The sequence below is a fragment of the Oncorhynchus masou genome, chromosome 30, assembly GCF_036934945.1.
Source record: "Oncorhynchus masou masou isolate Uvic2021 chromosome 30, UVic_Omas_1.1, whole genome shotgun sequence".
Taxonomy (NCBI): Eukaryota; Metazoa; Chordata; class Actinopteri; order Salmoniformes; family Salmonidae; genus Oncorhynchus; species Oncorhynchus masou.
In genome coordinates, this window is record NC_088241.1 from 9,177,231 (window position 1) to 9,238,460 (window position 61,230).

Below are 61,230 nucleotides of genomic sequence, written 5' to 3' on the forward strand. Positions count from 1 at the left end.
GTGATATACAGTCGTGGCCAAAAGTTGAGAATGACACAAATATTAATTTCCACAAAGTTTGCTGCTTCAGTGTCTTTAGATATTTTTGTCAGATGTTACTATGGGATACTGAAGTATAATTACAAGCATTTCATAAGTGTCAAAGGCTTATATTAACAATTACATGAAGTTGAAGTAAAGAGTCAATATTTGTAGTGTTGACCCTTCTTTTTCAAGACCTCTGCAATCTGCCCTGGCATACTGTCAATCAACTTCTGGGCCACTGATGGCAGCCCATTCTTGCATAATCAATGCTTGGAGTTTGTCAGAATTTGTGGGGTTTTATTTGTCCCTCTCAAGCCTCTTGAGGATTGACCACAAGTTCTCAATGGGATTAAGGTCTGGGGAGTTTCCTGGCCATGGACCCAAAATATCACTGTTTTGTTCCCGAGCCTTATGGAAAAGTGCTCCATCATGCTGGAAAAGGCATTGTTCGTCACCAAACTGTTCCTGGATGGTTGGGAGAAGTTGCTCTTGGAGGATGTGTTGGTACCATTCTTTATTCATGGCTGTGTTCTTAGGGAAAATTGTGAGTGAGCCCACTCCCTTGGCTGAGAAGCAACCCCACACATGAATGGTCTCAAGATGCTTTACTGTTGGCATGACACAGGACTGATGGTAGCGCTCACCTTGTCTTCTCCAGACAAGCTTTTTTCCAGATGCCTCAAACAATCAGAAAGGGGATTCATCAGAGAAAATGACTTTGCCCCAGTTCTCAGCAGTTCTCCCTGTACCTTTTGCAGAATATCAGTCTGTCCCTGATGTTTTTCCTGGAGAGAAGTGGCTTCTTTGCTGCTCTTCTTGACATCAGGCCATCGTCCAAAAGTCTTGGCCTCACTGTGCGTGCAGATGCACTCACACCTACCTGCTGCCATTCCTGAGCAATCTCTTTACTGGTGTTGCCCTGATCCCGCAGCTGAATCAACTTTCTTGGGTGCCCTGAAGCCTTGTTCACAACAATTGAACCACTCTCCTTGAAGTTCTTGATGATCCGATAAATGGTTGATTTAGGTGCAATCTTACTGGCAGCAATATACTTGCATGTGAAGCCCTTTTTGTGCAAAGCAATGATGAAGGCACGTGTTTCCTTGCAGGCAACCATGATAGACAGAGGAAGAACAATAATTCCAAGCACCACCCTCCCTTTGAAGCTTCCAGTCTGTTATTCAAACTCAATCAGCATGACAGAGTGATCTCCAGCCTTGTCCTCGTCAACACTCACACCTGTGCTAACCAGAGAATCACTGACATGATGTCAGCTGGTCCTTTTGTGGCAGGGCTGAAATGCAGTGGAAATGTTTTTGGGGGATTCAGATAATTTGCATGGCAAAGAGGGACTTTGCAATTCATCTGATCACTCTTCATAACTTTCTGGAGTATATACAAACTTTTGGCCACGACTATATACACACACTATCTGATAAGGTGACATACAGTGGGTCAAAAAAGTATTTAGTCAGCCACCAATTGTGCAGGTTCTCCCACTTAAAAAGATGAGAGAGGCCTGTAATTTTCATCATCGGTACACTTCAACTATGACAGACAAATGAGGGGAAAAAAATCCAGAAAATCACATTGTAGGATTTTTTTGTTGTTGTTTTTTTGTTTTTTTTGCCATAGTGGAGTTTGGAGTGTGAATGTTTGAGGTTGGGGACAGGTGTCTTTTATACTGATAAGTTCAAACAGGTGCCATTAACACAGGTAACGAGTGGAGGACAGGGGAGCCTCTTAAAGAAGGTCTGTGAGAGCCAGAAAACTTGCTTGTGGGAGAACTTGCACAATTAGTGGCTGACTAAATACTTTTTTGATCCACTGTATGTGACGTGACTCTCCCCAAACACCCTGACCGTCTGAAAGCCCAGACGCAGAGATGTGGATGGAGGATGCTGATACGAGGGGCTGGGTTTGTGTTGGGACCCAGGCTAGGGTTCCCAGGCTGTTAGTTGGTCAGACAGGGTCTGAGGAGGTCTCTGTTTGACGAAGCAGGAGATCACTTCCCCTGGCAGCTGGTTCAAATTATCCCTTCCTCCCCCACCCTGTCTAGGCCTCCTTCCCTGCGTCAGGGAGGAATGCACTCAGCCCAACCAGAGACATGCTGCTCCCATTAAAAGGGGAAGCACAGTAATGTGACTAAACTGAAAGATGTGGTCTGTGTGTGTGTGTGTTTGTGTGTGTGTATTGCAAGTTTGAGGGTCGGATCTATCTCCTTCCCACTTCCACATCAAGGTTTCAAAGTCATTCCATATCAACAGTCACCCACTTTGATATCAATGGAGCTGATGCTCTCAACTCACTTTGGACAGGATGACAATGCACAGTGAAGTGTTTTGCGGCCTTGTTAGAAGTGCTATGTAAATGCAATCCATATGATCGTGATTCTCATTGCCGTCATTATCACCACAATGGCGTCATAATCGCACGAGATGAGAGAAACCAATGAGGTCTGCGATGCATCGTGTTGTGATGCCTGAAAGAGGAAGACAGCAAGAAGGACAAAAGTGAAATGAGGACAGACAACAAGCATTGTAATGCAACTGAAATGGACTACCCCTAAAACACAACTGCTATGGAAACAATGATACTTTCCCCACCCAGTGAGAGTTAAGATAAAACCTCCACGTTTGCCTCTCAGAGTTGAGAAAAGGACCATAGACAATGGGGGGATGGAATATCCTGTAAGATTACACCATTTCTCAGAGGTTATTTGTCATACTGTATTTCAACACCTCTAGCTAAGAGAGTTTCCTCAGGCTGGGGAGCCTATGGACTGTCTGGGAGTTCCTCAGGGTTGATTGAGTGTGCAGTTTGTTGCTTACACACTTGGTGGGGTCACAATACCTTACTGGAATCATCGCAAAAACACTTGTCTTGGTTCCAACTACACTGATTCTTTCTATGGGCTGAGATGCTTCTGGACAGGGAAAAATTGGCATGGGATGTCATAATGACGTAGCTTTCCAGTTGTAAATTGTTTTTCTGGTTGAAAAGACGTCAGACAATATTACACCCAAAATACTGTACATATTTGTTCATGATGGCATCGAGAAGTCTGGGAAATATGTCATATGTTGATTGGTATCAGGACAGAGAAGCAGGTAAAGAAGTGTTTTTCTGGTCGCTAAAAATACATTTAAAACACTTATTTTGAAACTACCTGACCATGAGGTCTCAAAAGATGTCTCACTGATGATATAATTGTATTACAACCATGCTTTGTGCCAGTCAAGTTGAAGGAAGGCCTTCGTTGTTGAGATGAGAAGGGTCAGGCTCCCAGATACCAAGACATAAGTTGGCGTGTAATGCATGTTATTTCCAAAGCACAATCCTTTCCAAAACGATGACGGACACACAAAGGCAGCCAAATAAAGAGACCTTGGTTCCTTCATCAGGCACATCTGTAAAAGAGACCTTGGTTCCTTCATCAGGCGCATCTGTAAAAGAGACCTTGGTTCCTTCATCAGGCGCATCTGTAAAAGAGACCTTGGTTCCTTCATCAGGCGCATCTGTAAAAGAGACCTTGGTTCCTTCATCAAGCGCATCTGTAAAAGAGACCTTGGTTCCTTCATCAGGCGCATCTGTAAAAGAGACCTTGGTTCCTTCATCAGGCGCATCTGTAAAAGAGACCTTGGTTCCTTCATCAGGCGCATCTGTAAAAGAGACCTTGGTTCCTTCATCAGGCGCATCTGTAAAAGAGACCTTGGTTTCAGATGGACTCCCTTATAAAGGTTAAATAAAATGGAAGGGTCCAGTCCACCATTATCTGTTAGAATAAGGCCTATACTGTAGAGTACTGGGAACTTCAAACAAAGCTACGTTCCAGGTTTACCTGATGTGATTACATAATACTACCTTTTCTCTGGTAAAATGACAGAAGTCAGTGATGTGACCTCTATCAGAGTGATATATAGCCCCGTGAGGATGAAAGCTTCAGGTTTGGGCGAGGCTGGGGCCGGCTCTAACGTAGGGCTGATTTGTGACATATATTCAGCTTTTGCGATATTGGTCACTAAGGTTAATGCTCGATGATAAAAATTCTGCGATCATATGGTGTACAGGATTGGGGTCAATTTTCATGTCAATTCATGTCAGCTCAATGAATTTGAAATGACTTTTTTTCAATTCTTGAATTGAACGCATTTGATTGAATTAAATCAACAGAATATGACTGAAGTAAAATGCAATAGAGCCCACCCATGATCATGTATAAATAGTATAATGGATTTCACATTTTGACTTTCATCAAATTTGAGATTCTACCTTGGTTCTCCATTAACTCCATAAAGAAATCCAGTCTGATTACATCCTACACTCCAGGGCTCCTGAGTGGCGCAACGGTCTGACACTGCATCTCAGTGCAAGAGGCGTCACTACAGTCCCGGTTTCAAATCCAGGCTGTATCACATCCGGCCGTGATTGAGAGTCCCATAGGGTGGTGCACAATTGGCCCAGCGTCGTCCGGGTTTGGCCTGGGTAGGCCAGTCATTGCAAGTAAACATTTGTTCTTAAAACTGACTTGCCTAGTTAAAAAGGTTAAATAAAATACTTGTGTTTGGTCAAGTAGGTGATCAAAAGCCACAAACCACATCATGAAGTGGAAACTAATTCCAGGTTTGATCAAATCCAGAATACACTTCCAGCTAGGAGGCCCCTTGATGCATCATCCATTGCCCAGGCAACTGAACAACCCATTGGAAAAAATACACCCTCAGCGCCTGTTAAATGGCGGTTAAACGATGAGTCATGTCTGTATATATATTTAGACACACACTGAGGGTTTATAACGCCAGTAACGCTCCGCCTCTCTTCAGATCATGTTCCCTCCATCATGGTATGGTCAGTGTCACAATAGTCTCACAACCACCTAGCCAGAATACAGTAATACTCATGAGCCACATCAAGTTTAACCAATGAAGGGGTTAATTCAAACAATAGTTAACCCAGCTGTCTGTCACAGTTAATGATCAGTTAACAATGTATCTCATCGAATCTGTCATAACAGTAGGGGTCTTTGAACAAATAGAAATGTGTTGAATCTGTCCCATAAAGCATTCCCTGGTCTCACCATGCGGTGATAATAGGAACCTAATCATTGTCATTATAACAAATAATGTCTTACATCAGTAAAATAAGGCAACCGATGTTAATGACTCCTGCCTTAAAGCACTGGAGTTATAGATATTAACATGTGCTTATCGCCCTCTAGTGGTGAAACCAGCTAAAGACAGATTGCTCTGACCAAACCCAGATATTCTTCACTGTCACAGAAGCGAATGGATGAGCGTCATCGGGCTGTTTTTATTGCAGTAGATAAATCTCCCGCACTGGGCACCTTGAATCTGGATCGTCTTCAGCTTGCTCCACATCACTCTTCTCCTTTATCGACCACCAGCGCAGAACCCTGTAACAACCAGGGACACAGATGAGTTAGTCCAGACGAGAGCTTCTCCATGATATGTAAGACTATACCCATGTCTAGACTAGGATATCCCCTTGGTAATATCTGTAATATACACATGACATAATGCATAAATAAAAGTTATGGTATGAGTGCAGAATTGGGTATGATGGCCATCATATGAGACTGGATGTGTGTCATTTTGGAAGGAGAATCAAATATTTTTTTGTCCTATCGGAGCTTTAAGTGGCCATATCTTTTCAGGCTCCAAGAAATGAGATATAGTGTCACAGTTGCTGAGCAAACATGAACCTCATTACTGTTCTGGAAACTAGATATGATAAGATTTGAGACTGCCTGTCCATATGACAGAGAGAGCCCTTTCTCTGGTTAAGTCACATTCAGATTCAAACCATCTTTGTTGGCAGCACGGCAAAAAAAAGCAATCCAATGCTGTTAAAGCAACATGGCTTTAATAAAGCAATAAGGCCTGAAGAGGCACCGTATGGTGAATATGCCACGGCTCAGGGGTATTAAGGCACTTTCTGCATTAATAACTGTCTATACTATAGCCTATAGAATATAAATGATAGTATTCCTCCCTCACAGATGGAGACAAAATCAGTCAAAGGTATATCTACAGCTCTGTGTACGTGAGCTGGGACACTAACACACAGGTGCTACCTAGAACATAAAAGGGTTCTGCGGCTGTCCCCATAGGACAGGGTCATTTTGGGAGTGCACGTTTTGGTCCTAACATTACACAGCTCATTCAAATAATCAACTATATTTGATCATTTGAGTCAGCAGTGTAGTGTTAGGGCAAAAACCAATTGTGCCCAGAGTTTTGGAAACACTGATTTAGAAAAATATTTTTCCTGGTTAGAACTGTTCTGGTTCCAGATAGAACCCTTTCTTCGGAGGTTTCTACATGGAACCCCAAAAAGTTATTTAGAAGAAAAGGAGAGCCGCACACTCTAGGAGCAACAAAGTTTTGAAGCAGTGACAGATCAATTATCTCCTGCTGCTCACTGTGGCCCACCAACTGGGGAATGACTGGGTTAGAGAGAGAGGAGGGGGGGGGGGAAATCGAGAGATGGAGGGAGAGAGGTCAGAGACTCAGAACACCGAGAGAGAGGATACATTGACTATAAAGATACATACAAAGATGTGTGGTGAAGCTCTGGCACAAAATGGGCACCGTGCTACACATTGATGGTGAATGGGGAGTCCCCACCATACAACACACATAAAGGAATATGGGACTTGAATGAACTTCTCTCTGCAACACTATCATCACCTATGAGGTGGTAGTAGTCTGACTAAGGAGGACTGGACAGAGTAGATTTCACACTGGTATGTACCCTGGTTTCGCAGACCAGCTGAGGGGATAGAGTAGAGCCTGTCTATCCCTACTGTCACCTCCTCAAACTGATCCAACTGCTGGGTCCTGATCTGCAAGTCAGGGGACAATATGACTGCACAATCCTCTGATCTTCTCTCACTAAGAAGGAATCATGTCTAAATGGAAGTATCAGGAAAAGGGATGGTTTCATAACATGACTTCAATAATTCAGCTCATCTTTTTTCTCATCTAAAGACATACTTGGGTCTAGATTGTGAGGAATTGCAGTGGGTACTGTATAGTGATGGACATGCTAGGCCATTATCACACACACCCTAACCTTGTGGTCAAGCTGTTCTCAAGGGGCAGCAGAGTGGCAGTCAGAGCCATCCTAATGATAATATTTAAATACAGCCTCCAGGGGGGTGCACTGAAAGGGGGTGATATGCTGAACAGTAATTGTGCAGCACTGGGTGGATATGAATACCATGGTGTGTGGGAGGAGACTGTCACCTTACACAAAGAAGTCAAGAACTTAAAGGGTACCTTGGGGCCTTCCTGTGCAAAACAAATAATCCTCTGACTTTACTGCTAAGAACATTTCAAGGATGAGGCACCAAGTGGATGTTTTCACAAGGAGAAAATGCAGTTGTAACAGCCTACACAAGCAGTATTACACAGACAGACCTACACCCACAGTGTTAAGGCGGGTTTAGGATGAAGTCTTTTAACCAGGCATTGGGGAGATGGGGGTATTTGAGTGATGAAACAAATCTGTGTGAATAGTCAATAGATTTGAAGTGGTGTTTTGTTACTCACTTGGACAGTCAAGTGGGAACACACAGGAGTCATACTGACAGTTGTAGTCATAACCAGAAGCCAGAAAACCTGAGGAACCCATGGGAGGAAATGCAACACAGCCTATACGTTTCTAGAACAAGGTAGAATAGAAAGGAAATACCATAGGAAATTAAATGTATTTAATACTTTGTACATGTCTTAGTATAACTATTACATTGACAGCAGGTGCACAACTTGCTTGCTATCATAAAACGATTCCAACTATTATATGAATCAATCTAACACGTTGAGGCAATCGCTGAGCAGAGCTACTAAGAGTTCATGAGGTTCAACAGGAAGGTCATGCCAGGAGGAACAATGGCAGAGGAAACAGTCACTCACCACATGGAGGGAAACATCCTGAAGCTGGGTAGAGATAATAGGGGGAAAACAAACAAAAATGACAAGAAAGAGGCACACAATTTAAGCAACAAAACATTTTTACTGATTGACATTGTTCAGTATAGAACCAAGTATATTGTTAGACTGATAAAACTGTACAGAACCAGTGGTGTGAAGTACTTAAGCAGAAAAACTTTAAAATTACTACTTAAGTAGTTTTTGGGCATCTGTACTTTAGTATTTTTGCCAACTTTTACTTTACTACATTCCTAAAGAAATTCATGTAATTTTTACTCCATACATTTTCCCTGACATCCAAAGGTACTCGTTACATTTCGACAGGAAAAATGGTCTAATTCACACACTTATCAAGAGAACATACCTGGTCATCCCTACTGCCTCTGATCTGGCGGAATCAAACGCAAATGCTTCGTTTGTAAATTGGTGTGCACCTGGAAATTCATTTTTATATATATATATATATATTTTTTTTTTTTTAATTGTGCCATCTGGTTGGCTTAATAAGGAATTTGAAATGGTTTATACTTTTATTTGTACTTTTGATACGTAACTATATTTAAAACCAAGTACTTTTAGACATAGTATTTTTCTGGGTGCCTTCCACTTGAGTAGTTTTTCTATTAAGGTAACTTTACTTTACCTCAAGTATGACAATTGAGTACTTTTTCAGTTGAGTACTTGTACAGAGACCATACTATACAGAGCCTATCACACAGATGACAGGTTGGGAAAAGGTAAGATATTACTGATGATACACACCCCATGGCAAGTAACAGAGGTTTGGATATGAAAGAAATATTTTGAAATATGGTGTGAGGTAGTAGTGAGGAAAAGGAAATACAAGGGAGAGGGGATCATCTCACCTTGAGGCAGTCACAATGAAAGTGTCTGCAGCTGTCAGTAACCTCTCGTCATAGTGTCTGATAGATAGAGGGGAGGAGAAAAAACCCCTCAATTGCTTCCATGAAAGTGTGGATGTGCACGTGCTAGCCCCTGATATTGTCCCAGATTTCCAACTCTGCACCATTTGTCTTTTTTTTTACCAGAGCTGAAATGATCTAGTCTGCTGCTATATCCAGTGTAAAACACTGCTCCCAGTGTAAAAACAAGGGAATCAAAATGCATAATGATGCACTAGAGGAGCTGATGTGTGTGTGTGTGGGGTTAAGACAGTACATTTTAGCCGAAACTCCTATCCAGAGCGACTTACATTTATAGATGTAGGATCTTAATTTGATCACCCTGTCACAGGGGAACTTCCCTGCAAAGCAGGAAATGTAAAACATGTAGTGTTTGATGTTAATGCCTCAAGTGTGCAATTTACACTGACATTTCAGACTTGTTTTTACCTTAAAGATGTATCAACCACAAAAAAAAGTCCATTAATTACGATCCAAACAATTCACATTTCCTGTTGATGCAGAATTATTTTCCTGCTGTAACAAAGTGTCTCAAATCCACTACAGATGGATCATAATTTATTTCAGGTAGCTAGCTAAGACCATTTCAGTCATACTGGTTGTGCGCATCAAATAAAATGCCCATTCCATTGTTGAAAGGCAAAGTATTCTTTGATCGAACTTAACACCCATGACTGTTACAGTATGCAGAAAATAAAATTCACTAATAGAATTCTCCAAAAACAATTATTTAACATTGTCTCCCAACACCATTCGCAGTGAGGAAAGCACAGCGTATTGAGCCATTTGAGGGACTATTTTGTTAGGAGTGTTGTAGACAGCAGGACTTTGTACCATCATTCATCTTGTCAAACTCCGCCGCCATGAGCTCAGCCTTCAGGATCTCCTTCCGATCATAGCCTTTCCCTGAGAAACAACATTACAAGTTCATAACTTATAACCCATATTGCTGTGCCTAAATAAAACAGGATCAGTTCTCACCAACTCACCCTGCCTCAACTACTTTCTGGTTGTTATTGAATATATTCTCTAGTTTTTTTAAGCACGAGTTTAAAGAACACACATGGAGAAAAAGGTGTAGATTCACCCGCAGAGCAATGCAGGTGTTTATTTCGCCTCTGCAGAAGGCATGAATCGTGGTCACAGGCAGGCAATGGTCATAAACAGGTAGGTGAATCAACTAGGACTGAAGGCTGTAACTGGTTCTCACAAATGAGCTAGAAAAAAGGCTTAGTAGAAGCAAAACAAACAATACTTCACGAAAGCACACACAGAATGAACTGAACTTAAGGAGCGTTATATGAACCTCGCCGGTCGAGTTTTGTATAGATGTTGGGCCGGCCCACTGGTCGCTGGGATCAGAGGATGAGGGACACGGTTTGACCGTGACGTCATTCAGGGAAAGTTTATCATGGCCCAACTGCATGGGCTCTGGAAGACTCAGATGATGGAATCATGGAAAGAGAAGGTGTCGGGTTCCTGGGTGGCAGAGTTCTTTGGCAGTCGGCGATGAGGTGGTCGATGGAAATACCAATGTATTTAAATCCTGAAGGTCACCTCTACAGGCCAGCGCTGCCTGAAGTTCCGTTGTTGAGCCCTCTTCGGTAGACAGTAAGTAAAGCAGCCTCAGTCCATCCACTCCCTGCAGCCATGGTGCGGAACGCGAGAGCATACGGTCTTTGTTGAAGTTCTATGAGGAGGTCTCCTATAGGACGACCGGAAGGAGAGGGATCGAATAACTCTTTGAAGAGGGTGTGTAAATGGGTCTTGGAGCAGAGTTGTGCTTTTGGCAGTCCGTATGAAGAAGGCCCAATCCAGGGCTTTGCCTGTGAGTAGAGACAACAAAATCCACACTGCTCTTGTTGGTGGTGAAGTTAGTGGGGTTGTGCTCAATGTATTTGCTGCATTTCATCAGAAATCCCTGACATTTCCCAGGTGAACCGTCATATTTTCCAGGCATGGATATGAATGAAGGAGGGTTATGATACCTGGCATCAGAGGAGTAGGGATAGGCTGGTGGAGAGGATGGCAGATTTCCTCCAGACACTCCTCTTGTTGGGTGAGGCGCTGTTGTAGCTCCGCTGAATCCATTCAGTTTTAGGCGAGGTATTCTCTAGTGAATACTCAGGGAGAAAAAGGTGTAGATACAAGCGAGGAGCGCGGCAGGTGTTTATTTCACCTTTGCAGAAGGCAGGAATCATGGTAACAGGCAGGCAATGATCATACACAGTTAGGCAAACGGGCACGTGAATCAAAACTAGGACTGAAGGTAATAACTGGTTCTCATAAACACGTTAGGAAAAGGCTTAGTAGAGTCAAAACAAACAATACTTCACAAAGGCACAAACAGAATGAACTGAACTAAATAAGGAGCTGACGAGACCAGGTGAGTAACGAACACAGGTGAAATCAATGAACAAAAATGAAAGACAGGGCTATGTTCAAGAACACAAAGAAACAGGACTACGTTCAAGAACACAACGAAACGGAACACAAGGTTGACTAAGAAAATAAATACAGAACCTTACAACGAGTCTACATTTTGAATGTTGTATTCGGTGAGGACGTGTCCCCAACACAGACGTATGCTGTCTTCAACCTCCACAAAGCACTGATAGCAGCTCGAAGAGGGTTTGAACAACGTGCTGGCATACAGAACCCACAACCCACACTTCCACATCTTCAGGATGATGTGCTATCATGTGGGAAAAGTTGGTTGAGGTTCCAAAACTTACTGTGGTGTTGAATATGAATGTATGATGTCATAAAGGATGTCACTGAGTTACAAGATATTCACATAGAATTCTAATTCAGATTCCGTGGATTTTCCATTTGCATGACACACTAAATGAAATGCCGTGTCATTGAGCCCATGGTGATTTGTGCAGAGCACATGTTCATCTTCACTTGAGGTGTAAGTGTCTTTAAACCACTCCACTTATATCTGACAATGACAGTGTAATACATGTGAAATGCTCTCCCACTTCATAACTAGGTATAGGAGGAGCACCAAAGCCTTCCCTTTGCCTGTGTCGGTTTCCCCACCTTTCTTCCCAATTCCATTGTCTCTGGTCCCCTCTCTCTGCTACCACAATGCACCAGTTTTACTGCAGAGCAGAGGGATGGAGTGAGAGAGGGAGGGGGAGGAAGGGAGGGGAAAACTAGCAAGGGGGGGGTGAAGAGAGAGTGCAAAATGCTCATGAAAGTGTAACGATATAGAGTGGAAGTTTGCCTGTGAGGGAGCCAAAACAAAAATGAAAGGCAATAGGCTCACTGGTGGTCTGGAGAGAGAGAGGGAAACAGAAAGGGAAATGAAAACTAAGAGGGATAAGCCCTGAGCAGTGGAGGACACTGAAATCATTGAGATAATGAGTGATGGAAAAAAGTGCCAAACCCTAATTAATGAAAGAAAAAGAGAGATATTGAAAAAAAGGTTAGACATGGATATAGAGAAAAAGAAGGATCACGAGAAAACAAGAGAGAAAAAGGAGAACAGAGAGAGAGAGACTACCAATCAAGCCCACTGCCTCATCACATCCCATATCCCCTCCCCTCCCCACAACCCCCACTCTCCCAATCTCTCTCTCTGTGTCTCCATGGTAACCAGACAGGGTGCCTAATACACCAAGTTAATATATTTCCAGTGGCATGGTGAGCTGGGTACTAAAGCATTCATCTGTCTCCACACAGACAAGCTAATCAATATTGGCCAAGAGTCTGCTCCAGGACTGCCAGAGTCAGACAACAAGTCAGGCAGCCACCCTGGCTTCCCAGCTGGGGAGGGAGGGCCACAAATAAATGTGTGTGCCTGTGTGCGTGTGTGTGTGTGTGTGTGTGTGTGTGTGTGTGTGTGTGTGTGTGTGTGTGTGTGTGTGTGTGTGTGTGTGTGTGTGTGTGTGTGTGTGTGTGTGTGTGTATGAGAGAGCCAGAGAAACAGAGAGAAGGCAAAAGAGAAAGAAGGAAGGTGTGTGTGTGTGAGAGAGAGAGAGAGAGAGAGAGAGAGAGAGAGAGAGAGAGAGAGAGAGAGAGAGAGAGAGAGAGAGAGAGAGAGTGACCAATTGGGGACATTGTGTTTGTCCCCTCAAGTTCAAATGCTATTTTTAGGGGGTTTAGGGTTAAGGTTAGAATTAGTGTTAGGATTAGAATTACGTTCAGGGTTAGGGTTAGGTGCTAGGGTTAGTTTTAGGGTTAGGAGCTAGGGTTACGGTTAAGGTTAGGTTTTGGGGTTAAGTTTAGGGTAAGAGTATGGCTTAGGGTTAGGGTTAAGTTTAGGGGTTAGGGAAAATAGGATTTTGAATGGGACTGAATTGTGTGTCCCCACAAGGTTAGCTGTACAAGACTGTGTGCTTAGTTTTGTGTGTGTAGCCAACAAGGTTAGCTGTACAAGACTGTGTGCTTAGTTTTGTGTGTGTAGCCAACAAGGGCACTTTGATGAACAGACACTTCATGCAGTAAAGCTAAATGTTCATTCAGTTCTGTTAATTTACATTTAAGGATTGAAATCCTCTCCATTAATATCTAGTGTGTGACAAGGAGGTCAGCAGGATGATATTTCTGGATGACTGGATGTTTGTACATTACCAAGATGATAGTCCGGGATATGTTAAATGTTTGCTAATGGCTTTGCAGTTGCAGTTAGTGCTTCAGTGTCAGCAGCCACATTAACATTGTCTTCAATTAGATGATAGCATGTCAAATCAAATGCACCGATGCACCGATTACAACAGGTGAGTGAAATGCTTACTTACAGTGAAATGCTTACTTACAGTGAAATGCTTACTTAAGAGCTCCTAACCGACAGTGCAGTTAAAATAAATATGGATAAGAATAAGAGAGAAAAGTAACAAGTAATTAAAGAGCAGAGGTTAGTTCACCTCTGGAGTCTCTCATGTGTAGATCTGCCAGACATTGCTCATAGCATGCTCCTCTTCACACGTTCACACAGACTGTCACACCGTTTACATTACTCTGTCTTTATTTACGAATTAAAACATACAATTTATACAGTAAAAAATACACTAACAAAATACAGTAACAGTGTATAAATACTTTATTTCACATGGATCATTAGCTGTCTTCGAAGATGATAACTTTGACAGGGTCACCACCCTTGGCTGTCTTCTGATTGGCTCCCATTATGGGTTAGAACACAAAGCCAGCCAATAGGGTGGGCCCCCTGAGGTCACTCCTGCAGTTGGAGAGTACAGACAGACATCCTCTTCCACAGGTATTTGTTGTTAAGAGGGAATCACACTTCAGACAAGTACATAAGTACCACAACATTCAGTAGAGTCCTGCAGAATGGATAGGGCTGTGTGTACCATTATCAGATATAAAGACATGAGACATCCACCCTCTGTGTCAAAGTCTGGGATTTTGTTTTGTATTCAGATGTGTGGAAGCAACTCGAACTATGATCACTTTAAAAGGAAACACCAGTTGAAACACTATACATTGCATTCTTTACACTGGAACAGTCTATGGGAAATAACAAGGAGTTCATTGACATATAAAAACAGTAAGTCACCTTCCACAGCGACTCTTCTCTTTTCTTTTGCTCCACAATGATGAACATGAATGCAGCCCTGTTCCCGAGGACCTCACCTGTGACCTACTATGACCTCACAGGTTAAGGGTCTCAGGGACAGAGGGGCATGCTGGGAAAAGTAGTTCCACTGGGGTTTCACATTAGCAAACATGGTCTGATGGATGAAACGCCTTTTTCCGAAAGAAAAAAGAACCGTATAGTCGCACCGACGACAAAAAGCTATGACCTCGTCTGACATTTTAATTTCTAAGGCAGCCGGCCGGCTCCTGTGTGGGTCTGCGGCAGAAACGCAGCAAATCTGATCAATATGAAACATGTAATATAATGAATATACATTCCAGACATTCTGTATAACAACTTGTTAATGTCAATTCTCGCCAATCAGAAACAAGTATTCAACAATGCTGTGGTGTAACATACAATATAATACATACCTTCTAGATATATACTGACTGACAGTGTGTGTATTCATACGTAATATATTCTTTAATATGTAATATACTCACTTAATAACCTCGGCTCTGAATCATTTCTCTAATAGCTCTTTTAGAGACGTTTGCCTCTACGGACCCCCTAGGCAGTCCACTGAGCTGTGTCAATCAGAATAAAATAGTCCCAGTCAGTATAATTCCTCTACACTTAATATACCACTATGTAACACTTGACAATCTCCAGCCTGATGGTGTGGGTCTGCTCTGCAATTTAACAACTCTATGTTGCAGGGGCAACCAGCTACTGGCCAAGAATGGCTACATCTGCTTACGAGGACTTAAAGAGAAATTCTCCCTTTTCTCTCTTCTAGCTCCTACTGGTTGAGCCACTGTCTCCCAGTCTTCACTGGCAATTACAGGTAGATGTTGCCTTTGTTAGTCTGACAGTGGTTCAAATGAAGGACAGGAGCTGTGCTCTCACTCACTGGGTGAGATGGGGACACAGGACATGATGGTTGTGTAGGGTTAAAGGAGGATGTGGAAGGGTGAAGAGAGAAGCCTTCGGATCCATCTTAGCAAGATGTCGCTGGATACAATTTTCCAAAATGTCCGGCTCGACCTGCGGAGGGAGGGAATGAAATTGCGTCATTCTCAGGGACAGTCAAACACTATGAAATAAGAACATGTTACTGTACATACACTTCTCTCAAACATGTTTATTTGTTTGAATAACTATTTAAGTACATTACGTCCAAAATATCCTACTATAGTGCCAAGAGCAAAAGTTCTGTGAGAGAAAATTTGGCAAAGCAGTGCCACCTATTGGTAGACAGTCTGACTGACACACTGACTGACTCTTACACAGGTAAATTCTCTTTGTGATAATACTTTCAAATAATGAGAAAAATACAATCAATAAATCAAGTTAAGGTTGTGTCTGTTTAGCTATCAGAAATAAATAGATGTTGATGGATGTGAATCAAGTGAAATAGGGTGAGTCTTTACAGAAAGGAAAGAAGAGCCATTTGAAGACATTTGTCACAACTTCACACACTAATGAATTATGTATTTATCTGCGGTTCAAGTTACAAGTCCAATACACTTCAGTTGGATCTGGAAATATCGTTTTTACCGCAATACTGCAATCAAAAACTAAATTCTGCTTTAGAACACACATATGGTGTGAACACAGGTGCAGATATCAGCCATATACTGATAAACCACATCAACATGTCTACCAACTCAAACGAGTTCCCAATCCCCTTTCATCATTCTAAATGGAATATCATCAACGTGTGAGAAAGATCCTTTGAAACGCAGAAAAGCAGAGACAGATTGACTAAAGCAATCTGAGAATCTAGAGGAGAAACAAGACGAACACATAGAGTAGCAGCGACACAGACATGTGGACAACATGTCTCCCTCAACATGTGTCCTCTGATGGTTCAGTTGTTGATTAAACACACACACAGATACGGACACGCACATACATGCATATGCACACAAATACAGGTACAGGGACACAAAAGGACGGTATCTTCCTCTATCAAAAGTTCCAGTGCATCTTGGCGGCAGAGGCACTAAACAAAACACAAGGTTTAAAAAACACAAAGGAATCAAACTTAGCCTTTTTCAACACTCCATCTTCATTCACCATCATTTGAGGCTAATACAAAAGAAGGCGGCAATGCCTGCATTTCCCCTCCTTTTCTCTCTCTTTGTCCCCCCTCTCGTTGTCTGTCTTTGCTCTACGGCGGCTGGGTCTGATGGCTGACTGGCTACTGGGGCCAGACTGAAAGCCCAACGGCAGGTATGTTTCAGACAACAGTATTGATTCTATTATCCTGCATGCTCTACTCTCTACCTACCTCCCCCACCGCCACCAGCACAGTCCCCTCAGCCTCTGTCTTCTCCCTCCATCAATCTGTGTCACCGGGAACACAAACACACATACACGCTAAAACACACAGACATATGAACTTATATATGTTTGCATGCATATGCGTACCCCCCCGCAAATAAAACCCACACACACTGTCTTACACACACACACACACACAGTCTGTCTTCTCACTTTCCGCCTCCTTCTTGCTCTCATGATCTCATTCCCCAGTCTCCCCTCTCTGCTCTGAGCATCCCTCCCATTTCTACATGCCTTGTCCCCAATCTCTCTCTCTCTCTCTCTCTCTCTCTCTCTCTCTCTCTCTCTCTCTCTCTCTCTCTTTTTCGAATATCACGTCTCCACTTACCCACCCAGCCCCCACTTTGCAGTCTGTGGGCTCTGTGCTGGTGTGTGTGTCTGGGAATGAGGAGAAATGTGTGTGTTAGACAGGGGGAGCTTAGAGGGTGTCAGAGAGGCTTGGAAGCAGAGGGAATGGAGGGGGAGGGTCAGAATTTCAAACAGGGTGAGAAGGGAAGGTGCACCAAGCCAAAGGAGAGCACATGAACCTGCGATCCTGATATCACCACTGCCTTCCAGGTTTTACATCAATCATCCAACCATTAATTGCTCTACAGTACAATAAATGGCAGCTTGAATGACAGAGAAAACACCAAATAAACCGCCCAGATAGGAGGACCAAATCAATAATGGAGTAAAACATGCAGACTACTACAGTATATCCATTATTCCCATAGAAACTAGCATTAATGGCTGGTAATAACCAAAGGCTGATGCCAGGCTCATGGCAGTCTGCTGGGATATCTGTGTTGCTCTCAGGTCCTCAGAGAGAACATCTTGTTACCTCATTTGTACATATGTGTTTATTGTATAACATAATCACAGGGCCCCCGAGGGGAATGTTTGATGTGTAAGCATCATGATTGGTCATAAAGTGCTCTAACCTTGTTACACTGTGAAGACTATCACCGATGTGCACAAGTCTTTGAGGGCGCGGGAGTGTGCTTGCTTCCGTATGTGTGTGTGTGTGTGTGTGTGCACATGTACAGTATGCTTGCTGTGTGTGTATAGTCTTGGAGGGAGCGACTCTGAGTGCACTCTCCTTGGGAAAGATTTCTCTTTAGCCTATAAACTATGGTCTAACGATAATAGCTGTTTGTAATCTTAATTTAGCAGCCAGCAGGTGGCGGTTGAGGAGCGGAGGCATATTGACCAGGAAAACAACAAAGGAGATCCTATCAGACATCAAAGAGTCCTACATGGGGAGATCATTTATCAGACTGATCCTCTGTATCATTCAACCAGGCTTTTAATACAGAGCTTCACTAGAACCCCTAGTCATTCTGATATAACATCAGACCAAGACCTTATTAAGCAGAGAACTCAACAACAGCCAAATAGATTATTCCACAAAACACACCAAAACCAGCACCATCATTACCAACGACAACATCATTACCAACGACGCCATCATTACCATCAACACCATCATTACCAATGACACCATCAACACCATCATTACCATGACACCATCATTACCATCAACACCATCATTACCAACCACACCATCATTACCATCAACACCATTATTACCAACCACACCATCTACACCATCATTACCAACCACACCATCTACACCATCATTACCAACCACAACATCTACACCATCATTACCACGACACCATCATTACCATCAACACCATCATTACCAACGACACCACCATTACCATCAACACCATCATTACCATCAACACCATCATTACCATCAACACCATCATTACCAACCACACCATCTACACCATCATTACCAACCACACCATCTACACCATCATTACCAACCACAACATCTACACCATCATTACCACGACACCATCATTACCATCAACACCATCATTACCAACGACACCACCATTACCATCAACACCATCATTACCATCAACACCATCATTACCAATGACACCATCATTACCATCAACACCATCAACACCATCAATACCAACGACACCATCATTACCAACGACATCCTCATTACCACGTCACCATTATTGCCAATGACACCATCAATTACCAACGACATCATCATTACCACGTCACCATTATTACCACGACACCATCATTACCACGACACCATCATTAACATCAACGCCATCATTACCAACGACATCATCATTACCAACGACACAATCTTTACCATCTACACCATCATTACCATGACACCATCACTACCATCAACACCATCATTACCAACGACACCATCATTACCAACGACACCATCAACATAATCTACACCATCATTACCATCATTACCACGACACCATCATTACCATCAACGCCATCATTATCAACGACATCATCATTACCAACGACACAATCTTTACCATCTACACCATCATTACCATGACACCATCATTACCATCAACACCATCATTACCAACCACACCATCATTACCATCAACACCATCATTACCAACCACACTATCTACACCATCATTACCATCAACGCCATCATTACCAACAACATCATCATTACCAACGACACAATCTTTACCATCTACACCATCATTACCATCAACACCATCATTACCATCATTACCAACGACACCCTCATTACCAACAGCACCATCAATACCAGACAGAAAAATCCGGGGCAATCTTTTTCTGAAAGTAGGTTAGAATGAATATAAAGGGAGAACATTCATTTATAAGCTCACAGCTGCTCGCCCGACAGAGTGAGTGCCAGCATACCTTCCTGTGTCAGTTTCTGAGCCAGGCTGGAAGCTATCTCTGAGACATTTGCACTTAAAAAAGAAGAGCCACTCGTGGTGCTGGGGCTTTGAGACAGAGAGACACAGACGCACACAGATATGCTGTCCTAGACAGGTACATCTGCCGGCGGCTCTGCTCTGCACCGCATCACTCCACTGTCAGACAGCACAAAGAGTGTTCCAGAAGATGTGACGTCATTGGTCTGAGTCGGTCCACCCCCCTCTCAAGTCTGGGCTGTTCTAACTAGCATGTTGCACTGTATATGTTTGGATCATACAGATCATATAGATGCCTGTACAGCTGGCTGTGTGTGTGTGTGTGTGTGTGTGTGTGTGTGTGTGTGTGTGTGTGTGTGTGTGTGTGTGTGTGTGTGTGTGTGTGTGTGTGTGTGTGTGCACATATGTAGGCAAGCTGCATTATCTACCCAGACTACCAATGAGCTCTGATCAGCCATGTGGATAAAATACCCACTGATCCAATCAGTGATATCCAGATCTCTCTCTGCCACAATGATGGAGATACAGAGACAAAGAAATAAATGGCAGCTCCCTGTCCTCACTAAAAAAGACAGAGGATACAACATTTACAGAGACAAGAACACAGAAGGAGAAAGAGGGAGAGAACGCAACCTTCCACGCTCGAGACATCAGGCATTTGACAAAGGTGCATCTGTCTGGGACGGCAGGAGAAAGGCGTTGTGGGTATGATAAAGAACAGCGCCGATTCAGCAGAATTCTGATGTATGCCCCCCTTTCGTCCCTTCCAGGAGAGGAGAGGAGCCACAACGCAATGCGGATGCCTGTTGTCTTAGCTACTATCCCAGACACACTGGGGGGACGAGAGGAGGCAGGGTGCTGGGAGGGGGAGGTTGGTTGCGTGAAGGGGGGATGCAGCAGGAGAGGAGGGGAGCTTCTTGGAGGGTAGTGAGGGGTTGGCTGTTTGCAAGCAACTGATATATTTATCTGACTGCGAATGCAAACCTCAGGAAAACGGAACACAAAGAGTACATGTTCTGGAGTGATATGAGAGACAAGAACACAGACGAGTGAGCCATAAACATGGATCATGTTACACAGAATGAATGTGGGTGCATGACACCCAGTTACATAGCTAGAATGATTAGTTATTGGGATGTTATATGATATTGTTACCCTGTATGAAAGTAAAGGAGGGAGAGGAGAGACTAGAATAATGTTACCACTGTGCAGGATGGCAGGCATTGGTGAATTCTGTATTATTTCAGACGAGCGGGCAAATTCTGGGTGTCATCGATCAGAACCACAGAGCCAGAGGACTAGCGCAAAGGCTGCAGAACAAGGACAGTCTGGTAATGACTGAAAATGACCGCTTGTACTAGTTTTGGCCAGTAGAATCCAGTCAAATGGCTGCAGGAAAGAGGGAATGCAGTATTGAGGTGTGTTATCGTGTGGAGTGAGATACAGTATGATATTGGATCTGAAGGTCTAGTTAAGGACTTTAAGAGGCACCTATAGAGAGAGAGCTCTGGGACCGTATTTTGGCCTTCAAGGAGAGGTAGTCTACAGTAAGTGCACTTTGCAGTGTACAGTACATAGTACACCGTACTGACCCAGAGTAGTGATATGTAATAACACAGGGCTGTAGTGCCTTGATTAAGAGGGGTTGGGTTAAATGCGGAAGACACATTTCAGTTGGATGCATTCAGTAGTACAACTGACTTGGTATCCCCTTTTCCCTTAACTCCCTGGTGCCTGGACATGGAGTTCACTGATGCTGTACTGTAAGTACTAGACACATGCTGTTAAAATAGACTGATCTGAATGATACTAGTGGAAGCAAAAGAGACCAGACAGGAGGCAGCTCTTGCATTCCATTGAATCCAACTCATCTCAACCTTCCACGACATAAAAAAAAACCTGTGGATCACATAATGAAAAATGTTTTCCATGCACAGTTCAGTTACATTGTCTGTTCTTCAAATGTTGCAAATGTTGTCTTGTGTGACCTAAACTAGACTCTGTGTTGTCTTGTGTGACCTAAACTAGACTCTGTGTTGTCTTGTGTGACCTAAACTAGCCTCTGTGTTGTCTTGTGTGTGACCTAAACTAGCCTCTGTGTTGTCTTGTGTGTGACCTAAACTAGCCTCTGTGTTGTCTTGTTAGTGACCTAAACTAGCCTCTGTGTTGTCTTGTTAGTGACCTAAACTAGCCTCTGTGTTGTGTCATGTACTTTCTCTAACAGTTCTATACTTACCACAGTGTTGGCTTGGTGGTGTGACTCCAGGGGTGCTTACTGTAGGTTGTGGTGACACCGCAGGGAAAGCTAGAAGGTTGTACAGTTATCTCCGGGCTGTTTATTATGTGAAACCATACAACCAACTACCTCACACCGCAGCACACTCTGTAGTAGCACTCCCTCTGCCACGTCTTCACCAGCTGGCCAGGTGTCTGTCTGTCTGGTCTGTCTGGTCTGTCTGTCTCTCTAGGTCTGTCGGTCTTATCGGGCTGTCTGTCTCTCTCTGTCTCGGTCTGTCTGTCTTATCTGTCTGGTCTGTTTGTCTGTCTGCCTTATCTGTCTGTCTCTCTGTCTTGTCTGTCTTGTCTGTCTGGCTATCTGTCTCTCTGTCTTGTCTGCCTGTCTGATCTGTCTGTCTGTCTATCTGTATCTCTGTATTGTCTTGTCTGTCCTGTCTGTCTTGTCTGTCTGTCTATCTGTCTCGCTGTCTGTCTGTCTGTCTGTCTGTCTGTCTGTCTGTCTGTCTGTCTGTCTGTCTGTCTGTCTGTCTTGTCTGCCTGTCTGATCTGTGGGTCTGTCTGTTTGTCTAAATGGTCAAAACAGAATCTGTCTGTTAATAGACATGTCTGGTGATGATGATAGCATACAATACATACTAGGGGAGTTTAGACATATCATTTGACAGAAAACACCAACACACACACACACACACACATCGTTATTATAAACGCCAGGAGAAAACTGTGCAGAACTGCTACAACCAACCACTTCTGCAATAATTTCTGGGGCACTGTTGCCCTCTTGTGGCGACTGACCTTGCTTCGTCCCCTCTCTCTCTCCACTCCCTCTCAGCAGCGCTCTGACAAGCATCACGCTCGTCTCGTAACACAGTGCTACCTCACCCACTTCACTACAGAGTGGCCTGAAATATCTATTCTGACCCCATAATGGTTTAAAATGCATTATCTCTTACTGTCAATATACACTATGTGGCTGCATATCCTCTTCTGATAGTTATGATATAAACGCATTAAAGAAATACCACAGTCAAAAATAGCTATCCTGCATCATTTCTGTGTGCTGCTGTCACAATAGCTTTAGGCAAATTTATAGTTGATCTCGTTATTGAACATTTGATACATTTTAAGTGCTTAATTCTGCAAATACAAAATCAGAAATGTCTTTGAGACGATTCTTGTTCCTCTGTGTTTATCAGGAGCCTCTCCCCTGAAGGGTTTTAACCAAATGAGTTGACTCATTTAGCTAAATGGATTTCTGCTGTAAAGGTTGAATGGGGAGCACAGTGACCTGCTCTAAAATGAATGGGCCTGCAATGATAAAGTCACACTGTGTGTTTGTGCCATGACGGCCTGCCTTCCCCCAGTTTGTGAACGGTACTACCTGTGCAATTAATACTGACGCATATCGTCAGCCTTGTGGATATAGGTTCAAATCCCTCCAGGTACCCAGCTAAAGCCATGAAGTGAAGCTGTGAGATTGTAGCTATGTGACTGTAGCTCTGCGACAGATTGTTTGTGTCTCTCTCTGCCTGAAAAGCAGTCTGTCTGTGTTTGTGTGGCGTGTAGAGTTTGGGAAGGCTGCTTGCGAGGGTTATCATCCTGCCAGCCAAAAGTTGTCAGATGACATTAGCAAGAAGGAAACAAATAAAGATCAGTGACCGTGTTTTCCCCACCTATCTTTCTGCAGACCTTTCTTCAAACTATAGCTAGCTATCCGTGGATGAGGCTGGTGTGTGAACGGAGAGAGTGAGATAGACCCAGACACATCCATCCTCAGAACACTCCCTCGGCCAATCAGATGATGGCAGGGTTGCCATGGCTATGCCAGCGGAACCATTCAAACGTTGCCAGGTGGAATTTTTCTCTTCTCCCTCCGTCCTCTTCCTCTTCACGCCCCTCCCCCTTTTTGGACTGTGCTCAAATTCCTAATACCCCCTGTCTGCTTCTCTCCCCTTCTCCTTTCCACCATCACCCTGTCTCGTTCCTCTCTCCTGTCCCAAAGTGCTTGCCCCTCCCTCTCTCCACTCAGCTGACCTTTTTCTCCTTGCCCGCCCTCGTCACTCTTCGTTTCCCACCTCTTATCCTGTTTGTCACCCTCTCTCTACGTACCCACCTCCTTCCTCTTCCCCCTCCTCTTCCTCTGCTCGGTTCCCCGCCTGCAATCTTTTTCACAGTCAAATCACGCAGGAATGCAGCGTGGTTGTGCCATTATCGGCTATCCCGCTCTCTCTTTCTCTCATCATCTCTCTCTCTCTCTCTTGTCATCTCTCTCTCTCTCTCTTTCCTCAGCAGGTCTGTCTGTGTGTCTAGGGGCCTGAGGCAATTCCACCAAGAGAGCTGGCCAACTTTAAGTGTCTGTGCTGGGGCCGGTGTGTGTCCCTAGAAGGTTGTTGGAGCCTACATAGTGTTCTGCCAGCAATGGACTCCTAAACCCTCACAGACCTATACCACACTATTACGTACAGTACTTTGTCAGTTTCCATCTCTCAATTCAACCCTTCACTTCAAAACTCTCTGATCATCATAGCTACCCTTTAGTGCATCCAGAGGATGTGTGAATGGGAGAGATATTTTGTGGTGAATGCAGTAGCGAGTGCAGTCGGATGGAGAGACAGTTGATGAAGTGAAGACAGGCTACTAGGCAGTGTCTGGTCTGCTGGAAATCAATCTCTAAAATATTATTAGCTTGTACTATTTCCTTGATGTTTAATGAATGGATACATTACTGGACGAGGGTTGAAATTCAAGCATCCTTGTTAGATTTTATACGGTAAATAATGAATTCATTAAAAGCCACTAAAGCCACTCCTTGATTACTGCGTAAAAGACCATCAGATGGGACTAATTTAGCTATGTCATTTAAAAGCGCCATGGTAATGCCATGCCGTGCAGATGGGTAGAGCTCCAATCTGCTGGAATAAGCATTTGATTTTCAAGCTGAGAGCTGCGTTGCTGTAACACACATTCATCTGCCCAACGCCAACCTTGTAAGTACGCCAACCAAAGTGGCAAAATGAGTGTTGCCATGGGAACCTCTTCCCTGGAAACCCCTGGCGGCTTGGCAATGCGCCAAACCAATGGTTGCTAGGGCACAGCTGTCAATCTCTGCCCGGGCCAGGCTGGTGTGCCAGGCGTGCCCCTGGCCCCTCCCAGTCGGGGTGCATTACATTACATGAAGTGTGCTTCAGAGGCTGGAAGTTTGTAGAGTTTTAGTGGACGAGTGGACAGCCATGGGTAACAGCATTCATACACACTACACTGCACTGTACACTACAGGCTAACATACACACTACACTGCACTGTACACTACAGGCTAACATACACACTACACTGCACTGTACACTACAGGCTAACATACACACTACACTGCACTGTACACTACAGGCTAACATACACACTACACTGCACTGTACACTACAGGCTAACATACACACTACACTGCACTGTACACTACAGGCTAGTAACCTTCTCTAGGTTTCTTTACTCAAATGTGGAGTTTGAAATTTCAATCAAATGTTGTAATAGCGTCTTTGATACAAATACATTACATTTAAAAAATATATATTTAAAGAGGAATATTTTTTAATTGCAGGCAGAGTATTGAGAAGAAAATAGTCATAGCGCTAGTCATGGCTTTGTTGTACATGGACTATAGACAGCTATGTTAAAACCATAGAATACAGGAGTCTAGTTGTTGTACATGGACTATATACAGCTATGTTAAAACCATAGAATACAGGAGTCTAGTTGTTGTACATGGACTATAGACAGCGATGGTAAAACCATAGAATACAGGAGTCTAGTTGTTGTACATGGACTATAGACAGCGATGGTAAAACCATAGAATACAGGAGTCTAGTTGTTGTACATGGACTATATACAGCGATGTTAAAACCATAGAATACAGGAGTCTAGTTGTTGTACATGGACTATATACAGCTATGTTAAAACCATAGAATACAGGAGTCTAGTTGTTGTACATGGACTATAGACAGCTATGTTAAAACCATAGAATATAGGAGTCTAGTTGTTGTACATGGACTATAGACAGCGATGTTAAAACCATAGAATACAGGAGTCTAGTTGTTGTACATGGACTATATACAGCGATGTTAAAACCATAGAATACAGCAGTCTAGTTGTTGTACATTTTACATTTACATTTAAGTCATTTAGCAGACGCTCTTATCCAGAGCGACTTACAAATAGACAGCGATGTTAAAACCATAGAATACAGTAGTCTAGTTGTTGTACATGGACTATATACAGCTATGTTAAAACCATAGAATACAGGAGTCTAGTTGTTGTACATGGACTATATACAGCGATGTTATAACCATAGAATACAGGAGTCTAGTTGTTGTACATGGACTATTTACAGCTATGTTAAAACCATAGAATACAGGAGTCTAGTTGTTGTACATGGACGATAGACAGCTATGTTAAAAACATAGAATACAGGAGTCTAGTTGTTGTACATGGACTATAGACAGCGATGTTAAAACCATAGAATACAGGAGTCTAGTTGTTGTACATGGACTATAGACAGCGATGTTAAAACCATAGAATACAGTAGTCTAGTTGTTGTACATGGACTATAGACAGCGATGGTAAAACCATAGAATACAGGAGTCTAGTTGTTGTACATGGACTATAGACAGTGATGGTAAAACCATAGAATACAGGAGTCTAGTTGTTGTACTTGGACTATAGACAGCGATGTTAAAACCATAGAATACAGGAGTCTAGTTGTTGTACATGGACTATAGACAGCGATGGTAAAACCATAGAATACAGGAGTCTAGTTGTTGTACATGGACTATAGACAGCGATGGTAAAACCATAGAATACAGGAGTCTAGTTGTTGTACTTGGACTATAGACAGCGATGTTAAAACCATAGAATACAGTAGTCTAGTTGTTGTACATGGACTATATACAGCTATGTTAAAACCATAGAATACAGGAGTCTAGTTGTTGTACATGGACTATATACAGCGATGTTATAACCATAGAATACAGGAGTCTCGTTGTTGTACATGGACTATAGACAGCTATGTTAAAACCATAGAATACAGGAGTCTAGTTGTTGTACATGGACTATATACAGCTATGTTAAAACCATAGAATACAGGAGTCTAGTTGTTGTACATGGACTATAGACAGCGATGTTAAAACCATAGAATACAGGAGTCTAGTTGTTGTACATGGACTATAGACAGCTATGTTAAAACCATAGAATACAGCTATGTTAAAACCATAGAATACAGGAGTCTAGTTGTTGTACATGGACTATAGACAGCTATGTTAAAACCATAGAATACAGGAGTCTAGTTGTTGTACATGGACTATAGACAGCGATGTTAAAACCATAGAATACAGGAGTCTGGTTGTTGTACATGGACTATAGACAGCGATGTTAAAACCATAGAATACAGGAGTCTAGTTGTTGTACATGGACTATAGACAGCTATGTTAAAACCATAGAATACAGGAGTCTAGTTGTTGTACATGGACTATAGACAGCGATGTTAAAACCATAGAATACAGGAGTCTAGTTGTTGTACATGGACTATAGACAGCTATGTTAAAACCATAGAATACAGGAGTCTAGTTGTTGTACATGGACTATAGACAGCGATGTTAAAACCATAGAATACAGGAGTCTAGTTGTTGTACATGGACTATAGACAGCTATGTTAAAACCATAGAATACAGGAGTCTAGTTGTTGTACATGGACTATAGACAGCTATGTTAAAACCATAGAATACAGGAGTCTGGTTGTTGTACATGGACTATAGACAGCGATGTTAAAACCATAGAATACAGGAGTCTAGTTGTTGTACATGGACTATAGACAGCTATGTTAAAACCATAGAATATAGGAGTCTAGTTGTTGTACATGGACTATAGACAGCGATGTTAAAACCATAGAATACAGGAGTCTAGTTGTTGTACATGGACTATAGACAGCTATGTTAAAACCATAGAATACAGGAGTCTAGTTGTTGTACATGGACTATAGACAGCGATGTTAAAACCATAGAATACAGGAGTCTAGTTGTTGTACATGGACTATTTACAGCTATGTTAAAACCATAGAATACAGGAGTCTAGTTGTTGTACATGGACTATAGACAGCTATGTTAAAAACATAGAATACAGGAGTCTAGTTGTTGTACATGGACTATAGACAGCGATGTTAAAACCATAGAATACAGGAGTCTAGTTGTTGTACATGGACTATAGACAGTGATGTTAAAACCATAGAATACAGGAGTCTAGTTGTTGTACATGGACTATAGACAGCTATGTTAAAACCATAGAATACAGGAGTCTAGTTGTTGTACATGGACTATAGACAGCTATGTTAAAACCATAGAATTCAGGAGTCTAGTTGTTGTACATGGACTATAGACCGCTATGTTAAAACAATAGAATACAGGAGTCTAGTTGTTGTACATGGACTATAGACAGCTATGTTAAAACCATAGAATACAGGAGTCTAGTTGTTGTACATGGACTATATACAGCGATGTTAAAACCATAGAATACAGGAGTCTAGTTGTTGTACATGGACTATAGACAGCTATGTTAAAACCATAGAATACAGGAGTCTAGTTGTTGTACATGGACTATAGACAGCTATGTTAAAACCATAGAATACAGGAGTCTAGTTGTTGTACATGGACTATAGACAGCTATGTTAAAACCATAGAATACAGGAGTCTAGTTGTTGTACATGGACTATATACAGCTATGTTAAAACCATAGAATACAGGAGTCTAGTTGTTGTACATGGACTATATACAGCGATGTTAAAACCATAGAATACAGGAGTCTAGTTGTTGTACATGGACTATAGACAGCTATGTTAAAACCATAGAATACAGGAGTCTAGTTGTTGTACATGGACTATAGACAGCTATGTTAAAACCATAGAATACAGGAGTCTCGTTGTTGTACATGGACTATAGACAGTGATGTTAAAACCATAGAATACAGGAGTCTAGTTGTTGTACATGGACTATAGACAGCGATGTTAAAACCATAGAATACAGGAGTCTAGTTGTTGTACATGGACTATAGACAGCTATGTTAAAACCATAGAATACAGGAGTCTAGTTGTTGTACATGGACTATAGACAGCGATGTTAAAACCATAGAATACAGTAGTCTAGTTGTTGTACATGGACTATATACAGCTCTGTTAAAACCATAGAATACAGGAGTCTAGTTGTTGTACATGGACTATATACAGCTATGTTAAAACCATAGAATACAGGAGTCTAGTTTTTGAACATGGACTATATACAGCTATGTTAAAACCATAGAATACAGGAGTCTAGTTGTTGTACATGGACTATATACAGCTATGTTAAAACCATAGAATACAGGAGTCTAGTTGTTGTACATGGACTATAGACAGCTATGTTAAAACCATAGAATACAGGAGTCTAGTTGTTTTACATGGACTATATACAGCGATGTTAAACCATAGAATACAGGAGTCTCGTTGTTGTACATGGACTATAGACAGCTATGTTAAAACCATAGAATACAGGAGTCTAGTTGTTGTACATGGACTATATACAGCTGTGTTAAAACCATAGAATACAGGAGTCTAGTTGTTGTACATGGACTATAGACAGCTATGTTAAAACCATAGAATACAGGAGTCTAGTTGTTGTACATGGACTATATACAGCGATGGTAAAACCATAAAATACAGGAGTCTAGTTGTTGTACATGGACTATAGACAGCTATGTTACAACCATAGAATACAGGAGTCTAGTTGTTGTACATGGACTATATACAGCTATGTTAAAACCATAGAATACAGGAGTCTCGTTGTTGTACATGGACTATAGACAGCTATGTTAAAACCATAGAATACAGGAGTCTAGTTGTTGTACATGGACTATATACAGCTATGTCAAAACCATAGAATACAGGAGTCTAGTTGTTGTACATGGACTATATACAGCTATGTTAAAACCATAGAATACAGGAGTCTAGTTGTTGTACATGGACTATAGACAGTGATGTTAAAACCATAGAATACAGGAGTCTAGTTGTTGTACATGGACTATATACAGCTATGTTAAAACCATAGAATACAGGAGTCTAGTTGTTGTACATGGACTATAGACAGCGATGTTAAAACCATAGAATACAGGAGTCTAGTTGTTGTACATGGACTATATACAGCGATGTTAAAACCATAGAATACAGGAGTCTAGTTGTTGTACATGGACTATAGACAGCTATGTTAAAACCATAGAATACAGGAGTCTAGTTGTTGTACATGGACTATATATGTTAAAACCATAGAATACGATGTTAAAACCATAGAATACAGGAGTCTAGTTGTTGTACATGGACTATAGACAGCTATGTTAAAACCATAGAATACAGGAGTCTAGTTGTTGTACATGGACTATAGACAGCTATGTTAAAACCATAGAATACAGGAGTCTAGTTGTTGTACATGGACTATAGACAGCTATGTTAAAACCATAGAATTCAGGAGTCTAGTTGTTGTACATGGACTATATACTGCGATGTTAAAACCATAGAATACAGGAGTCTAGTTGTTGTACATGGACTATAGACAGCTATGTTAAAACCATAGAATACAGGAGTCTAGTTGTTGTACATGGACTATAGACAGCTATGTTAAAACCATAGAATACAGGAGTCTGGTTGTTGTACATGGACTATAGACAGCGATGTTAAAACCATAGAATACAGGAGTCTAGTTGTTGTACATGGACTATAGACAGCTATGTTAAAACCATAGAATATAGGAGTCTAGTTGTTGTACATGGACTATAGACAGCGATGTTAAAACCATAGAATACAGGAGTCTAGTTGTTGTACATGGACTATAGACAGTGATGTTAAAACCATAGAATATAGGAGTCTAGTTGTTGTACATGGACTATAGACAGCTATGTTAAAACCATAGAATACAGGAGTCTAGTTGTTGTACATGGACTATAGACAGCTATGTTAAAACCATAGAATTCAGGAGTCTAGTTGTTGTACATGGACTATATACAGCTATGTTAAAACCATAGAATACAGGAGTCTAGTTGTTGTACATGGACTATAGACAGCTATGTTAAAACCATAGAATTCAGGAGTCTAGTTGTTGTACATGGACTATAGACCGCTATGTTAAAACCATAGAATACAGGAGTCTAGTTGTTGTACATGGACTATAGACAGCTATGTTAAAACCATAGAATACAGGAGTCTAGTTGTTGTACATGGACTATATACAGCGATGTTAAAACCATAGAATACAGGAGTCTAGTTGTTGTACATGGACTATAGACAGCTATGTTAAAACCATAGAATACAGGAGTCTAGTTGTTGTACATGGACTATAGACAGCGATGGTAAAACCATAGAATACAGGAGTCTAGTTGTTGTACATGGACTATATACAGCTATGTTAAAACCATAGAATACAGGAGTCTAGTTGTTGTACATGGAATATATACAGCGATGTTAAAACCATAGAATACAGGAGTCTAGTTGTTGTACATGGACTATAGACAGCTATGTTAAAACGATAGAATACAGGAGTCTAGTTGTTGTACATGGACTATAGACAGCTATGTTAAAACCATAGAATACAGGAGTCTAGTTGTTGTACATGGACTATATACAGCGATGTTAAAACCATAGAATACAGGAGTCTAGTTGTTGTACATGGACTATAGACAGCTATGTTAAAACCATAGAATACAGGAGTCTAGTTGTTGTACATGGACTATAGACAGCGATGGTAAAACCATAGAATACAGGAGTCTAGTTGTTGTACATGGACTATATACAGCTATGTTAAAACCATAGAATACAGGAGTCTAGTTGTTGTACATGGACTATAGACAGCTATGTTAAAACCATAGAATATAGGAGTCTAGTTGTTGTACATGGACTATAGACAGCGATGTTAAAACCATAGAATACAGGAGTCTAGTTGTTGTACATGGACTATAGACAGTGATGTTAAAACCATAGAATATAGGAGTCTAGTTGTTGTACATGGACTATAGACAGCTATGTTAAAACCATAGAATACAGGAGTCTAGTTGTTGTACATGGACTATAGACAGCTATGTTAAAACCATAGAATTCAGGAGTCTAGTTGTTGTACATGGACTATAGACAGTGATGTTAAAACCATAGAATATAGGAGTCTAGTTGTTGTACATGGACTATAGACAGCTATGTTAAAACCATAGAATACAGGAGTCTAGTTGTTGTACATGGACTATAGACAGCTATGTTAAAACCATAGAATTCAGGAGTCTAGTTGTTGTACATGGACTATAGACAGTGATGTTAAAACCATAGAATACAGGAGTCTAGTTGTTGTACATGGACTATAGACAGCTATGTTAAAACCATAGAATACAGGAGTCTAGTTGTTGTACATGGACTATAGACAGCTATGTTAAAACCATAGAATACAGGAGTCTAGTTGTTGTACATGGACTATAGACCGCTATGTTAAAACAATAGAATACAGGAGTCTAGTTGTTGTACATGGACTATAGACAGCTATGTTAAAACCATAGAATACAGGAGTCTAGTTGTTGTACATGGACTATATACAGCGATGTTAAAACCATAGAATACAGGAGTCTAGTTGTTGTACATGGACTATAGACAGCTATGTTAAAACCATAGAATACAGGAGTCTAGTTGTTGTACATGGACTATAGACAGCTATGTTAAAACCATAGAATACAGGAGTCTAGTTGTTGTACATGGACTATAGACAGCTATGTTAAAACCATAGAATACAGGAGTCTAGTTGTTGTACATGGACTATATACAGCTATGTTAAAACCATAGAATACAGGAGTCTAGTTGTTGTACATGGAATATATACAGCGATGTTAAAACCATAGAATACAGGAGTCTAGTTGTTGTACATGGACTATAGACAGCTATGTTAAAACCATAGAATACAGGAGTCTAGTTGTTGTACATGGACTATAGACAGCTATGTTAAAACCATAGAATACAGGAGTCTCGTTGTTGTACATGGACTATAGACAGTGATGTTAAAACCATAGAATACAGGAGTCTAGTTGTTGTACATGGACTATAGACAGCGATGTTAAAACCATAGAATACAGGAGTCTAGTTGTTGTACATGGACTATAGACAGCTATGTTAAAACCATAGAATACAGGAGTCTAGTTGTTGTACATGGACTATAGACAGCGATGTTAAAACCATAGAATACAGTAGTCTAGTTGTTGTACATGGACTATATACAGCTCTGTTAAAACCATAGAATACAGGAGTCTAGTTGTTGTACATGGACTATATACAGCTATGTTAAAACCATAGAATACAGGAGTCTAGTTTTTGAACATGGACTATATACAGCTATGTTAAAACCATAGAATACAGGAGTCTAGTTGTTGTACATGGACTATATACAGCTATGTTAAAACCATAGAATACAGGAGTCTAGTTGTTGTACATGGACTATAGACAGCTATGTTAAAACCATAGAATACAGGAGTCTAGTTGTTTTACATGGACTATATACAGCGATGTTATAACCATAGAATACAGGAGTCTCGTTGTTGTACATGGACTATAGACAGCTATGTTAAAACCATAGAATACAGGAGTCTAGTTGTTGTACATGGACTATATACAGCTGTGTTAAAACCATAGAATACAGGAGTCTAGTTGTTGTACATGGACTATAGACAGCTATGTTAAAACCATAGAATACAGGAGTCTAGTTGTTGTACATGGACTATATACAGCGATGGTAAAACCATAAAATACAGGAGTCTAGTTGTTGTACATGGACTATAGACAGCTATGTTACAACCATAGAATACAGGAGTCTAGTTGTTGTACATGGACTATATACAGCTATGTTAAAACCATAGAATACAGGAGTCTCGTTGTTGTACATGGACTATAGACAGCTATGTTAAAACCATAGAATACAGGAGTCTAGTTGTTGTACATGGACTATATACAGCTATGTCAAAACCATAGAATACAGGAGTCTAGTTGTTGTACATGGACTATATACAGCTATGTTAAAACCATAGAATACAGGAGTCTAGTTGTTGTACATGGACTATAGACAGTGATGTTAAAACCATAGAATACAGGAGTCTAGTTGTTGTACATGGACTATATACAGCTATGTTAAAACCATAGAATACAGGAGTCTAGTTGTTGTACATGGACTATAGACAGCGATGGTAAAACCATAGAATACAGGAGTCTAGTTGTTGTACATGGACTATATACAGCGATGTTAAAACCATAGAATACAGGAGTCTAGTTGTTGTACATGGACTATAGACAGCTATGTTAAAACCATAGAATACAGGAGTCTAGTTGTTGTACATGGACTATATACAGCGATGTTAAAACCATAGAATACAGGAGTCTAGTTGTTGTACATGGACTATAGACAGCTATGTTAAAACCATAGAATTCAGGAGTCTAGTTGTTGTACATGGACTATAGACAGCTATGTTAAAACCATAGAATACAGGAGTCTAGTTGTTGTACATGGACTATAGACAGCTATGTTAAAACCATAGAATTCAGGAGTCTAGTTGTTGTACATGGACTAAATACTGCGATGTTAAAACCATAGAATACAGGAGTCTAGTTGTTGTACATGGACTATAGACAGCTATGTTAAAACCATAGAATACAGGAGTCTAGTTGTTGTACATGGACTATAGACAGACTATAGACAGCTATGTTAAAACCATAGAATACAGGAGTCTGGTTGTTGTACATGGACTATAGACAGCGATGTTAAAACCATAGAATACAGGAGTCTAGTTGTTGTACATGGACTATAGACAGCTATGTTAAAACCATAGAATATAGGAGTCTAGTTGTTGTACATGGACTATAGACAGCGATGTTAAAACCATAGAATACAGGAGTCTAGTTGTTGTACATGGACTATAGACAGTGATGTTAAAACCATAGAATATAGGAGTCTAGTTGTTGTACATGGACTATAGACAGCTATGTTAAAACCATAGAATACAGGAGTCTAGTTGTTGTACATGGACTATAGACAGCTATGTTAAAACCATAGAATTCAGGAGTCTAGTTGTTGTACATGGACTATAGACAGCTATGTTAAAACCATAGAATACAGGAGTCTAGTTGTTGTACATGGACTATAGACAGCTATGTTAAAACCATAGAATTCAGGAGTCTAGTTGTTGTACATGGACTATAGACCGCTATGTTAAAACCATAGAATTCAGGAGTCTAGTTGTTGTACATGGACTATAGACAGCTATGTTAAAACCATAGAATTCAGGAGTCTAGTTGTTGTACATGGACTATAGACAGTGATGTTAAAACCATAGAATACAGGAGTCTAGTTGTTGTACATGGACTATAGACAGCTATGTTAAAACCATAGAATACAGGAGTCTAGTTGTTGTACATGGACTATAGACAGCTATGTTAAAACCATAGAATTCAGGAGTCTAGTTGTTGTACATGGACTATAGACCGCTATGTTAAAACAATAGAATACAGGAGTCTAGTTGTTGTACATGGACTATAGACAGCTATGTTAAAACCATAGAATACAGGAGTCTAGTTGTTGTACATGGACTATATACAGCGATGTTAAAACCATAGAATACAGGAGTCTAGTTGTTGTACATGGACTATAGACAGCTATGTTAAAACCATAGAATACAGGAGTCTAGTTGTTGTACATGGACTATAGACAGCTATGTTAAAACCATAGAATACAGGAGTCTCGTTGTTGTACATGGACTATAGACAGCTATGTTAAAACCATAGAATACAGGAGTCTAGTTGTTGTACATGGACTATATACAGCTATGTTAAAACCATAGAATACAGGAGTCTAGTTGTTGTACATGGACTATATACAGCGATGTTAAAACCATAGAATACAGGAGTCTAGTTGTTGTACATGGACTATAGACAGCTATGTTAAAACCATAGAATACAGGAGTCTAGTTGTTGTACATGGACTATAGACAGCTATGTTAAAACCATAGAATACAGGAGTCTAGTTGTTGTACATGGACTATAGACAGTGATGTTAAAACCATAGAATACAGGAGTCTAGTTGTTGTACATGGACTATAGACAGCGATGTTAAAACCATAGAATACAGGAGTCTAGTTGTTGTACATGGACTATAGACAGCTATGTTAAAACCATAGAATACAGGAGTCTAGTTGTTGTACATGGACTATAGACAGCGATGTTAAAACCATAGAATACAGGAGTCTAGTTGTTGTACATGGACTATATACAGCTATGTTAAAACCATAGAATACAGGAGTCTAGTTGTTGTACATGGACTATATACAGCTATGTTAAAACCATAGAATACAGGAGTCTAGTTGTTGTACATGGACTATATACAGCTATGTTAAAACCATAGAATACAGGAGTCTAGTTGTTGTACATGGACTATATACAGCTATGTTAAAACCATAGAATACAGGAGTCTAGTTGTTGTACATGGACTATAGACAGCTATGTTAAAACCATAGAATACAGGAGTCTAGTTGTTTTACATGGACTATATACAGCGATGTTATAACCATAGAATACAGGAGTCTCGTTGTTGTACATGGACTATAGACAGCTATGTTAAAACCATAGAATACAGGAGTCTAGTTGTTGTACATGGACTATATACAGCTGTGTTAAAACCATAGAATACAGGAGTCTAGTTGTTGTACATGGACTATAGACAGCTATGTTAAAACCATAGAATACAGGAGTCTAGTTGTTGTACATGGACTATATACAGCGATGGTAAAACCATAAAATACAGGAGTCTAGTTGTTGTACATGGACTATAGACAGCTATGTTAAAACCATAGAATACAGGAGTCTAGTTGTTGTACATGGACTATATACAGCTATGTTAAAACCATAGAATACAGGAGTCTAGTTGTTGTACATGGACTATAGACAGCTATGTTAAAACCATAGAATACAGGAGTCTAGTTGTTGTACATGGACTATATACAGCTATGTTAAAACCATAGAATACAGGAGTCTAGTTGTTGTACATGGACTATATACAGCTATGTTAAAACCATAGAATACAGGAGTCTAGTTGTTGTACATGGACTATAGACAGCTGATGTTAAAACCATAGAATACAGGAGTCTAGTTGTTGTACATGGACTATATACAGCTATGTTAAAACCATAGAATACAGGAGTCTAGTTGTTGTACATGGACTATATACAGCGATGTTAAAACCATAGAATACAGGAGTCTAGTTGTTGTACATGGACTATAGACAGCTATGTTAAAACCATAGAATACAGGAGTCTAGTTGTTGTACATGGACTATAGATGTTAAAACAGCTATGTTAAAACCATAGAATACAGGAGTCTAGTTGTTGTACATGGACTATAGACAGCGATGTTAAAACCATAGAATACAGGAGTCTAGTTGTTGTACATGGACTATAGACAGCTATGTTAAAACCATAGAATATAGGAGTCTAGTTGTTGTACATGGACTATAGACAGCGATGTTAAAACCATAGAATACAGGAGTCTAGTTGTTGTACATGGACTATAGACAGTGATGTTAAAACCATAGAATACAGGAGTCTAGTTGTTGTACATGGACTATAGACAGCTATGTTAAAACCATAGAATACAGGAGTCTAGTTGTTGTACATGGACTATAGACAGCTATGTTAAAACCATAGAATACAGGAGTCTAGTTGTTGTACATGGACTATATACAGCTATGTTAAAACCATAGAATACAGGAGTCTAGTTGTTGTACATGGACTATAGACAGCTATGTTAAAACCATAGAATACAGGAGTCTAGTTGTTGTACATGGACTATAGACAGCTATGTTAAAACCATAGAATACAGGAGTCTAGTTGTTGTACATGGACTATAGACAGCTATGTTAAAACCATAGAATACAGGAGTCTAGTTGTTGTATATGGACTATATACAGCGATGTTAAAACCATAGAATACAGGAGTCTAGTTGTTGTACATGGACTAAAACCATAGACAGCTATGTTAAAACCATAGAATACAGGAGTCTAGTTGTTGTACATGGACTATAGACAGCTATGTTAAAACCATAGAATACAGGAGTCTAGTTGTTGTACATGGACTATATACAGCTATGTTAAAACCATAGAATACAGGAGTCTAGTTGTTGTACATGGACTATATACAGCGATGTTAAAACCATAGAATACAGGAGTCTAGTTGTTGTACATGGACTATAGACAGCTATGTTAAAACCATAGAATACAGGAGTCTAGTTGTTGTACATGGACTATAGACAGCTATGTTAAAACCATAGAATACAGGAGTCTAGTTGTTGTACATGGACTATATACAGCGATGTTAAAACCATAGAATACAGGAGTCTAGTTGTTGTACATGGACTATAGACAGCTATGTTAAAACCATAGAATACAGGAGTCTAGTTGTTGTACATGGACTATAGACAGCGATGTTAAAACCATAGAATACAGGAGTCTAGTTGTTGTACATGGACTATATACAGCTATGTTAAAACCATAGAATACAGGAGTCTAGTTGTTGTACATGGACTATAGACAGCTATGTTAAAACCATAGAATACAGGAGTCTAGTTGTTGTACATGGACTATATACAGCGATGTTAAAACCATAGAATACAGGAGTCTAGTTGTTGTACATGGACTATAGACAGCTATGTTAAAACCATAGAATACAGGAGTCTAGTTGTTGTACATGGACTATAGACAGCTATGTTAAAACCATAGAATACAGGAGTCTAGTTGTTGTACATGGACTATAGACAGCTATGTTAAAACCATAGAATACAGGAGTCTAGTTGTTGTACATGGACTATATACAGCTATGTTAAAACCATAGAATACAGGAGTCTAGTTGTTGTACATGGACTATAGACAGCTATGTTAAAACCATAGAATACAGGAGTCTAGTTGTTGTACATGGACTATAGACAGCTATGTTAAAACCATAGAATACAGGAGTCTAGTTGTTGTACATGGACTATAGACAGCTATGTTAAAACCATAGAATACAGGAGTCTAGTTGTTGTACATGGACTATATACAGCGATGTTAAAACCATAGAATACAGGAGTCTAGTTGTTGTACATGGACTATAGACAGCTATGTTAAAACCATAGAATACAGGAGTCTAGTTGTTGTACATGGACTATAGACAGCTATGTTAAAACCATAGAATACAGGAGTCTAGTTGTTGTACATGGACTATAGACAGCGATGTTAAAACCATAGAATACAGGAGTCTAGTTGTTGTACATGGACTATATACAGCTATGTTAAAACCATAGAATACAGGAGTCTAGTTGTTGTACATGGAATATATACAGCGATGTTAAAACCATAGAATACAGGAGTCTAGTTGTTGTACATGGACTATAGACAGCTATGTTAAAACCATAGAATACAGGAGTCTAGTTGTTGTACATGGACTATAGACAGCTATGTTAAAACCATAGAATACAGGAGTCTCGTTGTTGTACATGGACTATAGACAGTGATGTTAAAACCATAGAATACAGGAGTCTAGTTGTTGTACATGGACTATAGACAGCGATGTTAAAACCATAGAATACAGGAGTCTAGTTGTTGTACATGGACTATAGACAGCTATGTTAAAACCATAGAATACAGGAGTCTAGTTGTTGTACATGGACTATAGACAGATGTTAAAACGATGTTAAAACCATAGAATACAGTAGTCTAGTTGTTGTACATGGACTATATACAGCTCTGTTAAAACCATAGAATACAGGAGTCTAGTTGTTGTACATGGACTATATACAGCTATGTTAAAACCATAGAATACAGGAGTCTAGTTGTTGTACATGGACTATAGACAGCTATGTTAAAACCATAGAATACAGGAGTCTAGTTGTTTTACATGGACTATATACAGCGATGTTATAACCATAGAATACAGGAGTCTCGTTGTTGTACATGAACTATAGACAGCTATGTTAAAACCATAGAATACAGGAGTCTAGTTGTTGTACATGGACTATATACAGCTGTGTTAAAACCATAGAATACAGGAGTCTAGTTGTTGTACATGGACTATAGACAGCTATGTTAAAACCATAGAATACAGGAGTCTAGTTGTTGTACATGGACTATATACAGCGATGGTAAAACCATAAAATACAGGAGTCTAGTTGTTGTACATGGACTATAGACAGCTATGTTAAAACAATAGAATACAGGAGTCTAGTTGTTGTACATGGACTATAGACAGCTATGTTAAAACCATAGAATACAGGAGTCTAGTTGTTGTACATGGACTATATACAGCGATGTTAAAACCATAGAATACAGGAGTCTAGTTGTTGTACATGGACTATAGACAGCTATGTTACAACCATAGAATACAGGAGTCTAGTTGTTGTACATGGACTATATACAGCTATGTTAAAACCATAGAATACAGGAGTCTCGTTGTTGTACATGGACTATAGACAGCTATGTTAAAACCATAGAATACAGGAGTCTAGTTGTTGTACATGGACTATATACAGCTATGTTAAAACCATAGAATACAGGAGTCTAGTTGTTGTACATGGACTATATACAGCTATGTTAAAACCATAGAATACAGGAGTCTAGTTGTTGTACATGGACTATAGACAGTGATGTTAAAACCATAGAATACAGGAGTCTAGTTGTTGTACATGGACTATATACAGCTATGTTAAAACCATAGAATACAGGAGTCTAGTTGTTGTACATATACAGCTATGTTAAAACCATAGAATACAGGAGTCTAGTTGTTGTACATGGACTATAGACAGCGATGGTAAAACCATAGAATACAGGAGTCTAGTTGTTGTACATGGACTATATACAGCGATGTTAAAACCATAGAATACAGGAGTCTAGTTGTTGTACATGGACTATAGACAGTGATGTTAAAACCATAGAATACAGGAGTCTAGTTGTTGTACATGGACTATATACAGCGATGTTAAAACCATAGAATACAGGAGTCTAGTTGTTGTACATGGACTATAGACAGCTATGTTAAAACCATAGAATACAGGAGTCTAGTTGTTGTACATGGACTATATACAGCGATGTTAAAACCATAGAATACAGGAGTCTAGTTGTTGTTCATGGACTATATACAGCTATGTTAAAACCATAGAATACAGGAGTCTAGTTGTTGTACATGGACTATATACAGCGATGTTAAAACCATAGAATACAGGAGTCTAGTTGTTGTACATGGACTATATACAGCTATGTTAAAACCATAGAATACAGGAGTCTAGTTGTTGTACATGGACTATATACAGCGATGTTAAAACCATAGAATACAGGAGTCTAGTTGTTGTACATGGACTATAGACAGCTATGTTAAAACCATAGAATACAGGAGTCTAGTTGTTGTACATGGACTATAGACAGCGATGTTAAAACCATAGAATACAGGAGTCTTGTTGTTGTACATGGACTATATACAGCGATGTTAAAACCATAGAATACAGGAGTCTAGTTGTTGTACATGGACTATAGACAGCTATGTTAAAACCATAGAATACAGGAGTCTAGTTGTTGTACATGGACTATAGACAGCTATGTTAAAACCATAGAATACAGGAGTCTAGTTGTTGTACATGGACTATAGACAGCTATGTTAAAACCATAGAATACAGGAGTCTCGTTGTTGTACATGGACTATAGACAGTGATGTTAAAACCATAGAATACAGGAGTCTAGTTGTTGTACATGGACTATAGACAGCGATGTTAAAACCATAGAATACAGGAGTCTAGTTGTTGTACATGGACTATAGACAGCTATGTTAAAACCATAGAATACAGGAGTCTAGTTGTTGTACATGGACTATAGACAGCGATGTTAAAACCATAGAATACAGGAGTCTAGTTGTTGTACATGGACTATATACAGCGATGTTAAAACCATAGATTACAGGAGTCTAGTTGTTGTACATGGACTATAGACAGCGATGTTAAAACCATAGAATACAGGAGTCTAGTTGTTGTACATGGACTATATACAGCTATGTTAAAACCATAGAATACATGAGTCTAGTTGTTGTACATGGACTATATACAGCGATGTTAAAACCATAGAATACAGGAGTCTAGTTGTTGTACATGGACTATAGACAGCTATGTTAAAACCATAGAATACAGGAGTCTAGTTGTTGTACATGGACTATAGACAGCGATGTTAAAACCATAGAATACAGGAGTCTAGTTGTTGTACATGGACTATATACAGCGATGTTAAAACCATAGAATACAGGAGTCTAGTTGTTGTACATGGACTATAGACAGCTATGTTAAAACCATAGAATACAGGAGTCTAGTTGTTGTACATGGACTATAGACAGCTATGTTAAAACCATAGAATACAGGAGTCTAGTTGTTGTACATGGACTATATACAGCGATGTTAAAACCATAGAATACAGGAGTCTCACAAGCAAACTGTAGTCACCACAGCATAATGAGTCATGCCAGAAACTGGGAGGTGAAGAGACCTGGTTCTCCATAAAGCAGATGGGATAGTAGAGCTTTTCTATAGAGGCAGCAAGACAGCTGTCTGTCAGACAGAAAACAGAAGATAAAACAGATTGAGAAACAGGAGACCTAAAAGACTGATGGGTGTTAGAAGGTATGATGACGACCCAGACCCAGGGTGCAGGGAGTGAGGGATGGAATGATGGATGGAGGTAGAGAGGAGGAGAGGATATTACCTCATGGCTGTTCTGCTGAGGACCAGGAAGACAGGAGAGGGCAGTCAGGTGATGGGTCCGGTCCCCACACTGAAACACAAAGAGTCACAAAGGCTTAGAGAGAGACGTACTGTAGAGTTGCAGCACTATAGCTGCTGTGGAAAAACACAGTGTTGTTTTCCAGTCATATGATCGATGAGTGAGATATTTCTATATGAATGAGGCAGATATTTCCAGACAACAGATTATAAGTCAACATATGAATTATAACAGCTTCAATTTGATCCAAGTGTCAAGAAAGTAATTGCACAGCTACTTAACGTAATGCACACATTGAAATACCACTGCCAGTGTTTTGAAGTGTGACATTTTAAATGCCACTGTCAATTCTAACTGCTCAGCTTCAGAAGTTAGATAGACACATGGTTCAGTACGACACACTACAGTATACATCAGTATTATGATTGAAATGGAAATATGAAATGGGAATTTACCACTGGGAAGTAGTTTCCTCTAACTTCCTGAGCTCTGACAGGCTTTCTTTGTCTCAGCATCTGACACAGCATGTTAAGCCAACGTGCCATATATGAGGACCAATTTTTAAACGTACACAGAGGCCATGGTGGTGATGTGCACTTTTAATAGTCAATATCAATATTTTGACACCAGTATATGGGCTCAGAGCAGAGAAACGTTCCATGCCCTATTTTCTATGGGTCAGAAAAAGGTCATTGCTAATGAGGGAAATGAAAAGCAGGCAAACACAGCTGCAATTAAAATGATTAAATTACACAATCAGTTATCACCATCTACAGTAAATAAACAGGCAAAATGATGAAATGAACAATCATCTATCAACGCTATACTGTGTTATCTGTACAAGGAGGTCATAAATGCAGCACTATAGATAGTGTAAATGAATCACAATAAACGTCTCATGCAGAACTTCACCCAAATCCACATTCAGCATCTACAGTGCCTGTCTCATTCAGTTCAAGTGCTTTCATTAATGCATTTATACAATTTAGCCAGGTTGATTGACTTAATAACTGGGTAATTCAGCACAATGCAAAATGGCAATATTTTGTACAGGCTCTCCAGATTTAATTGGCCACTTGAAGATGTTTGACAATCATATGCATATACGAAAGTATCACTCAGTGAATGATATGGGTAGTTTTAGTCAAATATATAGGCATTAAAAAACAGACTTTTCATGGTATTTGAAGTATCAGAAACGTAGTGTGTTGAAATATAATCTGTCTCACACCTCCTCGCCCTCTTTGATCTTTCAGGAAAGCATCTGGGCACACATCTGCAAACATGTCCAATCCCTAATATCACTTTACCGTCTAAACAAACACGTGTCCTTTCCTCCCCATTCTCAATAATTAGAAGACACAGATCTCGGTGTATAAGCTGAGCCTCCTGCTTGTGCTTGATAAATATAACTTCAAACGGCACAGCAGCCAAACGGTTTCAGCTGGCCGGGCCGGGAGGCTGCACAATGACTATAATAACCCCCTCCATCCCCTGGGACACACAGCCTAGTTCACTTACCCTCCTCCCTGAGAGAGAGAGAGAGAGGTAGGGAGGGAGAGGTAGCGAGGGAGGGATAGAAAGAGAGACAAGGAGAGAGGGAGGGAGATAGAGAGAGAAAGAAAGAGAGAGCGAGCGAGCTTTCATGTCTGTGTGCACATGTGTCTTTGTCTCAGTATGCCTCCCTCCCTCCCCCTCCACGGCTCTCCATCTCCATGTCTGTGTACACAGCGGATGTATAGAGGAACCTTTTGTACCTCGGTTTTAGAGAGGAAATGCGCCCCTCTGTCCCCCTCCTTCGACTCCTCGCTCCTCGCCCCTTGCCTCTTTCCCCCTTCCATTCACCCCCTCAAATGTAATGCCTGACTGACCACAGCACCCCTTCGGGAGGTCAAAGGGCAGACAAAACAGTCTGGTGTCATGGCAACCTGACTGCCACCATCTAGAATGGTTAGGGGATGAGGGGGAGGGTCAAAGGAGCTGTCAGTCAAACCTTTTAAAATCCCGCCATAGGTTTACAAAGGTTGAGCCGAAACACACACACACACACACACTCAAACATGCCTGCATAGAGGCTTAGAGTGCACCTGCATCCCCGAAACATTGTAAAGCTTTATAAATCAGTGTCCATTCTACCAAACGTCTTATTTAATACAACTGATTTCTGAATTAGGTTGTAATATATAACTGTAGACTTACAAGTCTGCAAAATGGTAATTACATAGGTAGTTACTCAGGTATAAAGCTTAGTGTGTTTTACATAGAAAGGTGATGAGTATTCACCACACTACAGATGTGAACCTTAACCCTCTTAATATGTAAAATGTATGCATGCATGGCTGTAAATCGCTTTGGATAAAAGTGTCTGCTAAATGGCATATATTATGTAATACTATTAATATACAGCCGCTTTCTGACTACTGGACTGTCTGACGACTCCCCTCACACTCAGCAATCTGTGCATATGTGTGGCTGTGTAAACACCCTATATGAACATGCTGCTTTAGTTGGACCAGTAAATGGGCAAAAATTACATCATTTTACATCAAATTCAATCAACACGATTTTACACACAAACTGACATACGGAGTGTGTTTGTGTCTATGTGTGCGTGTGTGTCAGACTCTCCTGTGTGAGAGGGTCTTTGTGCCTGGTTGCTCATTGCAGTGGCAGTGGGGGAGGTTAGAGGGGAGTGTAGGGGGGAGTTTAGAGGGGAGTGTAGGGGGGAGTTTAGAGCGATAAATGGGAGGCAAATGCATTCAGATCAATAGTTAGCTGAGAAAGGGTGAAAGTGGGGTTGAGAGAAGTGAGGGAGCGAGAGGGAGGGATGGAGGGAGAGTGGAGGAGGGGAATAGAGGGCCTGATTAATCATTCCTGTATTGTTATTGACTATCTGTTAAAGGGTGACTCAGACCCAGAATTATGTGTGTGTGTGTGTGTGTGTGTGTGTGTGTGTGTGTGTGTGTGTGTGTGTGTGTGTGTGTGTGTGTGTGTGTGTGTGTGTGTGTGTGTGTGTGTGTGTGTGTGTGTGTGTGTGTGTGTGTGAACAGTATGTGTGTGTGTGCACACGTGTGCACTGTGCACAGAGTAGGAGAGTACAAAACCATCAATTACAGCCTTGAAAAGCAAGGGCTTTACCACATACATAAACAGTGTGCGGAATTTAGGGGGGAACCTTGTCTATACATTCCTGTTCTTTGGTGATTTATCCTCCGATAGTATAGTCATCTTGATCAGGCCTAGACAATAAATACAATGCAATAACAAAATATCCAATTGCTAAATAGAGAGGTTAAGACATGACATGTTATATTTTTGGACGGTGGGCCGGACGGGAAGATCCCCTGTGAAGGGTTAATGAACAGCTCCTGACGAGCCACCAGACACAACAGAGAGAAGAGAGAAGAAGGGGAAGGAGGAAGTAGAGGAGGAGAGGAGCGGAGGGGAAGGGGAAGTGTTGTGTTTCCCAGCCTGACATCTGACCCATTGTCTGGGGTCTGGGAGGTTTGGGAGGGCACGCATAGACACACTGCAGCTGAGCATGGGTCAGCCCTCGTGGAGGGAATGCCGGGCCTACCCCTTCAAACACCCCTCCCAAAACTCATCCTCTATTAAATACATGTAATCCCTTTTCTCTATGGGTAAACACACAGATAGACAAACACACACAAATTACACACGCTCCCATAGACACAAAAAGCTAAATCTGGGACTGTGATCTTACAGCAGTTTGGCAGAAGTAAGAGTTGGGTTTTCTCAATCAGACGACCTCACATAAGGTATCAATGTTTGTTGGGCCATATTTCCAATCAAATCTCTGGAAATCAATCTATTCCCATAGCTATTCTGAAAAGTAAAATGCTGACTATTTTTGACTTACCTCCAAACACACTTTTCAAATTGAATTATCTGATTGCTTCTTTGAGCCAAGTAGCCACCCAAATGGTCAAGCCCACATGCAATTTTAAATAGTCAAACGTGTAATTGCAATTAATATTGACCTAATTGCTTCTCAATTATGCTATCACAACACAAACGTCTGATTTGACCCAACAGCAACATTTCCTCCCAATTAATACCACTTTTACAAAAAAGCCCACAGCCGGAGGAGGGCAGCTGCATAGACGGAATGAAAAGTGCCATTCAACTTTACCTTGAACTTGAACAATGCGCCTGGTGTTTGGGGTCATTTCCTGACCTCTCCTTCTCTCTGAGGAACCTCTGAAGCATGAAGCGACCAACCACAGCCTCTCCTTTCATCTCCCAGCCCTGACCCCCACAGACACTCCTATAGCCCCCCTACCACCACAACCAACCGCCCAGACACACTCAGGAGGCTTTACATCACTATACACAATCAATTACTACAAGGTTGGTCTGCTTTGTCACAATATTGTACAGGGGGTATCACAACAGTCTTTTAAATTGGGGATTCTGCAGCCGTGACCGGTAGTTAAAACTCAGAAACGGGCCAGCGGTCATGGAAGTCCAGCCAGTCACTATAAGACATGTCTGAACTATGGAGATATCCAGAGACACAGAAGTGAGTGCTTACATTTACTTTTTTCCATACTGGTCCCCTGTGGGAATGGAACCCACTATCCTGGCGTTGCAAGCACCATTCTCTACCAACTGAGCAGCACTACCTCCCTGTGCTTCTGACACCATGTTTTCCCTTCCTCTTCGCCTTCCCTCTTTCTTCCTCCTCTCCACCCTACCTCCCCTCCTCCCTTCCTCTGCCTCTTCGCCTTCCCTCTTTCTTCCTCCTCTCCACCCTACCTCCCCTCCTCCCTTCCTCTGCCTCTTCGCCTTCCCTCCTTTCTTCCTCCTCTCCACCCTACCTCCCCTCCTCCCTTCCTCTGCCTCTTCGCCTTCCCTCCTTTCTTCCTCCTCTCCACCCTACCTCCCTCCTCCCTTCCTCTGCCTCTTCGCCTTCCCTCCTTTCTTCCTCCTCTCCACCCCTACCTCCCCTCCTCCCTTCCTCTGCCTCTTCGCCTTCCCTCCTTTCTTCCTCCTCTCCACCCTACCTCCCCTCCTCCCTTCCTCTGCCTCTTCGCCTTCCCTCCTTTCTTCCTCCTCTCCACCCTACCTCCCCACCTCCCTTCCTCTGCCTCTTCGCCTTCCCTCCTTTCTTCCTCCTCTCCACCCCACCTCCCCTCCTCCCTTCCTCTGCCTCTTCGCCTTCCCTCCTTTCTTCCTCCTCTCCACCCTACCTCCCCACCTCCCTTCCTCTGCCTCTTCGCCTTCCCTCCTTTCTTCCTCCTCTCCACCCTACCTCCCCACCTCCCTTCCTCTGCCTCTTCGCCTTCCCTCCTTTCTTCCTCCTCTCCACCCTACCTCCCCCTCCTCTGCCCTTCCTCTGCCTCTTCGCCTCTTCGCCTCCCTCCTTTCTTCCTCCTCTCCACCCTACCTCCCCTCCTCCCTTCCTCTGCCTCTTCGCCTTCCCTCTTTCTTCCTCCCCTCCTCCCTTCCTCTGCCTCTTCGCCTTCCCTCCTTTCTTCCTCCTCTCCACCCTACCTCCCCACCTCCCTTCCTCTGCCTCTTCGCCTTCCCTCCTTTCTTCCTCCTCTCCACCCTACCTCCCCACCTCCCTTCCTCTGCCTCTTCGCCTTCCCTCCTTTCTTCCTCCTCTCCACCCTACCTCCCCTCCTCACTTCCTCTGCCTCTTTACCTCCCCTCCTTCTCTGTTCGTCTGGCACCAGGTCCCATAGCACCAAAGGGTGTTGCTCTGTAAATACGGCCGGCTAGCGCCACTGATGGTACTGCAGAGCAGAGCATAGCTGAGCAGAGAACAGGGGTAGACTGTGAAGGCTTGTGAGCCGTGTCAATATGGCAGCCAGACAGCCAGCCAGCAGGCCTGACTCACAGTCACACCACACCAACGCTATTCACCATGAGTTGTCTGATAGACAGTATTGGCCGCTGCCTGTGTATGCTATGTTTATGGTTGTATATGTTTCCGTGTGCTATCTTAATAATGTTCTGTGTTTGCTTCACAACCAGCATCTCTGGGAGCTCCCCTCATCTGTCAAATAGTCTTGTGAAGGACCCGAGATACTTCTGGAATTTTTGCCTCTGCAGGAAGGTATGCTGGCATGTGATGATCAGCAATATGAATATCAATGTTAGTAGGAGCTGAATCAGTGGTGACTGACCATGATAGACCAGCGGGACATGTGAGGAAGATGTCATGTAAACTAGATGATAAGAAGAGGTAGAATCTGGTGACATAGATAATGGCCCTTCCTCAGGAACCCAGCTCAATTAATCATAGAGGACTAGAAGCACTGTAAGCAGGAGTGAGAGCTGTACTGCTAGATTTATATAACACACGCATGCGCACCAGCACACACACACACACACACACACACACACACACACACACACACACACACACACACATGCACGCGCACATGCACACGCACGCACGCACAGTCTCCCCTTCTCGCTTCCCTTTCAACCCACCCCCAACACCTCGGGCCTTAGATGTCTGTGAGAGAGCGAGAAGGGAGAGGATTAGGATCAGAACTAGAGAATGGAACAGAGAGAAAGAAAGAAAGAAAGAAAGAAAGAAAGAAAGAAAGAAAGAAAGAAAGAAAGAGGGACAGAGGGACAGAGGGAGGGAGGAAACATGGTGAGACTGAGAAGGATCAGGAGAGAGAGAGAGTGAGAGAGCAAGAGAGAGAGAGAGAGAGAGAGAGGGGGGAGGGTGGGTGGGTGGGTGGGGGAGGAGAGAGACAGACATGGTGGAAAGGGAGAAGAGAGAGCAGAGAGAGTGAGGGAGGGAGGGCGGGTGGGGGAGGAGAGAGACAGACATGGTGGAGAGGGAGAAGAGAGAGCAGAGAGAGTGAGGGAGGGCGGGTGGGTGGGGGAGGAGAGAGACAGACATGGTGGAGAGGGAGAAGAGAGAGCAGAGAGAGTGAGGGAGGGTGGGTGGGGGAGGGCAGGGTGGAGGGGAGAAAAGAGGAGAGAGAGTGAGGGAGGGCGGGTGGGGGAGGAGAGAGACAGACATGGTGGAGAGGGAGAAGAGAGAGCAGAGAGAGTGAGGGAGGGAGGGTGGGGGAGGAGGGAGACAGACATGGTGGAGAGGGAGAAGAGAGAGCAGAGAGAGTGAGGGAGGGCGGGTGGGGGAGGAGGGAGACAGACATGGTCGAGAGGGAGAAGAGAGAGCAGAGAGTTTGCCGAGGTAAGAGGCAAAGCTGTGACCTACTAATTCAGAACTGAGGAATTCTCACATTCCTCCCGCCTGTACAGTTTAACCCCCACACCACCACCACTACCACCGCCTCAATCTACAGTACACACACAGGACAAAACTACACTACACTAATCTTCACAAAAAATGTACAGTACCACAGGAATGTAGCCATTCATACACCATAACATTACGAGGGGTTGTCCACGAAGAGAGAGACTCCGAGAGAAGGTAATATTATGTCCGAACAATGACAATGGTGTAATTTGAGGTGATGTGTGTAATTCAAGGTAAAACACATGTTTTAAAGGTATTAGAACATCAATTACTAAACACAATGACATAAATACTTCATAAGAGGTATGAAGAGTTGTTAAAGAGGCTTTCTAGTTCCATAAAAATGTAATACATTCTGGATACATAATACCTGACTTATCATAATACCTTTTCACCTCTCTGCTACTGTATATACCCTGATATGCGTAAAGTATTTCCCAGCCTAAGTCTAAAATACCCGCCCCCCACACACACACACACGCACACGCACACATACCTCTCACTCTTGGGTCTTTCATATGTGCTGATTTGATGCGCAAATTGATGTCGAAGCTCCTATACATCAATGCACTCAAATACAACTTGGACTTAAGTGTTAGTACAATACACAGTATGGACACATCAAATCCAATTGAAAAAAAATGCTGATTCCATTTTATTGACGAAAACGTGGTGTGCTTCCCGAGTGCTCTAAAAAAATACGAGCTAGTAACTCAATTTACCCACGGCAACAGACACACAGAGACACTGGAGGACTGAAGCACTGTATGAAAAAAAACACACAAATAATTCAGTATTTATGAAAAAGGCCCCAATAGGCTATATGAATCAAACCAGAACTCGCAGCTCGTCTGGTCCTGCCTTGTTTCAGTGTTCTGTGTCCTCGTCAAGCTGAGGCAGACAAATCCTGACACAACTGGAACAATGATTCTGGAGGGGGGGGGGGTTCTCTCACCCGGATCCTGAGAGTGGGAATACATCCATGATGGTCACATGCTGCTTTTTCTATCTATGCCACAGTCAGTCAGTCATTCCCTCCATAGTGGACCCAGTAGCTTGTTGTACCTTCTGTAGCAGGCTAGTAGCCCACCTTCTCTCAGAGGCAGACAAGTACTAGGTGTATAATTGATAGTGCTGGATGAGTAATGCTTCATAAAGGGAAGCACATTACTGGCCTCCTCCACCGCAGCACTGATGCTGAGACGGCTGGGAGGGCCTGAGGAACTGACGTCAAACTAGATTCAAATATTTAACGGAAGGTAACTGATCTGTGGCATTCCATCATCACAGGCTGTATATCTAGCAGCACTGACTGACCTCTCTATCATTTTTTTCTATTGTCATATGAGGTGTGAGACTGTGGATCCACCATGTCGTCATAGTGTGATGTGCGATTTTGGACTAGCAAACAACACATTTTAATTTCAAAAAGGTGCTCTCTACTACAGTGTACAATGCCTTTTCATCAAGGTGAAAATACAAAACGACAAATAAAGTAAACATATGATTATCCACTCTGAGATGTTTTTACACAAACCTTAAACTATAAAGGCTTAGTTTGCTTATGTGTTGAGATGATGGTATAAACTATATAGACTATCACCTTCAGCGAGACTGGGGGAAGGACAAGAGAGCACCGTTACGCCGTGCTTTCAGTCCACCTGATAAGACAATAGAGTAGAGATCTCAGTCAGGCCTTTCAGAAAGCCAGTCAGCCAGGCCTTCCTTTCAGCCCTTCTACCCACTATTAACCAAGCCTGCAGGCGCCTAGCAGTGGGGTGTCTAGGCCTGAGCTCCATACTTAAGTCCCCAGCTTAACCTCCATTCAGACACAAAGCCCCTTAGCCATGGCTATCAGGACCCCGTCCATCCCCGCCGTCACCCTCCGACAACTCCCAATCGGGGTACCCTCCTCTCCGTCCCTTCACCAATTTTACACCCTGGCAGGGCGACGTCCGGGGGTGTCTTTGTGCGCCCGCGAAGAGGCCAAGGTACGGGGGCCGAGAGAACATAGCGGGTCTCCATGGAGATGTACAGGGCGGCTAAGAGCTGGGATGGAATGAGAATATAACACACACATCCATATACACACAGCACACACTCTGGCCTCTGAAATTAAGACTGAACGGAGGGACATACCGACTTGTGTAAATCAAACAATGGAAGCAAGTGTGGAAGCCAATAGTGTGGGGATGGACAGAGAAGGCCCACAGAGATTGCTGTAAGCTAGTGTGCCATATTAGTCGATAAATAGAGAAACACATTCAGAAGAGATGTGTTTATGTACAGACTAACAGACAGATGTATTGAGGACACAAACAGACAGGAAGTAGGGGAGAACGAGGAGCGAGTTAGAGAGATAGTGGAGATGGGGATACCCCTATAAGAGAACTACATTCACTTCACAATGTCGCCTTTTTACCAGTTACATATTGTCAAACTCATCAAAATGACTCCAAACTGTGCAGAAAATATGCATACAATAACTGAACGAAGCTTACGACGATAAAACACTTACATACCCATACACACGAAGATTAAACAAACAAAAAAAGGGAGGAAAATTAGGCCCCCCCCTCCCCCTTCTTCCCTCCCTTTCAGCCTCACTACTGGGCCCCAATTTCAGTTTCACCTTTTCCAACATAGTTTTTGTTCGAACTATGTAATCTTTCAATGGGAAAATCCAAGCGAAAGCTTCAAAACAAAATAAAACAAAAGCAATCATTGCATTTCATTTGGGCGAGATTGAAACGTGGAAGGACGGAGGAAAACATTCCAATGAGAATGAGAGGAAGGAAAGGGTTCTAAAGTCCACACATGGACAGAGACACTTTTTAAAAACAAGAAGAAAGACAAGCAACGCTGAAAACCCTAGAAGACATGGAAAGAGAAACCCATGAGAGATAGATAGAGAAACGTAAAGGACACAAATAATTTCAGAAACACTTAAAAAGAAATGTGTGTGAATAACAAAAGGATGAGAAAAATACCAGCAGAGGTCGGATGAGTCTGGCAATTTTTCCCTCCTTTTCCTGCGTTTTCGGCCCGATTCCACATCGATCATCCCTCGATCCATGTTGCTCTCTTCTTTCTCCCTCTCCTCGTTGCTTTGCCTCTCGTGTTGCAGCCTAACTCCAGTCTTCTCTAGTCCTCTCCCCTCTCTCTCTCCTTTTCTGCCTCCTCATCTCCCTTCACGCAGACACCTTTCTGTTATTTCTTTCCCCTCTTCCTAGATCATTCTTGGAAGAGAGCAGAGGGTTAAAGAAAGAAAAGGTCTGGTGGAAAAGCAGACAGTGTGAAATCAAAGCAGAAAAGGCAGCAGAGTGGAGGCAGGATGTTGGCAAGAGGTACGCTGCTCCTGGCTCTGTGCATGTGATCACACAAGCTGGATCAGCACAGAACCGGTTTCGCCATACACTCGCTAAAGCACAAACACACCACAGCCAGGGAAAAAAGTATTGGTGGTGTAGCGGAGAGAGCTTGGAGAGAGAGAGAAAACGAGGGTGAGAGAGAGGGGAGGGAGTCAGTCATCTAGTGTGTGTGCAAGTGGGGTAGGAATGGAGGAGAGAGCGAGAGAGGGAGGGACAGAGCGAGAGAAATAGAGAAAAGGGGTGGTTCTGAAAGGAATATCTTAGGGGGAGGGTAAGATGAGTGTATAAGTGGAGAGAGGGAAGGGGAGGGGATGGACATTTTTTAAAAGATTTTTCCGTTCACAAATAATTATTTTCTCAAATTTCACCCATTTTTTAGAATGACCCTCATGCTCTCTCCCCCGTCCTCAGCTGCTTTGTCAGTAGTTCAGCCTCTCGCCTTCCCATTTCTCCTTCCCTTCCTCTCTCCCTTTGTCCAACTCAGAAACGTTTCTCTGGTCGTGCACTTGAACTCTGAAAGCTTTCCTCAGTTGATTTCCCCTTTGCTGGCCCCCCAGCACACTCTAAGACACAGCCAGCAGACACAGTCAGCATACACAGTCAGCAGACACAGTCAGCATACACAGTCAGCAGACACAATCAGCATACACAGTCAGCAGACACAGTCAGCAGACACAGCCAGCAGCATACACAGTCAGCATACACAATCAGCATACACAGTCAGCATACACAGTCAGCAGACACAGTCACACACAATCAGCAGACACAGTCAGCATACACAGTCAGCATACACAGTCAGCATACACAGTCAGCAGCATACACAGTCACACACAATCAGCATACACAGTCAGCATACACAATCAGCATACACAGTCAGCAGTCAGCACACAGTCAGCAGACACACATCAGCATACACAGTCAGCATACACAGTCAGCATACACAGTCAGCATACACAGCATACACAGTCAGCAGACACAGTCAGCATACACAGTCAGCATACACAATCAGCATACACAGTCAGCATACACAATCAGCATACACAGTCAGCAGACACAGTCAGCAGACACAGTCAGCAGACACAATCAGCATACACAGTCAGCAGACACAGTCAGCATACACAGTCAGCATACACAGCATACACAGTCAGCATACACAATCAGCATACACAGTCAGCAGACACAGTCAGCAGACACAGTCAGCATACACAGTCAGCATACACAATCAGCATACACAGTCAGCATACACAATCAGCATACACAGTCAGCAGACACAGTCAGCAGACACAGTCAGCAGACACAATCAGCAGACACAGTCAGCATACACAATCAGCATACACAGTCAGCATACACAGTCAGCAGACACAATCAGCATACACAGTCAGCATACACAGTCAGCAGACACAGTCAGCAGACACAGTCAGCATACACAGTCAGCATACACAATCAGCATACACAGTCAGCAGACACAGTCAGCATCAGTCATCAGCATACACAGTCAGCATACACAATCAGCATACACAGTCAGCATACACAATCAGCATACACAGTCAGCAGACACAGTCAGCAGACACAGTCAGCAGACACAATCAGCATACACAGTCAGCAGACACAGTCAGCATACACAATCAGCATACACAATCAGCATACACAGTCAGCAGACACAGTCAGCAGACACAGTCAGCAGACACAATCAGCAGACACAGTCAGCATACACAATCAGCATACAGTCAGCATACACAATCAGCAGACACAGTCAGCATACACAGTCAGCATACACAATCAGCATACACAGTCAGCATACACAATCAGCAGACACAATCAGCATACACAGTCAGCATCAGCATACACAGTCAGCATACACAATCAGCAGACACAGTCAGCATACACAGTCAGCATACACAATCAGCATACACAGTCAGCATACACAATCAGCAGACACAATCAGCATACACAGTCAGCAGACACAATCAGCATACACAGTCAGCATACACAGTCAGCAGATACAGCCAGCAGGCTGGGGGTGCGCTAGTGAGAGGTGCAGACAGAGGAGAGAGCAAGAGTGAGAGAGAAGGAGAAAAATAGAGAGAATGAGAGAGAGAAACAGAGAGAATGAGAAACAGAGATAGAGAAAGGGACTGAGAAAGAGAGAGAGGGACGGAGGGGCAAAAATGGACTGAGAGAACCACAGATTGGGGGAACTACAGATTGGGGGAGGGGAAAAGTTTGTCAAAATGAATTCAAGGTTATGGCTGAGACCAGGTCAACTACTCAGGAAATGTCACTATCTTGGATCATCATGTTGTTAGGATGTCCCTCTACAACATTGAAGTATCGCTTATTTATTTTAATAAAAACTTGATCTTCAAAAACAAAGTGCAATTTAGGACAAAAATACAACTCAAGACCCAAGTTTAAGTTCACAAGTAGTATATTTTCTTATTCATATCCATTTTTCTGTATTTAAGTTAGTGATTTTGCTCAGAAGGCCGGACTGAACAAAACTCTGGTCTCTGACTAAGACTGTGTGTGTGTGTGTGTGTGTGTGTGTGTGTGTGTGTGTGTGTGTGTGTGTGTGTGTGTGTGTGTGTGTGTGTGTGTGTGTGTGTGTGTGTGTGTGTGTGTGTGTGTGTGTGTGTGTGTGTGTGTGTGTGTGTGTGTGTGTGTGTGTGTGTGTGTGTGTACATGTGCGTGTGTGTGTGCGTGCACAGGTGTGTGTGAGAGTACATGAGTTTAGTGTTGACATGATAATCTTTCTGGTGGGAAAAAAGACAATATGCTATATCTATTTGTTGGTTTAAAACTACTAAATGGAATCATACACTGTACAGAAAAGCTATCCTTAACTTGTGAAACAGCACTATATCACCATGGTAACAACTGCTTTTTATGTAAAGGTTTCATCTCAGGGGCACTAGGTGTGTACTTTTACATTCATGTGTTTTGATAAACATGCATATAAAATCAGCCTGTAAAATCAGCCGATGATGATAGGCTCTAACTACGGCTTTGTTGCATACTTCATTCTGATTGGTTGAAGGGTGTTCCACACAGGTACATTATAGAGTGTGTGGATTGGTGCTAAAAAACAGTTGTTGAGGAAAAGCACAGAACACTGCCTGTTCATGGCCAACTACACTCTAATAAAAACAGCAATAGAAAAGAGCAGCATATATCTGTTAGTGGTTCCAATGTTTATTCATACCTGTTGCCTTTTACCACCTTTCCTTCCCATACTGACCATTAAGGGATAAGACTGGGTCAGAGGAACAAGGAACAAGGCTGGAGGATGAAATAAGATAACAACAGGATGGATAGGAACAGTGGAGGAGCTATAATATAAACTAGGTGTGAACATTATGAAACAGAATACAGAGTCTGATCATTGAGAGCAACGTCTGGAACACACATCACCTATTCAATCTGGGTGGTGTGATTTGACCGCACAGCACCAAAATGAGCAGGCAGCCTCCTTTTTCAATGTAGCACGGCGGTAGGCAGGCCTCTAATGCAAATACAAACTGTTATCGATCCATACTGACGGAGAGTCGTAACGAGGCTGGGGGAGGGAGGGAGGGGAATGCATGGAAAACCAAGTGGATGTTAAAGGTCAAAGGAGAGGTGTGCCGCAATCTCTCTCACCTTTGTTAAAGCACCGATATATATTCACTGAACATAACCACATTACTACAGACCCAGAAATGGGGTGAGGTGGGTGAGGGTGGGGGAGGAGAGAGACCCAATTCCATTAGAAACACTTCACTCCTAATGCAGACAAACTATTCTCCTGCCCAAGGACAATCATTACCTGAGGGGAAGAGAGACGTGTTTGTCAGGGGAAGGGATGCTTATAGAGCCGCTGATCTTGGAAGGCCAGGACCATCGATCGCATTAAAGCTCTCTGCGAAGTGGAGAAATCAATATGTTTTTAAAGGCGAAGCAGGTTGCATGTGGCAGTGTGCGCGTGGGCTTCATTGATACCAGGCAGATTCATAGAGTGGCTGATGCCCAAACTATGGAAGATAAACGATATGAATTTGAGGTCAGGTCTCCATATTCCCAGCAGTTGTTTTTAGAAGTACCAGATCAAGGATCTGTGATCTGGCGAGAAATGCACAGGGAGATGCTATACATGTTTGGCATTCCTTCATTGTAATGAAACAAAGACAGGGTTGCTCGCCAGAGAAATACCAAATGCAGAAGAGAACCACAAGTAATTCATACGATAACCCAAAGAGTCCTACAGTATGACGATGGCAATCCAACCCCTGCCTATTCCTGTACATATACTATTCTTCAGATATACTGTACTACATATTCTTTTTCTTTTCTTTTCTTATTTACCCCTGTTTCTCCCCAATTTCGTGGTATCCAATTATTAGTAGCTACTATCTTGTCTCATCGCTACAACTCCCGTACGGGCTCGGGAGAGACGAAGGTTGAAAGTCATGCGTCCTCCGATAGACAACCCAACCAAGCCGCACTGCTTCTTAACACAGCGCATCCAACCCAGAAGCCAGCCGCACCAATGTGTCGGAGGAAACACCGTGCACCTGGCAACCTTGGTTAGCGTGCACTGCACCCGGCCCGCCACAGGAGTCGCTGGTGCGCGATGAGACAAGGATTTCCCTACCAGCCAAACCCTCCCTAACTCGGACGACGCTAGGCCAATTGTGCATCGCCCCACGGACCTCCCGGTCGCGGCCTGTACTACATATTCTATCCATATACTGTCCATATTGTCTATACATCCCATTACATACACATACATATATATTTATACTGCGTACTCCGACATTGTCTGTCCTAATATTTCTATATTTCTTAATTCCATTCTTTAACTTTTTAGATTTCAGTGTATTGTTGTGTATTGTTAGACATTACTGCACTGTTTGAGCTAGGAACAAAAGCATTTTGCTACACCTGCAATAACATTTGCTAAATGTGTGTATGAGACAAAAAAAAATGCATGTTTAGGCCAGTGCTTGACTTGGACTGAAATAGGTGCCGGTACCATTTATAATTAAGTGCAGGAACTCCTCAATACTTTTGAGATAATATTCTATAGGAGGTGCAGGAACTCAAGCAGAAGAGAAGATGCCGGTACCTAGTTCTGGTGAGCTCCTGCCCAACTCAAGTACAGTGCTTGGGTAAAAAATAATAATGTCCTGTTTGGAACAATGACAAGTAGAGCATTAAAAATATATATATATAAAAACACATGTGTGTGAATACCCAGGCCCACCCGTTCCTACACCCCTGGTACCATGTGTCAACTGTATAACAATGTATGAGATGCCTAAACTTAGTTGAGTGAACTTCACCTTACTTTGTCTCTCTTGAATCTCCACCTCTCCTTCTAGGTATGTGGAGAGCCTTACTCTAAGAGCTCTAAGGAGCCAGACCAGTCTTGGCTTTCAACAATCTCTGTCAGTCCTGATTGGAGCAGGAAGCCAAACGACCCGTGGAAGCCAAACGACCCGTGGCTCTTTGGTCAAATGAATTGCTTGTTTATAAGCATTGAGAAAAAATGCAATCAGTCTTGCCGACCGGAATGGCCCACTGAGACGTAGGCTAAGAAAATATATGGGGAGAGAGAGAAACAGAGATGCAGAGAGCAGAGGGAATATAGCAGAGGGGAGAAGGAGAGAGAGTGATAGACTTTGTTAAATATTCCTTTTGTTGTAAATTAATATTCCAACAGATACACTCTCAACAGACCACAGTGACCCTACAATATTTATCCTCTCTCTTTCTCATTCTCCCATCCCACCTTCCCTCTCTCCATCTCTCTCTCTCTGCGATCATTTCCACTTGACTTGGCATCTGGAACAGGGACTATGATCCAATGGAGGGAGGGAAGCAGGGGGTGGGAGAGTGAAGGAGACACCAGACAGCAATCTAACACACTGTTCTCTGGCCAGCTCCTGCTAAGGTGACGTCACCTTCTTAGCCGCTGAGCCATCCTAGAATTTGAATGTGAAGAGATTAAGTGTGTGTGCGCGTGTGCGCGTATGTGTGTGTGTGGTGGGGGGGGGGGGCAAAATACAAGGTCTGGGTGATAGGAATTAGATACGAGAGAGAGATGAAGAGAGAGAGATGAAGAGAGAAATAGAGACAGAGAGAGAGAGAATGGAACATGAGAAACAGACCAGCCTGCCCTCTGCTGGTCAAAGAGAAAGTTAGAGAGTGTAGCCTGTATTTCTTCAATCAGAAATCAGACCCACAGCTCCAGCAGTTAGAACCAATAGGTTGCAGCAGCTCATTAGTCGCCATGGCCACTAGCAGCAGCCTAAGCACAGAGTTTCTGTACATTTGTACGTAGAGTACCAGTCAAAGTTTGGACACACCTACTCATTCAAGGGTTTTACTTTATTTTTAGTATTTTCTATATTGCAGAATAATAGTGAAGACATCAAAACTATTAAATAGCACATGGAATCATGTAGGAACCAAAAAAGTGTTAAACAAATCAAAACGTATTATATTATTCAAAGTAGCCAGCCTTTGCCTAGTTGACAACTTTGCACACTCTTGGCATTCTCTCAACCAGCTTAATGAGATAGTCACATGGAATGCATTTCAATTAACAGGTGTGCCTTGTTAAAAGTTAAAAGTTCTTTCCTTCTTAATGCGTTTGAGACAATCAGTTTTGTTGTGACAAGGTAAGGGTGGTACACAGAAGATGATGTTCCTTATGGACTGACCTTCATGTCTTAAAGTAATGATGGACTGTCGTTTCTCTTTGCTTATTTGAGCTTTTCTTACCATAATATGGACTTGTTTTTTTTATTTTTTTTTTTACCTTTATTTTACTAGGCAAGTCAGTTAAGAACAAATTCTTATTTTCAATGACGGCCTAGGAACAGTGGGTTAACTGCCTGTTCAGGGGCAGAACGACAGATTTTGTACCTTGTCAGCTCGGGGATTTGAACTTGCAACCTTTCGGTTACTAGTTCAATGCTCTAACCACTAGGCTACCCTGCCGCAAAGCAAAGCAGTGCGACAAAAAACAACACAGAGTTACTGTAACGGTTTTCCTCCTCTTCTGAGGAGGAGTAGGATAGATCAGACCAATGCGCAGCAAGTGTCCATATTTTAATGAAATATAACCGAACACTGAATACAAAAGAACAAGAGAAAATAAATGAAAACCAAAACAGTTCTGTATGGTAAAACACAGACACAGAAAACAACTACGCACAACCCATAGTGGGAAAACAGGCTGCCTAAGTATGGTTCTCAATCAGAGACAACGATAGACAGCTGTCCCTGATTGAGAACCATACCAGGCCAAACACAGAAATACAAAACCTAGAATACACAACATAGAATGCCAACCCCAACTCACGCCCTGACCAAACTAAAACAGAGACATAAAAAGGGAACTAAGGTCAGGACGTGACAGTTACATAGGAAAAACAAAAGTACAATCAATAACACAATAGAAAAATCTACAGACAGTGTGTGAAAATAGAGTAAGGAGGTAAGGCAATAAATAGGCCATAGTGGTGAAGTAATTACAAGTTAGCAAATTAACACTGAATTGATAGATGTGCAGATGATGTGCAAGTTTAAATACTGATGGGCAATATGGGGATGAGGTAGGTAGTTGGGTGGGTGGGCTATTTACAGATGGGCTATGTACAGCTGCAGCGATCGGTAACCTGCTCAGATAGCTGATGTTTAAAGTTAGTGAGGGGGATATAAGTCTCCAACGTCAGTGATTTTTGCAATTTTTTCCAGTCATTGGCAGCAGAGAACTGGAAGTAAAGGCGGCCAAAGGGGGTGTTGGCTTTGGGGATGACCAGTGAGATTGTCACGACTCTTGTCGTCAGTGGAAGAAGTAGACCAAAGTGCAGCATGGTAAGTGTTCATGATTTATTGTCAAAATCCTTGAACAAAACAACAATATGGTGACCAGTGAGCTGAGATAAGGTGGAGCGTTACCTAGCAAAGACTTATAGACGACCTGGAGCCAGT

At 42.0% G+C, this 61,230-nt stretch overlaps 1 long non-coding RNA gene across 1 annotated transcript; it reads right to left on the reverse strand.

Annotated features, from left to right (window-relative positions):
* Nucleotides 1–15,440: 15,440 nt before the first annotated feature.
* On the reverse strand, nt 15,441–53,406 carry LOC135522017 (uncharacterized). The gene is made up of 3 exons (XR_010452635.1): nt 52,870–53,406; nt 42,610–42,678; nt 15,441–15,500 (listed from the first exon to the last, which is right to left on the reverse strand). It is a non-coding gene; the product is annotated as an uncharacterized LOC135522017 (long non-coding RNA).
* Between the last annotated feature and the right edge of the window lie 7,824 nt (nt 53,407–61,230).